Source organism: Pogoniulus pusillus, chromosome 20, assembly GCF_015220805.1.
Source record: "Pogoniulus pusillus isolate bPogPus1 chromosome 20, bPogPus1.pri, whole genome shotgun sequence".
In the NCBI taxonomy this organism is placed as follows: Eukaryota; Metazoa; Chordata; class Aves; order Piciformes; family Lybiidae; genus Pogoniulus; species Pogoniulus pusillus.
In genome coordinates, this window is record NC_087283.1 from 8,198,025 (window position 1) to 8,270,113 (window position 72,089).

General features: G+C 43.6%; 1 long non-coding RNA gene across 2 annotated transcripts; it reads left to right on the forward strand.

Annotated features, from left to right (window-relative positions):
* The first annotated feature begins 19,113 nt into the window (after nt 1-19,113).
* Nucleotides 19,114-52,886, forward strand: LOC135184203 (uncharacterized). 2 transcript variants are annotated; one of them, XR_010305903.1, is made up of 4 exons: nt 19,114-19,165; nt 41,352-41,468; nt 43,720-43,799; nt 52,821-52,886. It is a non-coding gene; the product is annotated as an uncharacterized LOC135184203 (long non-coding RNA). The 2 variants fall into 2 exon arrangements; XR_010305902.1 differs by lacking the exon at nt 52,821-52,886 and adding an exon at nt 45,721-45,968.
* Nucleotides 52,887-72,089: the final 19,203 nt, after the last annotated feature.

The window sequence follows — 72,089 nt, forward strand, 5'->3', positions numbered from 1 at the left end:
TTGGACACAGCAGACATGAACTTTTGACATTGTTCTATTCAGAGATGCTCAGCTATGAGCCATCTAAGTTCTTCACAGAGAGAGTGATTTCCCATTGGAATGGGCTGCCCAGGGAGGTGGTGGAGTCACTGTCCCTGGAGGTGTTCAAGAAAAGACTGGATGAGGCACTTAGTGCCGTGGTCTAGTTGACTGGATAGGGTTGGGTGCTAAGTTGGACTGGATGATCTTGGAGGTCTCTTCCAACCTGGTTGATTGTATGATTCTGTGATTCATTTAATGGCCACGCTGGTGTTGGGTTGACAGTTGGACTTAGAAGTCTTTTGCAACCAAAGTGTCTCTGTGATTCTATGATAAACTATTCCTAGAAATGTCACTTGCAGAAAGTGCTGCTCTCACCACTTCAGCACACGTTCTGGAAATATTTATGAGTGAGAAAAGAAAACCTTTCCAAGGAATGCCCATGTGTAGGAAGGCAGGACCATCATGTACTTGCACTGACAGCGAGTAAGACTCATTTCCAAAGCTATTATCAGAGATGGCAACCAGTCTCCTGCTCCAGACATGATTTCGAGGAAGCCATGATCTGATATATCATTTATGACAGCAATTAACATTGCTGAGGCTGTTACTATTATTAATATTGTGCCTAGGTTTTAAACACAGTTGAGAGACCTGTGTTTTCTCCCCCAAAAGGAAGGGGGGAAAGTGTGTTATAGGCATGGTCTTAATTGGGTAGAACACAGTCCTCGCTCTTGCTCGCTGTTTGGGAATGTGTTCAGGTCTGCTTTTGGTTTTGAGGCTGAATCACTGACCTCTGGATGCACACAGGGTGGTCTACCACACAGCACGGTGCTCCAAGACCTTCTTCTGGCCTATTCTTCCTTATTTCAGCACCTCTCATTTGGGTCTCAATGGATATGATGCAGCAGGGCCTGGGAGTTCATGGAGGGATTTTCCCCTTGTCCTCAGACGTTTCTTTCAGTTAAGTGATCTGCAGCCTCTAAAGCTGCTGGTGGGTTTGCATCCCACCCCATCCCATGAGGGTGGATATTTAAAAGAAATGGAGTGAAGTGTAAATCTGTAATGGCAAAACATGCAAAAAAGAAAGCTCTACAGCACCTGCTTGGACAATTATTAGTTAAGCCAAGGGCATACAAACTGTGTGGATGTTATTGGCTAACCCAGCAGCATCCTGACAGTGGGCTTTACCACAATTCACCAGCAGACAAAAAATAAGGTGATCCCAGATGGCATCCAGATCCCTTGCATCGAGTGGAAGCTTGTGGTAGTTACAAGAGACATTGGAAAGGAAGATTTAATTTCATTTAGCAAAAAAAAAACCAAACTCCAGCATAACGTAGATGTCTTGGGGGAGATATTTACTAGGTTTCAGACATTTGTAAAAAATTAGAATTAGTCTTAGGGGCACTTATTTCTACCTTTCTTCCCTCCCCTAAATAATTGTAAAAGCTTCAAACCTGTATTTTACACCCTCAGAAATGAATCTGCAGCAGGTTGATAGGTCAGGCTGCAAGATTCGAGGTGATTTTTTTTTTTGTACTTTGAACAAGTTACAAATACTTCCTAGAACAGCAAATGCAATAAATATCTCAGTAGAAGAAATTTCTTTGACTTCTTTCCCTGGATTTCATCCAGGGATGAAAGTGGGGCCAGAGCTTTTGCATGGTGAAGGGGAATTAAAGAAGTCAGCTCTGAGAACCTCAGCAGAAAGCTCATTCCAGGCTTCGTGTGAGTTTCTGATGAACGTTTATGACGTCTTGAACCATTTTACTCATCCCATACTAAGTATGGGTGGCATCTGTTAAGTCAGTCAGTGAGGAGCCATTGTAAATGTGAAAAGCAGAAAAACCTCTGCTGAGGGCTCAAAACCATTGCTCCTTATTTATCATTTTAGGGGAAATCGAAAGCCTGTTTTCCTTCTGTCTGGAAATGTCACCTACAAGATCTTTTATATCCTCCAACCTTAGCCTTGGAGTTTCCATCTCATTGGACATTTGTCTCAAAACTCAATGGGGTGGACTGAGAGGCAATCACCAGCAAGCTTGTTACAGGATGGACTGAGAGGCAATCACCAGTGAGCTTGTTACAGGATGGACTGAGAGGCAATCACCAGTGAGCTTGTTACAGGATGGACTGAGAGGCAATCACCAGCGAGCTTGTTTCCTGTGATGGTTTGGATGTTCCCTGCTCCCCCACACTTTAGAAACCACCCAGACTAGACTCAGCCAACTCTGGAAATATGAATGAAGCTGATATTTACAGCTGAGCAGAATATACAAGCAGATATTTACAGTATATACAGTTATAGACAGAAATATACAAGGTAAAAGGTAATACAGAAACACAACAGCCCTCCCAGAAACCTGAGTCCCCAGGAGGGGCTCTCAACCTCCCTTTCACCTTCCCCCTACCCATCTCAACCTTACCCCAGTCCCAAGGAAGAATGGAAGTTTGGCCAGGGGGTTAGGAAGCAAAGTGGATTAGCCAAAGAGAAAAAAAATGGAAGGTGCAGTTAGAGAGTATGGTGCAGCTCAGCCAGTTCCCCAGCAGAAGTGAGACTCCCTTATCTATGGTTTGCTTTTATTCTTATACCTCTCAGCAAGCCTATGAATGAAGTAGACATCACCATTGTTTCCCTTCCACAGCCTGCAATCTAGTTCTTCTCACCCAAACATTCCAGCTAGCTTCAAATTAGCACATTTCCCATGGCAGATAGGCCTTACACAGGCAATGGATTTCTCTCTGATATATATGAATAATGAAAGTGAGAATAACAGTGAGGGGGAGACGACATATTTCCCTTGATGTACTTTGTCACCCAGAGCTGTAAGAGCTCGAAGCAGGCAAATTTGTATAGGCCTGCAAAGTGATGTGCCCTATTTTTCTCCAAGGTGAAGAGATATTTGTAATGGCATGAAGAGAGCTGGGAACTTTCCTTGTAAGCCTGCCCAAAGGAAATAGCACCAGGCACAACTGGCTTTTTGTAGGGAAGACTATATTAAAAGGGAACAAAAAAACCCCAGAACACACATAGCCAGAAAATGCATTTATAAAAAAGAGGGGGCAAGAAATAAGGAAGGAAAAAAAAAAGATGACATATTTCAGCCCCTCTTGAAACGCCCTGTGACACTAAAATGATCTAAGTCATGTCTCCAAAGAGTAGCTCATCATTCCTCAGACAACAGCAGGAATTTGTGGCTGACCTCCTGAGGGAAATGGTCAACTTTCTCCATCTTTCCACTCTATGCCAATGTTTGGCTTTAATTTATGGTGGTCAGTTGAAAATGGAAAGTTCAGTACCAAAGCTGAACTGGGGAGGAAAAAAATGCAGCATGAGAAAGGGTTTGTTTTGTGGGAGAGGTTTTTGAGAGCCCTATGGTTTTACACAGCCTGTTTCCTTATGCCTTCCAGCCTGTTTATCACCCCAGCATCACTCCGTTGCGAGCACACTACCCAGATGGGGAAATGAAAGCCTGTAGTAATTGAGGTCAGTTGTCGTTACTGCTAACTGTTTGCAAAGGGTTTTTTACAAGCTGTCAGACCACCTCCATCTGGTGAGAAGCTCCACATCTCTTCTAACCACTGCAGGGTGTTTTCTTTCAAAATAGCATAGAGGAAACCTATTGCATCGTGAAAGACACAAGCAGTTCTCAAGGAAAGCTGGGTGCCTCGACTCGGTGACGTACCCTGGGGTCTCAACCATAACTCAGTTGTAGAGTAGTCTGCTTGGAAAATACCCCCAAGTAACACATGCCAGGTGTATGCCTCAGAAATTGACCCAAGGAAATAAGTGGCAGAAAGAAGAGAGCACCTAGAAATGATGTGGTTGGAATTAATACTCGAGGTTATGAGAAGCGGAGAAGGGCAAAGCTTGCATGTTTGGTTTGTTGGCCCTGCTTTGGTGTGTGAGGTGGCTCTGGCTGCATGTCTCCTACCTGCACCAAAGGAACAGCTGAGAGCCAAACAGGACTGTCTCCAGAGCTACATCCATGAAGCTTCCAGACAAACACTGAGGATTTACTGCTCCAGGAGGGCACAGCTGCTTGTATCTTTACAGGGCTAATCACAGGAACATCCAGGTCGGCAAAGCCCCTCAGGATCACCAAGTTCAACCTAGAAGCCTACTCTACAGGATTCGCTTTAAACCATATCCCTAAGCACCGCATCCAAATAACGCTCACACACATCCAGGGTGGGTGACTCAGCCACCTCCCTGGGCAGCTCATTCCAGTGCCTGACCACTCTCTCCATGAAAAACTTTTTCCTGAAATCCAATCTGAACCTACCCAGCCTCAGATTGAGGCCATTCCTCCTTGCTCTGTCTCCAAATACCTGTGAGAAGAGACCAGCAGCAGCCTCTCCACAAGTTCCCTTCAGGTAGTTGTAGACAACAATAAGGTCTCCCCTCAGCCTCCTCTTACTCAAGCTAAACAGTCACTCCTCATAAGATTTATTCTCTAGGCCCTTCACCAGCTTTGGTGAATAATGTTTGATGAATAACATTTAGTAGCAGAGCAGATAAGCATGGAAACATAGAATCATTTACTTTGGAAAAGACCCTTATGGTCATCAAGTCCAACTGTCATCGAACTACCAAGTTGGCACTGAATCGTGTCCCTTACATGCCCAGCATCACAGCATCACAAGCAAGCCTTCTATTGTCACCTTTCTTAAAGCTCCCCTAAAGAAATGTAAATAGAAGTATCCAAAAAGCAGCCATCAGCTGATGGAGCAAGTGAGCTAAAGCACAAAGTCAGGACAGGCAGTTAAAGATTTTGTCTCACCAGAGGAGATTTACAGTGGCACAATTTGTAAGGCGGCAAAGGAGCCTAGAGAGACGTGAGATTCAGTCACTTCTCCCCAGAAATAAGCAGTAAGACAAGAGTCAGTGGCCTCAGGTTGCATCAGGGGAGGTTTAGTTTGGACATGAGAAACAATTCATTTCCCAAGAGGGTTGTCAGGCTCTGGAACAGGCTGCCTAGGGCAGTGGTGGAGTCCCCATTCCCAGAGGGATTTAAAAGACACGTAGATGTGGTGCTGAGGGACACAGATTAGTGGGGACCTGGCAGAGCTAACATTTAGACACGATGATCTGAAAGGTCTCTTCCAACCAAAACAATTCCACTATTCAGTGATTCTAGGTATGGATTTTGTTGAGGATAGTTTTGGAGCAAGATTTGAGAGTTGTGCTCTGGCACAGCCTGCGACAAGTCTCCATCTTATGCATATTCATTACCTTTGCAATTCCTTTTCTATTTGTTTTTCTGGTAGGGAGCCTTCATCAACAACCCATGTGATGTTTTTTATCATTTCCAAGAGACTTTTTTTTTTTCTTTTGGAAAAACAGAAGGAGAAAAAGCTTTTCAAACCAAGAACACACCAAAAGCACTCTTGACTTGCTTGCAGAGGATGGCACGTAGAGGCATGGCATGTGTAAATGCCATTTACATTCAGTTTACAATAATATCTAGCCCAAGATAGTGCCTTGAGTCATATTATTTTACTCACTTAGGAGTGGTCACACTGCCATGAAAAGCTTCATTTCAGCAGATCACATCCCTTCCCACCTTCACATCCTAAGGAATAATCCCAAACTGTGCAAACATAAAGAGCAAAGAAGTTGGGTTCTCTGTTTGTCTTCTGGTGGTTTGTTTTTTCCTCTTCCTCCAAAGTCCAGACAGATCATGCTGTCTCATGCTTTTCCACACTCAGGACACTGGAAAAAGGTTACTTAATTCCTCAGCTCCTGCCAGCAGCTCTCGACAACGTGGGACATGAGCTTACTTTCTGGGCTTTCACCCAAGAGTGCCACTACATTCCACCTCACTGGCCTTACTCAGAGGTTTGGGAACACCTGGCCTGCACCTCACACCTGGATGAGGCACAGCTTCAGAGTGTTAACCCCAGCAAAGGAAAATGTAGGATGATGGAAAGATCTCAGGGCATTGAGCATATGCACAATCCTACCCTCAGTCATCAAGCCAGTCCAACAACCATGGTGGAAAAGAAGAGTTTCAGGTCTTCTCCTATGCAATTGACCATCCAGACAGGCTCCAAATGTATTCAGATCACAGACCTTTAACCTCTCCAGTTTGCTTAATGCAATAGACTTCTCCAGTTCATAGAATTAACCAGGTTGGAAAAGACCTCTGAGATCACTGAGTCCAGCCTATCACCTAGCCCTTCTAATTAGCTAACCATGGCACTAAGTGTCTCATCCAGCCTCCTCTTAAACACTTCCAGGGATGGCGACTCCACCACCTCCCTGGGCAGCCTGTTCCAATGGGCAGACACTCTTTCTGTGAAGAACTTCTTCAGTTCTTGGTTAGAAGATGTTCATATTTGTCAGCAAGACCAATGGTAGGACAATCCTCCTCACCTTGCACCACCTTCTCCATCACTCTCAAACTCTGGACCCAGGTCAAAGCAAAGCAGATCCTTTTGGTCCTGCTAACCACAAGGCTCAGTTAGTGACAGAAGTCAACTTCCAGCTTTTTGAGATCTTTCCCTCTGGAACACCATATTCTGCTGTGCTAATTTGAAGCTAGCTGGGATATTTTGGTGAGAAGAATTAGATTACAGGCTGTGAAAAGGAAACAATGGTGATGTCTGCTGCACTCATAGGCTTGCTGAGATGTATAAAAACAAGAACATAAATATAGATAACAGAGTTGCTCTCTGACTCTGACTGCCTGCACTTTTCTCCCTAACCTGCTGTCTAACTAATCCTTCTGCTTTCTAACTCCCCTGGCTGATTGTCTAAACTCACCTTGAATGTAAGGCAAAGTCTGGGATAAGGTAGAGGGGTGGAAGGGAGGTGGAAGGGTGGTTGGGAGCCCCTCCTGGGGACTCTCTTTTCTGGGAGGGCTGTTGTGTTTCTGTATTATTTTTTAACTTGTATATTTCTGTATTTAGCTGTAAATACTGTAAATACCTGCTTGTATATTGTGCTAAGCTGTAAATATAATGCTCCATTCTAATTTCCAGCTCAGCTGAGTCTAATCTGGGTGACTTTTATAAGGGTGAGTGGGGGGAGGTAACACCCAAACCATCACATCAATGCTTGGACTGATAAGAACAGCCAAATTTCCCAACCCTAGGTGTTGTGAGCATGGGCAGAGGTTGTTCATGTAAGCAGAGGGCATCTGTGCATTGTCTGCCACAGCCCTTGCAGTAGCAACTTGGGGTCTGTATATGAAATATGGTATTTTCACACATCTAGTGAATGCCACAATAAAAACAAGGAGCTGCTGCAGTTTATGACTGGGCCCCCATGCTGAGTCTAATTAAACCTACTGTTTCCAATCAGGTTTAATGTGAGGATAAAGTGAATGCTCCCTGAGATTTGGAGGAGGATAATTTGTCAGTAATAATAAGTGTAGACAAACAGGATGTTCCACAGTGCAGGGGCTTGATTAAAACCAAATGTGCTTCCAGGGATCATCTCGAAACTCTTGGCAGCCAGCACAGTCAGCATTGCTTGTAATTTGCAGCGTTGCTTTAGCAAAGACTTGCAGCCTTTGCATTTCTTCCTAAATCCCAAGGAAAAATAAAAAAGCAAAAATAGAAACTAGGCCATTGGGTCACCCAAGAGCCACCTCTATGAGTTGTTTTTTTGGCTGTGGGGTTTTTTTGCAGAGCATGTTTCAGCTTTAGAACCTGTCAATGCAAGGACATCCTAACAGGAAAGGGAAAAAGTCTTGGATTTTCAGCCTGGCCCTATCCTACTTCCTGACAAGAGCCTGTCTAGCTGGACTGAACATTGACAAAAATACATTTCCTGATCAAAATGGGCTTTCCTACAAAAGGTGAAGTCTTTCTTGATGAACTTTACCATAGAAACAAAATTGGCAATCATCAGACCACGGTCTGAAAAGTCACTTCAGCTTTAGGGGAGTTCACTGAAAAGAAACAAGGAAGGTTTCAAAGTATTCCAGACTTCAGGTTTTAAATTAGACTTGAGATCATTCTAATAACTTCTTTCCTTAGGGGATGGAGAGGGTGAATTTCCTAAGAAGGATTTTCTCACTTTTTTGGCCAGATGGGAGACTTAGTAACTCAATTCTTGTTAGTGAAGTTATAGTCCCTGTGAAATCAGTGGTTACCTGGTGCTGGAGAGCTGCTTTTGTTCATTAGAGTCAAACCAGCCTGAGGTCAATGTGCAGAGCGCTTAACATACTAGCAAACCACTAATTAACTTAACACAGAAGCAGAAGCCTTCTTCCAAAACGTGTCTCCAATTCACCTCCACTCAGTGTTTACAGCAGCACAATGGAGCGTGTGTAAAGCAGGGGCTGCGGCAAAGACCCATCGAGGGGCTGCGGGTCCAACCGTGGGACCGTTCCTGCAGCAATCTGCAGTAGGGCTGGGCAAAATGACTGATGCAGGTGCAAAACTGGATGCTATGTCCTGCCAAAAACTGCCCTGCTACCTAGGAGGACAAGTGCCAACGTTGCTGTCTTGCTCAGATTTTCCAGGCTTGCCTTCAGGATGGTTCTGGCTCTAAGGGAAGCTGCCGTCTGGACCTTCTCACTCCGTCTGTTCTGGAGGCACTTGCTTTTTACAAGAGACCATGGGAAACATTGCAATGCTCAAAAATAGAAATTCTTTTGAAGATCTCTATGACTGCTTTTTTTGGTGACATAAGCAGTGCCTTATCATAGAAGAGTAGGAAGGGACCTTTAAAGATCAACTCATCTCGTAACACATCCCCAGAAAACTACATTAACTCCTTGCATGTCAACCCTTAATGAATTCTTCAGAGGATCTGTGAGGCCTTTTCTGTGCACCAAGAACCAAAGGCTACCATGACTGTGCCAGCAGCTCACTGTCACAACTGCCTTTTATATATATGTATAAAAGAAAATCCATCTAAGATTATAAACAGGGAAAGAAAGTCATCATTTCAATCCCAGAGTCTCTTATGGGTGAGTTTCCATCCAAAAGGGAACATATCCAAGCCCTACGAGGAGAGGCTGAGGGAACTGGGATTGTTTAGCCTGGAGAAGAGGAGGCTCAGGGGTGACCTTATTGCTGTCTACAACTACCTGAGGGGTGGTTGTGGCCAGGAGGAGATTGCTCTCTTCTCTCAGGTGGCCAGCACCAGAATGAGAGGACACAGCCTCAAGCTACGCCAGGGGAAATTTAGGCTGGAGGTGAGGAGAAAGTTCTTCACTGAGAGAGTCATTGGACACTGGAATGGGCTGCCCGGGGAGGTGGTGGAGTCGCCGTCCCTGGGGCAGTTCAAGGCAAGGTTGGACGTGGCACTTGGTGCCATGGTCTAGCCTTGAGCTCTGTGGTAAAGGGTTGGACTTGATGATCTGTGAGGTCTCTTCCAACCCTGATGATACTGTGATACTGTGATATGCAGAAAAAAAGCGGAATTTTTAAATCCTAGAGCAGCCTTCTGATGTGATTGTTCTGATCATCTCCCTGGTGAGAAGGTCTTGCAGAAAAAAGCCTGGACAGGCACTAAGGGGCTTATTTCAGTCTCAAAGAAGATAGGAAACTTTAGTCTTCCTTTCAGTCTGGAAAGCAAAAAAAAAAAAAAAATCCCAAAGAAACTCCCAGATTTCTTCCCCAGAACTCATTTCTGAGGTCTTTACCTATGTAGAGTCCGTTCTGAGATGCCTGGATCAAATCAAGCTTTGAGAAGATGTTTTGGGGCACCTTCAAAAAGAAAATGATTAATAGAGACAGTGCCACTCAATTCAAGAGAGATGTTGAGGTGCTGGAAGGTGTCCAGAGAAGGGCAACAAAGCTGGTGAGGGGCCTGGAGCACAGCCCTGTGAGGAGAGGCTGAGGGAGCTGGGGGTGTGCAGCCTGCGGAAGAGGAGGCTCAGGGGGGACCTCATTGCTGTCTACAATTGCCTGAAGGGAGGCTGTAGCCAGGTGGGGTTGGTCTCTTCTCCCAGGCAACCACCAATAGAACAAGGGGACACAGTCTCAAGTTGTGCCAGGGCAAGTATAGTCTGGATGTTAGGAGAAAGTTGTTGGCAGAGTGATTGGCATTGGAATGGGCTGCCCAGGGAGGTGGTGGAGTCACCATCCCTGAAGGTGTTAAAAAAAAAAGCCTGGATGAGGCACTTAGTGCCATGGTCTGGTTGATTGGACAGGGCTGGGTGCTAGGTTGGACTGGATCATCTTGGAGGTCTCTTCCAACCTGGCTGGTTCTGTGATTCTGTTATAGCACCAATAAACAGGAGACCCATCCTGGGTAGAAGCTGGATTATCAGCTCCTGGCCATCTCTCCACACAATGTGGCTGATGCTGCCTCTTGGTGGGACACCTCCAAAATGGCTGCAATAAAAGTGAAGTGTTTTGCTTTATGTGGGCTGGGAGGTGGAATTAAGGCCATGTGGTTGCAACAGGAAGAAGTGGGTGTGGTGCTGGGAGGTTGCAGGTGGTACCGTGGACAGAGTAACAGCCAACATGTGCTGTCTTCTTGGCTGAGCTTCCAACAGTAGAAGGGAAATAAACCTAAAAAGATCCCAGCCCAACACATGGGCACAAGGTGATCTTGGTCCTTGTAAAGCTGGGGGCAAATCATAGCATCATCTGAGGCTGGTTTGAGTCTTCTTGGGTCATTCTGGCCAAGAGCAATCCAGCAGGGATGTTTTCTTGAGCTGTCACCACTTTGGGCTGTCTGAGGAGCTGAGCTGTGTGGATGTATTCAAGAGTTGACTGCTTTTGTCTGGTTCAGGATTAGTAGAGAAGAGATAGCACCAGTTTGGGGGGTGTTTCTACAGTTGGATATAAGTCATCACCCTTTTCCTCTCTCTCTCTCCCCACTGCACATTATTGAGTGCCCATCTCTGGGCTGTTGCTCCCTTCACTTTTCACATGTGTGATTTAGATTATTTAAAGGAAATTGAAATCTAAGGCAACTCTGGGAAAACCAAACCAAAACAACAACAACCAACCAAAAGCAGTTGTTTGAAATTTTAGGGCATGAAATAAACATTTCCCTCAACATTAGATTCCCTTTTCATAACTAAGTGCCTGTCACTGGCATTGTTTTAAATCTGGACAGAACTCTCACAACTTTAGGTTTTTAGAACTATGACTGAGTTAAAAATCAGTGTGATAGTGGTAAAGAGCAGACTGAGTTAAAAATCAGTGTGATAATGGAAAACTGGAAGTGATTCTTTTACCCATCTTTTTTCATTCATTGTTTCACTTTTGTACCCTTGAATAAAGAAACTGCTTGCTTCTATTACATAGGTATTTGTATTACCTAAGTGTCTTATAGATTCCCTCACAATATGAGTGCTCAACCTGGAAACTGGTTTAAGATTACTTTTAATAGGATCCATACAGTTATAAAACAGAGTTGAAATAGGTTAATATAGAAACTTTCCTTTGCTTTAGGGTGGAATTCTTTCATTGTCTACTCTTTCATTCCTAGAAAATCAAAAAGATGTTCAACTTTCTTCCTAGGAGGGAAAATTGTGTTTGCTGTAGAAACCTCCTTTCCTGTGCTGTGTTTTTAGCTCCCTTTTTAGACATGGCAGGCTAAAGCCTATCCAGTGGGTAAGATACTGAGACAAAGAGGTTGCACCTTCAGCACAGCAGGGAAGGTGTCCCAGAGCTTTTCAGCAGTATGCTTGGTGAGGATGGAAGTTGTGATATAAAACTCTTCTCCCAATATTTTTCCAAACCGAAATGCCCGTGGAGTCCACTAGAGGGGACAGCTCAGGGATGTGCAGCCCAGCACGCAGCAGCTTCAACCAGGCTGTATGCGAGCGGCTTGGCAGGTGGAGTGGAATCTTTGCTGCTCCTGGATGCTGCTTAAGCCCCATCTCCAGGTCAGAAACCAACTGCAACTGGCGAAGAGCTAGAGATAGGTTGGGAAATTGATCCTAATGCAAAGCAGATTATCTCTGATTCATATTGATTAGCTATGGGAGCAGGATGTTTGCAGGAACTATAGCAGCTACCCACTCTGTATTCATTTCTTCTCCCTGCTCATTCCTTCAATTGGTTGGAAAACTCTAGTCTCACAAAGCTTCAGCTATGAAGAGTTAAGGACTTTGGAGATTTGGTTGGTTGGTTTTATTTGGGGCACGGGGGGGGGGGGGGGGGGGGGTTGCTTTGGGTTTTGTTTTTTTTTTGGGGGGGTTGGTTTTATTTTTTTTCAGCATTTTCATTACAAACCAGGAGGGGGGGAAAAAAAGGCATAAAATCACCTGGAGCCTTTGGAATTCCTGCTGGATTGTGTTGTGCTCAGCAAGTCAGCAATTAGAGCCTGAAATATTGAGTGGCAGGAAAATTGATGTCTCACCTTGGCACTCCTGAGGTTGTGGGGGGTTTTTTGGAAACACAGAACTCTATGAAATAGTCCTTCTGTGGCAGGCTGAGGGCTGACACCAGCTAATGCGATTACAAGGCAGGGGGTACTCAGGGTCATTGTGGATCCCAAATGAGTGATGGCAATAAACTACTTATTGGCCCATTCATTTCTTTTTTAACACATTTGCCAAGACCAAATGCAGGAGAGAACCAGGGAGAGGGGGGCTTTTATGGGATCACAGAAGGGAGCTGTCAGAGGCCCTCAGGAATAACATTTTGGCCAAGAAAATCCTGCTGTAGTTCAACCTGAGCAGTCAATCATTCAGCTTACTGCAATGAGAGTGTTAGGGAGACACCAGATGGGACATCATGAAAGGCACATTAGCAGCCTGCAAATGTAGGTACAGGGGATCAGAACCACAGCTCTGGGTCCACCTCTGTTGGGCATCTAATTTCCCATAGCTCTTAGAGGACACTTTTGAAGGTCTGGCCTAAAAACCCTTCTGCAGAGAACTCAGTGCTCTCAAATCTCATTGTCACTGGTGAGAAGAGGATGCATTGATCCTGCACTCCTGGTCTGCATGGCCTTGTGGATGAAGCTAATGAGATTCTTGCACCCAAATGACCACTGCTGAAGCAAGGCAGGTTGCAACACAGAGTGGTAACTGGCCAAAGCCAACTGTAATGGAATATTGTTATTTTACCAAGAGATTTCATCTCCTCACTTAACTCAGTGGGAAAAAATCCCCCTGTTTTATGGGGCTCTGGCTTTTAGTTTCATCATGGGGATAGGAAGACAGTGAGATGTTATCCACAGCCTTATCCTCAAAGCTGACAGCTACTGAAAAAAAACCCTCAAATCTTCTTTGTTGTAATCTGGCTCCTTTATCCCAAGCTTAAAGTGTGTAAAATTCCTACTCATGTCTAAGCTCTGAATTTTGTATGTGCTGTATCACAGAAAGTTATGACTTGGCTTTTGCACAAATAATTCACTCTGCTGCTCCTAATGCATTCTGCTGCCAACAAAACTGTCATATTTCAGGACTTTTTAGATGGATCAAAAAGGGCACCCTTTAAAAAAATGTGTAGTTTCAACTGAGAGAAAGGGTTCAGATTGCAGCTGTCCCTTGTTTGAAAATGCTGCTTGGAAGAGAGATTATTTTACTTCTCTCTGGACCAAAGCATACCAGTGCTCCCATTTTTCTGCAGCCCCCACTTTTCTGCAGCCCCCACCACTGACTCTGAATGTCAGGTCCCAGGTGGGACTGGGAGATCTGCTCATGTTAAAGATACAAGAGAGTTGTTCAGAAAGGATGATAGCAAGGGACCATTTCCCAGTCCCCTCAGCCTTTGCATGTGGTCCTAAAATTTCAAGGAACTTCATTAAGAATCAGGCAGAGACTCTGATATAAAAGCTAACATGGCTTTGGCATAAAGACACCAGCCTGGGGTGAAAATAACCCTTGGTTTAGCCCTGCACTTCAAATCTGCAGTTACAATCCCTGCAACTCTCTTCTTTTTCCTAGTGCCTCAGTTTCCCTGTCTATAAAAATGAAATGCTACTAATCTTTGTATTGAGCTTTGAAGTTTACAGGAATTACAAAAGAACTAGGAGAAAAATAGCATAACTTCTTTCCAGTTATCTCCTAGACTATTTGTTGCTGTTGTTGTATTAATAACAGTCTGATACTCAAGGTCTCTGGTACTCTGCAGTCCATATTGCATGACAGCATCCTTAAGCAGATAAAACTCTCCTTAGGAGAAAGACTAAGGAGACAGGATCAGGACCTAAATCTTGTTAATTCTACTTAATCCATGCAGCAGTACTTTCTGATATGACTTAACAACCTTGCTCAGACCCAGAGGATATACAAGTGCTGATTCAGACAGACTTCCCCCTGCTGCTTCCACGTTGGGTCCATCTCCAGGACCTGATCCGTGGTCCTTCAATCCCAGGGAGGCTTGCCAAAGGCTTTACTCTTAGCTCAACTAGCCCACATGGGGACCTGATTTATGTGCTCCAGACACAGTGACAGCTAGCAGGGTTGGATCCAATTTTCTTTTTACTCCCTCTTCTGGAATATATATAATATATATGTTTTTTAGCACAGTCTGTCTATATGGTCAAGTGATGAACTTTACCAAGAAGAAATGACAGGAAAGACACCACATATTAAGACTCTCATCACTCCACCCAGATTATCCTGTATTTGTTTTGTGGGCAAACACAAGCTTTTAAGGATTCTAATCCACAGCATTACAACCCACCAAAGGAAAACAAGAAATGGGTTTCTCCTGGCAAGTCAAGTCAGAGTGGATTAAATCCTCCTATCCAAAAGGCACTAGATAAATATTTTCCTATAGGAGCCGACACCCTCAACCTCTCCACATGCTGAAGAGGCAAGTGTGGGTTTAATGGTTATATAGATAAGCCCTTATCTAAAGGATACGACACTTAGCTTTAGAGTTCACACACTTACTGACCAGTTGTTAATGGCTACTGGGTTTGTGGTACATGTGCCTCAATTACAGTGCAAACAGCCCCGGTTGTCTGCGGCAGGGAGCACCATCATGCTGCAGGGAGCACCAAATTTGGGGTCTTTTTGGTGGAAATAAATATTTTGGAGGGGGATCTGACAGGAGAAAGAAAAAGAAAGGGGGTGGGGGATGTCGAGAGAAGTTGTCTCACACCAGATGCTGCTTTAAGCTAATGGCATATGCCCTGCAGCTGCTTTTCAGCTGCATTTGGTGTTTGTTTAGAATTTTTTGAGGGTCAAAGTGACTACAAAAGTGATTTTTTAAAATTACTGTGATCTTATTCCTTATTAATTTAAATGTATTTCTCGATGGGCAATAATCTTCATGAAAAGAGCAGCAAAGGGGGAACACTTGGACCCTTGCTCCCTGAATCTGCTGGAGGATGGATGCTGCCTGCTGAAGGATGGGGAGCAGCAACGGGAACGCATCCCGTTGATATTTATTGGCACAGCAAAACCCGAGTATCTCTGTGTAGAATAGCCACACTGCAAATACATCCTTTTCCTTCATGGAAGAAGTGGAGCTCTTTGGCTCGGGATGGAAACAAAAATATATTGCATGCAAACAGCTCTGCTAGTGGGCAGCAAATGCACACTGCTGCTGTAGTGTTTCTCATTATATTTCCCCTTTTTTTGTTTATAAGAATAACTGAGCTATTGCATAATGCATAGAAAGAGGGAAAGCAAATCACGGAGATGGAACGAAGGCAGCTCGCCCGTTATCAACGTCCACGGGTGCTCAATTTCTTTTCTAAAGCCATTCCACCACAAAAAGCATCGTCAAAGCAAATAAATAAGCAAAAGAGCGCTGCTCTGACAAATCAATGGCTCGTTTCCTTCACGTTGAACCGACCTTGCAAAATCTCCAGCAGCTATTCCAAAAGGCTTTAGGGTTTTGCTTTGTTTTGGCATTTACTGGATTAGGTTTTGGTTGTTTGGGTTTTTTTTTTTGTTTGTTTGTTTTTTTAGCTTTCTTTATTTTTGAATTTTCCACCCAAATTTTGTGTGCTTATTATTAGGTTAATAAAACTTAGTTTGCAAGGTTTTGGACGCCTCGAGGGTACAGTGAGCTCGGATGTCAAATGCATCAAATAGCTCATGAACGGATTTCAGAGGTCTCTAAAGTGTCCATAGCAGCAATTTGTAGCGTCTCGTAAAGGTAAAGCCCGTTCTGGCTACAGCCTGTTTTGTCTGAGGGATTTCCGAGTCCTTCGACTTCGATTTGCTCTTTTACTCCGGTTTTACGTCGGGTTTATGTGTCCCAGTCTCGCTGTCGTTGGGACTGTGGTCAAATGAAGTCAAACCACCATCCTCAAGCGAGGTCATGCCAATAATACCCAGAAAGGGCAAACAAGGGGGGGAAAACTCCAACGCTATCGTGTATTACAGGGACTTACCAAAAGGGGTTGAGAGGGTAAAACGATCTGGGAGAAAATCCTTACCCAGGGAAATATTTTACTATATAAAGGTCTTGTTTGGAGGAGGAGGGGAACAGGGCTAATTTTCCATCCTTCTTTGGTTTAGTTTAGTTTTAGTTTTGTTATTTTTTTATTTTTATTTTTATTGGGTTTTTTCCTCCGTTTTTCTTTCCTTTTTGAATTTTTTTTCTTTCCTTCTCTCCCTTCTCCCCTCTCTTCCTCTTTATCCCCCCCCCCTCCCCCCCCCCCATCACCCCCATCACTGTCTACCATTCCCCTTTATATTTTTCCCGGGTTTTCTTTTCTTCCCCTCCTCGCCCCCCTCCTTTTTGCTTTCTAATATTTGTGTCCTTGCCTCCGCCCTTCTTTTACCTCTGGTTATTATTATTTCCACTTATTTCCTGCTAACTAAATCCTCTTTCTGTGGCCGAGCTCGGTGCACAGACGGGTGACAGTGAGGGATGGAAAGAGGCTGCGGTGGGTCCCCGAGCTGCAGCTCGCCTGTGCTCAGCTCTCCCCGGACCATTTGGCTCTTCCTCCAACAGTTTTTCGCTGATTTTCTCCTCATTCCTCCCTCAGCCTGGTGCTATTTGGGAAAAAAACAAACCCAAACGAAAACAAAGCGGCTCCCCCGGCCTCACATCGCATCCCGTCCGTGCAGGTCTCAGCTTCCCTCAGGGATTGTAACGTGTGGGTAATTCCTGGGAAATTAATTTATCAGCAGCCCCCCTCCGCCTTTTCACAAGTCCAAAGCTCAATTAGCATCACTTCAGAGCGGTACCTTTGAACTAGGCTTCCATATTAAATGACCCTCATTCCCACTTGGAGATCGCACTGGTTTCTCCCTCTCCCGAGATAAGGTAGAGCGGCTTCTGTGAGCAGATCACTTTCTGCTGGAAAACTTTGCTGGCAGCTCTCTCTGTCAGCTGCGACGAGCTCCTCTGGGCCGCCAAATGGAAGCCGTCAGCCTTAACAGTTATTTGCGGAGTGAAATAATAAGAACTTGAAATAATCTGCAAGATCTCTTGCAGCTCCTGCTGCGAGCGAGACAGCCTCTCACTCACGGGAGAGACGATGGGGATGGAGGTGGAGATGGGGACAGTGATGGAGATGGGGATGAGGCTGAGAATGGGAGTGCGGGTGGGAATAGAAATGGAGATGGAGAGGGGCCGGAAAGCTGCGGCTAGGATGGCAGCACTCGGGGCTGTTGTCACCCTTAAAACAAAAGGGCTATTATGGAGCCGCTGGAGCAGCGGCAGCCCAAGCTCTCGCAAGGCACAGCTCTCTCCGTGAGGTTATAGCAGCGGTGTTAATCTTCTCTTCAGTGTTTACAGAGCCAGCTCATCCGTGGGGTGGGTGGAAGGCAGCCAACTCGCAAGAGAACCCTCTTTATTAAAAAATACGCCCTGGTGTTGCTTTTAGCAGTGACCCCGGAGTGTAGCCTGCATTTTTGGGGGGAGGACAACTCCTCTTGCCCTGGGTTCCCTGTCTCACACCCTCTGGAGCGGGGAGAGGCGGTAGAGGGATGGGGAGTCTCCAGCCACATACAGAAGCATGTGCCAGAGCCCCTCACCTCGAAGAAAATTCCACGCAGGGATTTATTGGGTTCCCTTTGCCCAGATGGGAGCCTCAAGCAGCCGTCCCCCCACACCTGGCACAGCGCGGCTCCCCGCAGAGCGTGTGTGTGTACCCCCAATCCCGGCACTGCTGCTGAGCATCTCTCCGCGGCCAGCAACGCGCTGTGAGGGGCTGGCGGCTTCGCTCACGTAGCTTCTTTTATTTATTCATCTATTTGTTTACTTGACGTAAGGAGGGCGGGGGAAGCCTTTCGGTCCCTATTAGCGGGCAGAGAGCATCACGTCGAAAGGGAAGCAAAGTGGGAGGAACGGTGAAAAACTTGGGGAAAAAACAGGAGAGACAGCTGTGGAAAAAAAACCCAAACCCAAACAACAACAACAAAACAACAGCAAAAAAAAATTCAAACCCAAACCACCCCCTCCAAAAAATCCAAACCAACTCACACCGAAAAAAAACCTTCTCCACAAATAAAGCCCCCCAAAGCCCCAAACCCACAAAAACCACAGCATAACACCCCCCCCCCCCAAAAAAAAAAAACAAACACCCCAAACCAAGAACATTAAGAAAACTCACAAATAACTCCAAACCAAAACTCAAACCTCTCCTTATTATGCTCGTTTTTGTACCAAATGCACTTTTAGAACAAATCCCAGCATGGAACTGTTCGTTTCTCTATCCTGTTTATCTCGGCCCGTGGGAAGGGAGATAAAACCCCTGCGCGGGTGTGCAGGGAGCTGCCTTTTAGCTCGTTTCAGGAACAGACGGGTCGGTGTCGGAATTTTTGCCGGGCAGGGAAATCCCTGTGGGAAGGAACGAGCTCGGCCGCTCCCCACCATCGCTGCCCTGCGCGTTGCCCAAAATAAACCAAACTGGGCGGCAGCACTCGCGGTGCTGCTGGGGGTCCGCGGCCGCGCATCTAGCCCCAGAGGATGAGTTCCCTTGGGGTAAGAAATCACAGCAGTCAGAGGGTACGGAGGGACGGAGCTCTGCCCGAGGTACCCTGCGTTGTGCTGCACGGTCCTGCGCGGTTCTGCGCACCTCCCCTCGCTCCCCTCCCTTGTCAAAAGCGCACCGCCCGTGCGAATTGGTTGCATTTCCTCGGCTGATTGTTTAGTTAGAGATTTTGCCAACTTCCTGACGGTTCGTTTTCTGATTCTGAAAAAAAAACCCAACACACCAAAAAACAAAACCAAACCAAACAAACAAAAACCAAATAAAAAAAAAAAAAAGAAGGCAAAAAAAGGCACTGCATTTCCTTTTTGACTTAAGAGAGAGAGAGAGAGAGACGCAGAGGCTGGGGGCTAGTGGACACTTCGAGCTGTATGTACTGGATTTTTTCTCTTCCCTCTCCCTGTCCCAAAACCCTCCTCCTCTTCCTCTTCCTCCTCTCCGAGCCTGGGTTTTGCACCATCCCCTTTCCCCTCTCCCAGTTTCTTGCTTGCAAAACCTCGCCGGGTGCCTGGGGAAGCGGCACCGCTGCTATGCAGAGCTGCTGCTCCACTGGCCCGGGCTGAAGGCTTTGGATTTGCTTCCTCTGCCTTAAATTGCTTTGATTTTTTTTTTCTCCCCCTGTCTTTTATTTCCCATTTCGCATCCTATCCTGGCAGCTCTTTGTGGCTACGACAAGGGATCCAACTGCAGAAAAAAAAGTAAACACGGAAAGCGGTTCCACTCTCTCTTATTTGCTTCGGGGTTTCTGTCGTTGGGCTTGTCTATTTTGCAATTATTTCGGGTTTTGAGGGCACCAGTTACCCTTTGCACTGACTTTGTTGTGTTTATTCCACCCCCTACCCCCCCTTTTTCCTTAGCTCTACCGTCTTTAATCACTGCCTTTAATTCTGCTGCTTTTAAACTGCACCTTTTTTTTTAGTAGCTGATTTTTAATCCACACCAGCACATGCTTGAAATAGCTGATGTGAGAGTTGGTGGGTGCAAATCTTGGCATAAGCATAGCACAGTTCAGAGAAAATTCCTGTCTTCCCCCCACCTCTGGCCTCCACCTCCCCCCTTCTAAAGTATTTTTGTGTGGTCTGATGTTTATCACTCAAATTAGCCCTGACTTCAGACCTGGCTGCAGCAGGTCAGAAGCTGAAGAAGCGCAAAACTTCCTGAAATCAGCAGGAACTCTGGATCAGGCTCTATAGAAACAAGCCAGAGGAAAATCCTGGGTACAGGGTAAAGGAAAATACACAGGAGTGAGGGAGAATAATGCTTTGTTCTGCCATAGCAGGGACAGGGAAGAGAAGAATTCAGGTTGCTTTCTGATAGTCTTGTCTAAAGTTGTTTGTTTGATTTTTAGGATGGAAATGTTAAATCGTCTTCAAATCAGGGCCTGGTTTGGGAGTTAGGCTGAAAAAGTTACTCATAGATGAGTTTGGGTTGGAAGGCACCTTTGAAGGTCATTTAGTCCTTTGAGGTGGTCAAACTTGCTTTGCTGCACCAGTGACAATTCAATGTAATTCACCTCTGTATTTCTGTGTGTGTCTATAGATATATTTCTATGTATCTATATGTAGGTACATATCTATATATGATCTATAGGTATGTACATGTCTATATTTCTATATATAAATGCATACCTATATATGGATATATTTCTATACATCTATAGATACCTGAGGAGTGCTGCCTATGGGTATGGAGAGGATGCACACACAGAAAAAAAGCAGCTGCAACACGCAAAGAGCAGTTTTGGGCAAGGGCATATTTATTCTGTGCATCCCTCTGAGTCGCTGTATCCCTGTATATGCCCGGGTGCATAAGCTGGGTCGTGTGCCATGAGAAGATGAAAGCATGTGCCAGCCACACATCATGGAACAGGGATTAAGTGTGGCTGGGTGGATTTTAACAGGGTTTTTTTTCAGGCGGGACACGTCTCCAAATGTTCTGCCTAGGAGAAATGAGGGATTCCTACAGAGATAATAAATCTGAGCTACCACATCAGCCTTGCACCCCATGTAAAATCCAGACTCCTCGTTTAGAAGCCACGTGCATCTGCCCGTGAGACAGGGATGGGTTGAGACAACGCTGCTCATCTCAAGTGTTGACATCCAGCGACGCAATCCAAATATTTGTCCAGCCTTTTGCGACAGGATTGTGTTATTCTTCCATCGAAACCATTGCTCTGTGAAGCTGTTTCTTAAAGCCGTTAAAGCTGAAGCAGAGATTGCTATCGGGGAAAGGCGAGCTGGGCTTGTGCGAGGTGAGAACTCTCCATTAGGTGGCATTGCTCGTTTGGCAGATGGAGAGGAGAAGGTGGCTTCGTGCACTGGTCAGCTTCTGCAGCCGGGGCACGTATTTGCCTTGCAATTTGAAGCGTATTTATCTTTTCAGCACTTGTTCTGTACTCACAGCACAATTTGCTTTATCAACACACAGTTTAATAATTTTATCGGGTAGGCTTCTCTATCCAGATAGAAAATCAAGATCCACTTGCCTTAAGCAGCGCACTTTGCATCTGCTTTTGTGTGTGTGTGTGTTAGAAAAATAACGGCTATATAGACTTTAAAACCATAACAATCAAGCGTAATATAGAACAGATTATACCTAACTCCGTCCTGTTTCCCAAAGGTTCCAGCACCTAATCATTTGCTGCATCTTTTGCAGGGTAGCCATGTGCACTAGCAAATTAATTTTACACCTTGACAAGCTGTGGGTATGTTGTGTGCTGGGCAAGGATATGTTAGCTAGAGCATGCATAGCACAAATTTGGTTTGATCTGAAAGACTGGATGAAACTGTAAATAATTCAAATAATAAATGCATATAATTCAAATAATAAATACATTTAATTTTTATTTGTTTTAAATTTGGTATATATCAATGAAGATGAACATTTTTCCCCTGTTATAATTCTGTTCTGCCTATATCAGGTCTGGTTTTGTATCTCATCCCTGAAAAAAAAAAACAACAAACCAAACATTTGAGAAAAGGGTCTTTATTTATTAAAAAAAAAATAATTATTTGGTTTGCAAAGAAAGAGTTCATTTAATTGTAAAATAATTAGCTTGATTTAATTTACACTGTTAAAACCCCATTAAATAAATCAGAGCCCTTATCTACACGAGTTTAGCAAGAGCAGAATCAGTTTCAAAACATTTGCTGTTTGGTTTGGTTTGTTGGGTTTTGGGTTTGGTTTTTTTTTTTTTTCACCTCGAGTTCTTGCTGTCATTTCACATAAAGGGCAGACTTCACATTTAGACTTGGAGAAAGTACCCAAAAGAATTAAATCTGGGTTTTAATTATGTTAAAAGAAGGATCTTCCCCCCCCCCCCCCCCCACCTCGAATGGCTTTAAAATAGCCTGATTCACAAAGAGCTGTATATTTATGGCTGGAAAAATGAGTCAGAAATGTGACCTTACTTATATGCATATATGATGAAATATCCACACATATTAAGGGCTAAATAAATTTTAAAGCTAATTTTTTTTTCCAGTTGAGAAAAGGGAAATTTTATTTCAGACCCTTTTCTTATTGCACAATCCCCACCCACCCCCAACCACACACACTTTTCTTTAGTGTCTTTCTTTCCCTAGATTAATTACATGAATGAATGCTAAAAGCCTGATTTGTTGGTTTTCCTTTAATAACCAGTATTGCTTTCCTGTGCTCTCAGGGGAGGGAATATTTTGGCTGTTTTGACAACTGAAGTTTTCAAAAGCTTTATTTGTTTGTAAGAGTAGTAGGCATATAACAACACTTCCATTTGAATATGTGAATCCATGATAATTAATTAAACAATTTCCTCCCAATACCTTAGATTTCTAGATCCCAGCAATAATAAATTGAGAATTTATGTCCTAGGTATATTTTCTTAATGGTGGTTTTAAATCCCTGTAACATCTGCAAGGATCCAAGAGGGTGAACTAATACCGGGAAGGTGAATTAATACCAACATCTGGATCAATATAGCTGAAGAAGAATGGTTTTAACTCTTGGAAGTCCAATGAGAACATCCTAACTCAGTTCAACACCACTTAAAGATGTTGATGACCCAGTCTGTGGTCCTTTAAAGGTCATTTTTTCCTCTTGCAGAGTCAAGGGGAGACCTTAACATTACATGGCTCATTCCATCAGGTTTTGTTGTATTATCTAAAGCTGTAGAAATGCAAACCAGGTTGGCTTTTTCCCCCCTCCATTTATCAGTCTGCATCTAAAAGCAGAAGGGCTGAAGTCGGGGAGGAGAGAGATAGTTCAGAGCTAAAGCAAAACAAACACAGCTCGACCGAAGTGTGATTTCCAAGCGGAGCACCGAGAGCCCCAACAGTGGGGAATTCTGCAGCGCTGAGCTTATTAGCATCCTTTGCACAAAGGCTCAGACATGTAACATTCCCACTTCAGGCTTTGTATAGCTTTTTCTTTCATCCTTTTCCCTTTTTGTTAAGATGCATTTAGTGGGGAAGGTGGGAGTTGTAGTGCTGGGGTGTTTTTCTGCAGTGTCTTTTGTCTCAGCACCAATGTTCTAGCAAACTGGAGTTTTTGCCCCGTGTTTGGTGCAGTAATAAATGATATCATCACCTTGAGCTGAAACAAATCAAGACTTCATTTGGGGGACAGAGAGTTATGATAATTAGGGAGAAATCAGAGACCAGATCTTAAACTAGGAGAAATTGCTGAATTTCCATGAAAAATCAATGAGGAGTCAGAGAGATTTTATTATTAATTTTTTTTTCTTCTTCTACCCTGTGTAGAAGAAAACTGATATCAAAGTCAACAGCCTCCCAGCCTACTCCAGTCGGTGGAAATTCCAGCATCCATTACCTGCTTGTGACCTTTAGCAGGGCAGCAGAACAAGCAGCACAAAAACGCCGGGGGAACGGCACGGCACCCAAACACAGTTTCTCTTTCATAGGAGAAATTCAAATGGAAGAAGTTGAAATCCGTTTTCCTATGACAGCTTGCAACTGGATTCATCCCCTTTTCAAAACTACCTCCACCAGCAGTCAGCCTGGGGAGAGGAGTTAAAGCACTTTTCATGGGGTTTTCTAGCACGATAAGGCCCCGGGGGTTGAGTGGGGCTGAAACTCCTGCAGAACAAACAAACAAACAAAGAAAAAGGGGATGTGTAATCTCTCAGAGGTCAGGTCCCCCTGCTTTGCCTATTCATCACCCAGTGCCAGCTCCTCTAGTAGTATTTAACCACGGTTTAGGGAGCTTGCACGCCGCAGATTGTTTGGTTAAGACTCCATCACGAGAGAATTGAATGTGTGCAGCGTTTAGGGGAGGAAAAGATCGTGGGACGAGGCTTGAGAGATGCAAATTGTGGTCTTGGGCAGCGATGCAAGTCTAAATAAATGCCTAACAAATCCAGGAAAAGTTCAGCACAGTCCTCCTAGTGAAAATAAAATAGTAATTATAACTATAGTCAAAGAAAAGACTATGATACTATGATACTATGAAAAGGAAGGGTCAAAGCCTGCTATAAGCGACCCTAATGAAAATTACACTGTGCTAATGACTATAAGGGCCAATTTTTTAATGAGAATGGCAACTCTGCCTTCCTGCCTTAAAAGCAGGAGTAGAAATAGATGCCTTTGCACCATCCTATAGAAATACATGTGGTCTGACTTTATTTAGGCTCTTGGTGGATCAGGGCTTTAGGTAGCTGTCTTTCCCACCACTTTCTCACCCTTTTCAAGGCATCTTCTTGCCTTGTTCATGGTTTAAAAAGAGATAGAACCCACAGCCTGGCCACGATGCTACCTTGACGTGCTCACATCACCTTCCCACCAGCCTAGGGAGGTGTTTCAATCCAAATGTCTCCAAAGCAGAAATCCCATCACAGACAAATCTCCAGGCTTGAATATGGAGGTGGGGGGGGGGGAGGGAGGGAGAGGGGGGTGTTGCTGAAGTATTACCTGATGAACGAAGGCAAGGAAAGTATTTTTTTGCCCATGATTTAAACAAAAATAAATTGGTTTTAAAAGAACATATTCTATTTATTCAGTTTTGAGTTTGGCTGAGGTTTGCTGTAAAAATAGTGCAGTAATTTTTTAAGAAACATTTTCTGTTTGGATAGATTAACTGTACACGCAGGCACTTCAGCTTTTGATTCCTTTCAGTAATATAAGTAATATTCATTGCTGGCATCAAAAGCTGCTCTTAATATAAACAGTTTGGGAAATCTTCCATCCAGGGCAGATAAAATCTCTTTGAAATGTGGGGTGGTGATGAGCAACTGTCACAGCACTCGATCCCCTCTCTGCTCTCGGGTCCCAGAGCTGAAGAGGCATTGCCTACAGCAGTATATCTTTCCCAGTGCTCCTCTACAAATAGTGAACAGAAATACATTTGTGGATGATATTATTACTGAGCCAGTCAATTGCAATAGTCAGCCTAGTATGTGGATGGAGCAAAAATAATGCTGATATCATGACAATGTGGGGTCCTCCATCTCCCACTGTACTTTTTACATCTGGGCCAGCACCCAACAGGACACTTGATGCATCCTTCCCAGTCCACCTTCCCTCAGATTCTCTCAGGCTCTCCACAGATTTTTTCCATTCCCATGAAGTGTGGGAAAAGCCTGATTAAATTGGGGAGCTGATAGGAGGGGCATTCTCTCCTTCCCCTCTATACTTGTCTTCTAGCTTGCTGCACCCATAGCCTCTGTGCTTACAGGCTATATGTAGCTCAGCAATAATTCCTTTGACAGCCTGAGCTGCTTACTTTTAGCTGATAGCTACCTTCTATCATTTTGTATCTGTTAAATTGGACTAAGATTCATCTTAGTTACATTTTTTTTCATAGTCCATCGATGATCCTCATTTTCCGAAGCTGTGACCCCAAACCCCCACACTGCCACTAACCTTCAAACCTTGGATTGGCAAAGGAAATAAATAAAAATAATTGGGGGTGGGGGTGGGAAGGAAAATAACAAAACAGTGAAAGAAACAAACATTTCTCTCCATTTTCTGTGTTGTGGAAGTGACCAACCTGGGAGCTGGCTGAGTCCAACTCACCTGTGCTACCCACACAGAAGCATCCCTCTGAGCTTTTCCCAGCACATTAGAAGATACAGGACTGTTACAAGCTTGGTTTCTGCTTGAATTTTTTTCCTTTCACTTTTGTCAATCCCAAAGCATTTCTGAGCTCAGCCCTTTGCAAAAGCTGCATTTTGGGGGGTGAGAGGGGAGGTGTTCCATTTTTTTGTGGCTTTTTTGCTTCAGTGGTTGCACAGATTCCTTGCTAAGAGAACTGCAAATGCACCCAAAACCTGAACGTTCAATTAAGCAGCTCACTGCTCTTTTGACATTTTAATTTCATCTTCTCTCTCTCTCTCTCTCTCTCTTTTTAACTAAGGGAATTAGTGGTAACTGTCTGTCATCAAATTCCAGGATTTTGTGTAATTCAATTATACCTCTCTAGGTTCTTTACCTCTAGTGAAGTGACACAGAAGATTGTATTTCTGTTTCTGAGAAAATACAAATCACCCCAAATTTATCTGCATTTTTGATTGTTTATGTGTGCCCGACAATATCTCTTAGACCTCTTCAAAACCACCAAGTTCTGGTCTGGTTTTTGTTATATGCTATTATTAAAGCATTTCGATGATGTTCCATCTTCAGGGGTCAGTAATTTGTTACAGCAGCAGTGGTGATGAGAACAAAAAAAATATTAGGAAGCATTTTGCATTAGCCTTCCTTGCCATGCTCCCTGTCAGCGTGCATCCCCTTCTCCTCATCTGTCGAGATAGAAATAACCTTGGGACTGGCAGAAATGTGTGTTTCTCATAAGAGAGCAGGGCAGGAAAGGCTTTGCCTTAAATCGAAAGCAGTTGGGCTTCTGCAAGAGTCCTGAGGCAAAATTCGCTGCTGCTGATGGAATATGTCAGCCCTTCCACCTGCCCACAGGCATAACTCACTGAGGTTAATGTCAACCCTAAAGTCCTGATTTTTAAGGCTATTCTAATGGGAGACCTGCTGTAAACCCACATGCTTTCCTGCAGGGTCTGGCTGATGTGGGACCAGATTGGCTTTTACTGGTGGCTAGAGAGGGCTACCTCCAGTGATGGGCCAGGTTATGAGGACATTGTCCCCAGAAAACATCTAACCTTAGGAGTTGTTCTCTGCTGGGAAACTGAAGTGGAGTTTGCCCAGTGTGACTCTCCAGGAACCATCTTGAGCTTTTTTAAGGTGATGTGTCCAGCCTACTTTGAGACTTGGTTTAGTGGTCATATTACTGCTGGGTTAACCACTGGACTTGATCTTAGAGGTATTTTGCAACCCTAAGGATTCTGTGACAGAATCACAACCTCTCCTCCATCACACACATCACAAAGACAGCTGCTGTGTGACATTCTTGCACTGCAGCTCTGCTTGCACATGGGCTGACAATGTCTGGACAGACAGACCCTTGTAGCTACCCTCTCTTGGACTTGAGTTTCATCAATTTTCCTTTTGAGGCACAATTTTTCAACCAGCTGTTGAACTGAGATTCTCTTGTCCTGCTCAACTCTTTTGTTCCTAGGTAGATGGGAGGTCTGTGTGCACCTCAAGAGAGCAGCAGGGAACATCTCCCCTTGTTTGTGCTCCATGCTTCCCTGGGTGATACTTGCCCAGCCATGCTGCTGGTGGCTGCCATCTTGCATTGAAGGCTGAAGCAATCTGGGAGCTGTGAGAATGCTGGAGCTGTTGACTTCACCCAGCTTTGCTCAGAAAAGTTATCAAAGCCAAGGATGGGTGCCAGCAGACACGGGTGGGTGCGCCGGGAGCGCGGGCTTTCATGGATCTCGTGCACTGCGCAGGTGGGTTGGTATGTGGAAAGGTCACACCTACCAACTTCTTAAGCCTCTGGTGTGAAAGATAAAGCCATCTGGTCACCATTTGACAGCTTAAATTGTAATTACACCATTTGGCCTATGAATTGCTGGGAGCCACTGTTTGAAGCTGCCGTCGTCACTCAGCTATTCCAGCTCCAAGATAGGGATCAAGTCATTCCCCGGAAGCTGAGTTACTGGAATTCATCTCGCTTCATCTCCTTGGCCTGCTTTGTACCTTCCAAAATTTATCTCCACGGATCCTTGGTTGCGATTGTGAACTTGGCAGCAGTTGTTTAGCATAAATAACAGCAGTTGCTGATAACCAGTAACACCTGCTGGTCCATTACCCGGAACAGGAGGAGAACACCAGCATCTCCAGCGAAATTCCACCGCGGCAATATGGAAGTGTTTAAAGGAAGACCTGCGCTGCTCAGGGTAGCAGAGATCTGAACCTTTAAATTACAGCCATTCCCAGCCTGACGATAAGTAAATAAACAATTCACAGCTGCATGGGCTAAACACAGAAACACATCTATCTCTTCCAGGCGTGATTGCTGAACAAGTAATTAAGTGGGAAATGTGAGCCCTCAATGTCAGTGTGAGATGATAAAGGTCTCCAGTTGTAAATTAACTGAACTCCAGTGGGCCCTCGATATTAACCCTTCAGGAGCCCTTGGGTGGCAATGGGTGCCTTAGCATGACTCCACTGCAATTTGCATGCAATTATTCCTGACATTTGCCCTTGGGAATATGGAGTTGTTATTTTAGCAAATTAAAAAAACAAGTGAGGGAGCTGCTTTCTCTCTTCCCTCTGAGCTAGCACAGAGCACCCTGTAAGATGTAGTCCCAGTTCATGGCTCTGCCACACTCATCCATCACATTCCCCTGTGGCAGTTTTCCTCCCAGCGATAGCAGAAGTGTCACAAACTCAACATACATTAAAGATTGTGAGCTGCTCAAGCACTGAGATAAGGAAGATTGCTAACCTGGGATGGACAAATATCCATCAATACCTCAGCATGAGCACATCTTGAGAATAAGGATCCTGTGAACAACCATTAGTTGCAATATCACTGCTTGTTGGTTTGGGGCTTTGGTTTAGGTAGGCTATCCTTTTTTGTTTCTTTTCCTGAATGAACTAGTTGAAAGGGAGCTAACTTCAGAACTTGGTTTAGTGGCCATGGTGCTGTTGGTTGATCTCCTATGAGGAGAGGCTAAGGGAGCTGGGGCTGTTTAGCCTGGGGAAAAGGAGGCTCAGGAGTGACCTCACTACTGTCTACAACTACCTGAAGGGTGGTTGTAGACAGGTGGGGGTTGGTCCCTTCTCCTAGGCAAGCAGCAACTGAACAAGGGGACACAGTCTCAAGTTGTGGCAGGGGACATAAAGGCTGAATATTAGGAGGAAGTTCTTCCCAGAGAAAGTGATTTGCCATTGGAATGGGCTGCCCAGGAAGGCAGTGGAGTCGCCATCCCTCGAGGTGTTCAAGAAAAGCCTGGATGAGGCACTTAGTGCCATGGTCTGGTTGATTGGACAGGGCTGGGTGCTAGGTTGGACTGGATGATCTTGGAGGTCTCTTCCAACCTGGTTGATTCTATGATTCTATGATACAACAGTTTCTGAGGCCTAAATACCAACTTAATACAGCTTTTCTCATTTGGTGATTCATGAGCTTAAAGGATCTATTTGATGGCAGGGATGGATCTGACTCAAAACCACGACTGAAGCAATGTGTAGCTGTCCTGCTGTAGGGATGGATTTATGGATCCGGACTTAAGAGTTCCCCAGAACCCAAGAATCCATGAATGATATCGGGCACCGCTCTCATTTGCTGGCTCTTTTCTAACTTCACTTCACAAAGAGAGTCCACTTTTTCTTACCCTACCATCCAGTTTGCAGAGCCTCATCCCTGCCTCTGGTTTTAGACCACGGTAAGAGGCTAGCAAATACAGTTCAACAGAACAAAATAGGCTGGGTTCAAGCAACAGATAACCTTTTATCTACTGGACCCAGCACAAGAAGTGACCCCACTGTCATTTAGTGTGGCACATCCCAAGTTAAACAGATAAATCAAGAGGTTATGTTGTTGCATATATGAGAGTGTTATGAGTATCTTAACTCTTGGACAAAGCTTGCTGACCTTGGCTTTTGTGCTGCAAGTGTTTAATCCTTTTATCTATGATTCCTTTATGTCTCTCTCTCCTTTCCTAACAGTCTCCACAGGTGAGGAGAAAGCAGCAAGAAAATGTTGAAACCAGGCTCTAGTGCAGCTGCAGTAGGCAAAGACAGGGAGAAAATGGAAAAAAGAAATTGAAAGAAGCTCATGAGTATATGATGGGAATTATTTGACCTAGTACCTGCATTGGAAGGAGATATACATTAGATTACCTAAAAAAGCCTCTTCCAGTCCTATGTCCTGCTCTATTCTGACCATGGAAAGCAAATAAACAAACTGCTCACGTGTGCCTTGCTGCCTGTCTTGGTACCAGGGGGAGAAACTGAGCCTGGACCTACACAGAAAGGACATATTCCTAAAATCCTTATCCTTAAATAAGTCTACTCATGCTGCCTTAGCCTCACTTGGCATGCCACCCTCTTATTACTCTGCCATACTCAGGCATCATTTTTCAGCCTCAGCCCAGCAATCACATGCAGCCCACTCCGTAGTAAACTTTTATGGGGACTAAATGAATTACTGGGTTCAGGGAGGTGTCTTTTTGATCCTTTCTTGATGAAGAACGTGATTTGTTTGAGCTTGGGCCCTTTATTATGTATTTCTTCAGATTTACCCACAGGCTCTTTTCCTTTTCCTCATCTGAAGCAAGCTGCTTATATTTCTCAGCTTTACTTGAAGCGATGGCAAGAGCTGTGCTAGGGATCCTGCACTGGGAGTCTGTATTTCAGCTTGGGAAGTCAGACACCAGATCCCTGGAGCATCTTAGCAGCTGGGCAAGTTCCATCCCAGCCAGGCTGTTGCCAGTAAACTGGGTTGCCCTGCTGAGCCAGCTCCTGGGAGTCCATCACTAGTGGGGCAAAAGGCATATGCGGACAGCGGATAACCAAGCTAGGGATCTCCTGCTTCACTACAAGAGCCTTATCTTTCTCCTGTCCCACAGTGTCTCTACAAAAAAAATTGCTCCATTTAACAAAGCTTTATTTTTTTTTTCAGAGCTGAAGCCATGCAGAAGCACAGATCATCCATTTTAGAGCCTACTTCCAGTGAGGGGCCCTGGGAACTGGGCAGGGAGACAGCAAGCTTTCAAAAAACCAAGCTGTGAAGGAGCAAGAACATTCCTAAAATGTCCCTTCTAAAAGGGAGTCTCCCTTTTGGGTTTAAAATGCTATCTTTGTTACCACACTCTGTAACCTCTCTAGCAAAGAGATGAATGTTATTAGAAAAGAGCTGAGCATGGGTGGGAAGACAAAAAAACAAAAGGAAATGGAAGTCCTGGAAATTGATTTTCCATTCAAACCTCTTCTCTTTCCTTCTTATTTTTTAATAAGACCTTTTATGAAGTTTACTGCACTGCTTTTATTTTCTTTCAGGGTGTGTTATCTTTTGTGACTTAGTTTAGACTGAAATAAACCTCAGCTACTAATTAAGGCTAGAAATGGAAATCCAAAGATTTGCTTCTCATCAATGCCAAGTGGTAAATCCTTTAATGCTCTGAGATTTTGTTCTATAGCTCTAAATTTCCCATTGGTATTTAGTAATCTGCTGATTGCATTTACTTTGATTCTTTGGTCTTCAGTGTTTTCATGTTAAGACACTCGCTTACAGTAGCTCTGAATGTTAAGGGCCACAAGTTAAAAGCTACAGGGTGGTGTTCTTTAATTAAATTCCAGCTTTGTTTTTTCTGTTGAGTTTCCCAACTACTGTGTTATATCATACTAATAAGAGCTGTGCTCTGGCTGGACAAATGGCAGCATATTGCAGTGTCCTGTGGGAGCTATGACATCATGTAGAATTTGCTTATCTGAGCCCCTTTCAAAAGAGAAGGGCAAGTGGTGAGCAGCTGAATTGCATTTTTGCTCCAAGCTACCTCTTCTTACTCTGACGTTATGGGAACAGTGTCACTGTGCAGCTTACATCTGCTGGCTGCTCCATGGAGGCCTCGCATTCACCTACCCTCATCAACTCTAAAGGGAAGCTATAGAACCATTGTGGTGGTTTGGATGTTACCTGCCCCTGCACACTTTGGAAATCACCCAGACTAGACTCAGCCAGCTCTGGAAGCTTGAATGAAGCTTTATGTTTACAGCTTAGCTCAATATAGAAGGAGATATTTACAGTAGGTACAGTTATATACAGAAATACACAAGGTAAAAGGTAATACAGAAGCACAACAGCCCTCCCAGAAACCTGAGTCCTCAGGAGGGGATCTCAGCCACCCTTCCACCTTCTCCCACCCCCCTACCTTACCCCAGATGTTGCCTTGTGCCCCAAGGAAGAATGGAGGTTTGGCCAGGGGGTTAGGAAGCAGAGTGGATTAATCAGAGAGACAGAGGGCGAGGTTAGAGAGAAATGCAGCCCACAGCCTGGACAAAGAGTGACTCCCTTATCTGTGTTTGGATTCTTGTTCTTATACATCTCAGCAAGCCTATGAGCATCCCTGCCCTCCAGCCTGTCTGCTGCACCACACAGCTTGGTGTCAGCAAACTTGCTGAGGGTGCACTCAGTGCCACTGTCCTTGTCACCCACAAAGGTTCTGAACAAGAGTTAAGTCTGGAGGCAAGGATTTTAGAATTGGAGAGAGGCTCTGGCATTTTCCATTTGATTTGTCTCCTTATGAGTAAATAGTTTACATACAGAGAATCTTAGATAAACAGTTACTAAATCATTGAGTGCTTCTCTAACTTAACCCAAACTTCTAGCATTTTCTGCAATCATGCCCATCTCTGCCCCAGAAGAGACAACCTAGACAGCAAGTCTTTCATAAATCTACATCATTCAGCCAGCTGAAATATTTTGTTTCCGCAGCTAAGCATCTGTCCATTCTGTCCATTCCCATTTTGCCTGTAAACCTTCCAAGTGGGAAGCTGTTAGCTGGAAATGACGGTGCCATTTTTGTCATTTATCTACTTATTGCACTTCATCTGGAGAACCATTCAGGCAATAAACTTGTGCTTGGATTTTCTCACCTCTAATGAAGAGTACACATGTAACTGATCTCTTCTCAACCCAGCAGCTCGTGTAAGCATCTCCTTTTTTTCTCTCTAGCCAAGGTATGCTGATGTTCTTGCAAGGTTTGGCTGTCAGAATCTGGGTTGCTTAACTCATTACAGCATTTTGGATAGACTAGGTCTGAAGAGATCTAAACCTGTATTTTCTGAAAACAGAATCACTTTGTCCTTCTGCACATCTTGCTGAGATGCTGAGGTGCTGGAACATGTCCAGAGAAGGGTGACAAAGCTGATGAGGGGCCTGGAACACAAATCCTATGAGGAGAGGCTGAGGGAGCTGGGACTGTTTAGCCTAGAGAAGAGGAGGCTCAGGGGTGACCTCATTGCTGTCTACAACTACCTGAAGGGAGGTTGTAGCCAGGTGGGGGTTGGCCTCTTGTCCCGGGCAACCAGCAATAGAACAAGGGGACACAGTCTCAAGTTGTGCTGGGGTAGGTCTAGGCTGGATGTTAGGAGGAAGTTCTTCACAGAGAGAGTGATTGGCATTGGAATGGGCTGCCCAGGGAGGTGGTGGAGTCACCGTCCCTGGAGGTCTTCAAGAAAAGCCTGGATGAGGCACTTAGTGCCATGGTCTAGTTGACTGGCTAGGGCTGGGTGCTAGGTTGGACTGGATGATCTTGGAGGTCTCTTCCAACCTGGTTGATTCTATTCTATTCTATTCTAACCAATGCCATAAGCTCCTGGGCACTTGAAACTGCTGATTTGACAGTACAAGTGAGTGAGGACCAAAAGCTCCCTGAGCATGGATAACATAACTGCATGAGAAAAACCTGTTTACGTCACTGAGATAACCTGGTTCTTTAAAAATAGCAAGGTCAGGGAGGCAATAAAGCTGTCAGCATGGCAATCAGAGCATGCTTGCCTTTCACCAGCAGGAGGGAGCGTGGTAGGGCCACTCACCAGGTTGGCAACCAGGCGTGGGGGGTGGGATTCGCCACAGGGATGGCCACGTTTGGGTAAACAGAGCCATGGCAATATCAGAGTGCTATTGTCTGCTCAACAGCTCTATTTGTGCCAATGATATTTCCAGGTTAGCTCCTCCTAGGCCCATAAAAGTCTCCATTTTATTCTCTTTGCTGGTTTTTTTTTCTCAATGCAATGATAGATGGAGTGCCCATAAATCCTGGAGGCACAATGTATGAATTCCCCAAGCCCCTGAGCCAAGTGTGGAGCAATTGGTCACCACGCAGGCTTCCACCTGGTCCTAGGTTTGGCTCACGTGTGGCTGTTTTCTGCTTGCTGGGATGCTTCACTCTCTGTTGGCTGTGCAAATGAGTATCTGACTGTGGGAATATTTCAAGTTGAAGTCCAAGCCAAGAATGGAAAATGATTGAATCTGGTCAGCTAAGCAGCCTTATGAGGTACCCACACAGGCCAGGTAGGAGACCAGCCCAATGTTTTTGTTGTGTTAAAGTGCATGCTCTCAAAAGAGGAAGATGTTGTGTAAGGTTCACATCCTGTTGATGCATCAGATACATTTCAGTTATAGCTGTTTTCCTTTGGATTGTGTTTCCCTTGGCTCAGTGTCCAGTTTGACTGAACTAGGACAATAAGTTGTAGTGATGCAACAGGTTTAGGGCTGAATTTTGAGCACAGGGATTTGGGGTTAGGCTGTACAGCATTGACACTGATTGTATGTGGGCAGAGCAGTAATCAGGAGTGAAACATTTCTGAGTGTATACAAAGTGAGAGACTTGTGCTATGGATACCATATAGCATGGCTTTGACTGTTAAGTCACCAGACACCAAGTCTTCACCAAACATTTGCTGGAATTGTAGACTTTTAAGATATTTTCCACGTTAAAAGGCTGAGAAAATGTCAGAGATTGAGTTCAGAGATGAGAAAGACCCAGCAGAGGCACTAGACTCATGTAAGCAAGATCTTGTAGTTAATGCAGCTACCACTGCCTTGTGCCTTGCATGGCTTTTCCCTTCCTTTGGTGATGGTTCAGAATAGCATTCAGAAGAGCTTGAGGCAGTTATGATCTGAAATTCCTAACCAATATGTCCATTTTCTCCCACCCTGTCCAAAATCAAATAGGTGAAAGAAAACGAGCCTTCAAGTGTCCATCACTGCTAAAAATGGTTAGAGATGGGATGTGATTCTGAGCAACTGCATGAGACAAAGATGTGGATGACCAGAAAATGTAGCTGCAATTCAAGGAAACCTTTCTTTAAAGTGTCCAACATGCCTTTGTTGCTTTACTTTAGATTTTTCTGTGCCATCACATTCACTATTTTTATGGGGATCATAAACAGAAATTCTGTGAGACAAGGCTATTTCCACAGACTACTTTTGTTCTTCATGGGGGAAACGTGGAATGGTTTAGGTTGGAAGTGACCTGAAAGATCATCTAGTTTCAACCCCCTGTCATAGACAGAGACAACTCCCACTAGAACAGGTAGCTCAAGGCCTCATCCAACCTGGCCTTGAACACCTCCAGGGAGTGAGCATCCCTGGAAGGGGAAGGAGGAGAAAAGAAAATATCTTCTTGTAGGATTTCCAGATGAGGATTACAATTACTACATACTAGAACATCATGGTGTGTTCTGGAGCCTCCATTAAAAGAAGGATGTGGATGTGCTGGAGTGTGTCCAGAGAAGAGCTACTGGGATGCTCAGAGGGCTGCAGCAGCTCTGCTATGAGGACAGACTGAAAGAGTTGGGGTTGTTCAGGCTGCAGAAGACAGGCTCCCAGGTGACCTTAGTGTGGTCTTTCAGTATCTGAAGGGGGCCTACAAAAAAAAAAACTGGGGAAGGACTTCTCAGGCTATCAGGTAGTGACAGGACTAGAGGCAGTGGAGCAGGGCTGGAGGTGGGGAGGTTCAGACTGGAGGTGAGGAGGAAGTTGTTCAGCATGAGAGTGGTGAGAGCCTGGACTGGGCTGCCCAGGGAGGTGGTTGAGGCCTTGTCCCTGGAGGTGTTTAAGGCCAGGCTGGATGAGGCTGTGGCCAGCCTGATGTAGGGAAGGGTCCCTGGGCATGGCAGGGGGCTTGGAACTAGCTGATCCTTGTGGCCCCTTCCAACTCCCACTGATTCTATGATTCTAACACAACAGTGTTACTTTAAACAGTGTTACTTTCTTCCCCTGTACTCAGCACTGGTCAGACCACACCTTGAGTGCTGTGTCCAGTTCTGGGCCCCTCAATTCAAGAAGGATGTTGAGGTGCTGGAACGTGTCCAGAGAAGGGCAACAAAGCTGGTGAGGGGCCTGGAGCACAAATCCTATGAGGAGAGGTTGAGGGAGCTGGGCCTGTTTAGCCTGGAGAAGAGGAGGCTCAGGGGTGATCTTATTACTGTCTACAACTACCTGAAGGGGCACTGTAGCCAGGTGGGGGGGTGGCCTCTTCTCCCAGGCAACCAGCAATAGAACAAGGGGACACAGTCTCAAGTTGTGCCAGGGGAGGTCTAGGCTGGATATTAGGAAGGAGTTCTTCCCAGAGAGAGTGATTGGCATTGGAATGGGCTGCCCAGGGAGGTGGTGGAGGCACCGTCCCTGGGGGTCTTCAAGAAAAGACTGGATGAGGCACTCAGTGCCATGGTCTAGTTGATTGGATAGGGCTGGGTGCTAGGTTGGACTGGATGATCTTGGAGGTCTCTTCCAATCTGGTTGATTCTATGATTCTAAACCCATTCTTTCATCCAGTGCAACAGCAATATCTTCTAGACAACAGACTCTGACAAAGTTGAAACGTTTGCTTTACCAAAGAGACACCAAATTTCTTCCTCAAGGTGCTAATTTTGTGCTGAGCTGGTCTAAAACATGACTGCATCTGGCTAGGTCTCACGTCTGCTACTAAAAAAAAACCATCCTAAATTCCAGACAATCTCTGGGGCTTTGAAATAAAACTCATTAATCCTGCATTTGAATTTAATATTTGAAATTTTATCCTAATCTTTTTTATTTTTATTTTATTTTATTTTTGTCTTCCACATGAATTAACTTTAGAAAACTTGGAAAGGAACAGGAGGGTGGTGGTGGCTTTTGGCTTTTTTTTTTTCCTTGGGCTTCTTTTTTTTCTGTTAGAGAGAGAACATTCTTAACAAAGGGTATAAAATTAAACTGGATTTGACCTCTGCCTTTAGCAGATTTTCCACCTGGTCTGTGCAGGAAACCAGCTTCTATAGAGCAGCTCTTTCATAAGGAATAACATACATGAGTCTGTAAGTGACAGTTTTTCTTGGGTGGACAACAATGTTAGTTACTCTTTATGATTAATTGATAAATGTTTTGATATGGTGCCTGGGCTCCGAGTCAAAAATCACTCCAGTTAGATGATCCAACACTTGGGAAGCAGAGCCAATTGCAGCTCAGGCACAGTGAAAACAATTCTAAAATATTTGAGCCTAAAAATGTGCATAGTTGTTAAGGAATCTTGCACGTGGGTGGATGGTGGTATCCTGAATTACAACTACTTGGTGGGCCAATTTCTTGAGGAATGCAGGGAAGTGCAGGGATTGGAGACTTCTGCATCTGTATTTCAAAAGACTTGGGAAAACAGAAGAACCACATGGACTCTTGTGGCTGGGCACGTGCTGAGGAAAACCAGACTGTGGGCCAAAATGTTCTTTTAGTCCCTTGGGCTACACAAATCCCTTTGGTTTTTTGGGATGGCTTTAGGTTTCAAGTTTCCTTCGCTTGGTTCCTAATCTAGTCCTCTGAGTGTGCTCTTTTCTTTTTCAGGCTCCAGGACTTACTCTCTACACCAGGCTTCCTATCCTGTTGTCAGATTTGCACCCTGATTCTAAGCCCTGATGTCTTTCTAAACAAGTCAGAAGAGGCAGAACTTCATGTCTGCTGCTATAAATTAGGTCTTGTAATGACAGGACAAGGGGTAAAGGGTTTGAACTGGCAGAGAGGAGATTTAAAGTAGATGTTAGGAAGAAGTTCTTTGCAGTGAGGGTGGTGAACCACTGAACAGGTTGCCCAGGGAGGCTGTGGCTGCTCCCTGCCTGGAGGTCTTCAAAGCCAGGTTGGTGAGGCCTGGAGTGACCTGTTCTAGGGGGAAGTGTCCCTGCCTATGGCAGGGGGTTGGAACTGGATGATCTTTGAGGTACCTTCCAACCTAAACCATTCTATGATTCTATAAATCAGGTTACCACCCCCAGCAGGACAGCCTGGACTCAAAGCTTGGGGGTGCATCTCAGTATCAGTGCGAACCTACACTAGACACAGCTGCTTCTTGTAATGGAGATCCTCTAGAAGAACATCCTATCTTGCAATTAAAGGCTGCTTTCCCAGATTATTAAGGGGGAAAAAAAAAGCCACTCTGTATTTTTCTTTCCACAGGTAAGTGAATCCAGAGGCATTCTTTTGAGTAGGGTCTTGGGGTCATCAGCTTAAAGCTGACTTTTTATGTGACATAGAGCCAGCTATTCTCTACACAGTGGAAACAGAATGTCATTTCTGGTTTCTCAACCTTCCTTACCTAAAATGTTACATAGAGGTTTGAGGGAAGCGTGCTTGGATTTCAGTGTCACCACAGATCTGGAAACTGAAAGGCAAACTCTGAACTTCAGAAATCTCAGTGCTGCTCACCATAGACCTCTGTATTTTTCATGTAAGGATATGATCCTAACCACAAAGATCTCATTGCCTTCAACAGACTTTTGTTCAAAAGCCAAGAGCAGCTGTTACATTAGGAAGATGGATGTCTAACAGATACAGGCACTCCTGGAGGCTACTGTACATCACTAAGGCCAGCAGTGCTTGGAGGGCTTAGATCTGTCCATCTATTAAAGATGTTCAAATAGAGTTAGATCTGGGTATTACTCTACAATCTTATGACCCTCTGCCCTTGATATACTGTTGTGTGTACAGAAGGAGGTGAAGAGTTGCAGAAGATCTTTTCAAATAGCAGAGCATCTTTCCTTTTCCTGTTTTACAGTGAAGATCCATAAAGATGTTTCTTCCAGTCTGCTATGTGCTTAAAAATGCAACTTTTCCAGTGGTTCCTCCATGTCAGGCACCATTTGAACCACTGCCCTTCAAAAACCATTTCTTCCAGTGATTAAAAATGCCACTTTTCCAGTAATTCTCTCCTATCAGGTACCATTTGAAGAGCATGATACCTCCTTCCCACCCTCCCTTCATTCCTGGCACTGGTTTTGATCCTGGCTGCTGGATCTAAACATACTCCTGCTTCCACTTTGTTTAAGACTGGAGGATTTCATCCTTGCTGATACGAGAGGAAAAATTTCTAGCAGCATACTGTAAAGCTTTGCTGCTCCTGACTTCGTAATCATGCAGATTTGATTTCATCTTAAGCTAGCAACTGAACTCTTCTAATAAACAGAGTAAAATCTAATTAGGCTACTGGAGGGGAACAGAAGAATTTATACTCCTCCAGACACACAGACATTAGGAATTCTTCCTCAAACATACACACAGGCTTCCTGGCAGCCGTCTCGTTCAAAGAGTGGCTAATGATCATACTAATTTGCACTTAGCTGATACAGTTAGGAGTTCCTCACAGATGGAAAATATACTTCTTTCATGAGATCATCCAGGGTAGCACAGCCTCGTGGATTGTGCATGGAGAAAAAGAAATCCCAATTTCTAATCCCACGGCTCACACTGCTCACTGTGTGGTCTCCCTCTCTCAGTTTCTCCATGCACAATCTCTACTTACCCAGCTCATTCATGGGATTTTGATGATTACTCAGTCATTTGGCAGTTACATGTTTCAAAGGCAGGAGGCACAATTAAAGCGCTAAAGCGCTGTGATTAGCGAGTCAATGGCACCTCCAGAATGTATTTGTAAGAGATTGGCATACATCAAAGATGAATTTGCCTGGTTTCTGGTCTTTGTTGAGCTGATAATTATTTCAAGTTACAGTTGGACTTCATGACCTTAGAGGTCTTTTCCAGCATTACTGATTCTACAGTTCTGAGTATTGCCGATGAGAGACCTCAGAAAACAATAAAGCTGTGCCCCATTCAGCCCTGGGGGAAGATGACCCCCATACAAAGAGGCACATCTTCCCACACAGAAGCCATATAGGAAGACCAAACCAAACACGTCAGGGATATCTCCAGGTACTCAATGTCTGTTGGACTACAAACCCATGGATATCGCAGGAGCAACAGGCAAACCCAAGACATAGAATCATAGAATCACAGAACCAATGCACCTCTCCCCAGGAATTGGTGCTCAAGGGCCTTGAACCTGCATATTTTCCAGTAGCCTTTCTTCAGCTGGAGTGCTGTTGTCTCCTTCTCCAGGACCGTTCAGCTCTTCCTACGTAGCTTGACAGGATTGCTCCTATAAAACCAGTAGTTATTTCTTGGGTTTTGAATGAAGTGCAGGGAAAGAAAATAGGAATCAATATTAAAATAAGAGATGAATAAAAGCTGCAGTTTGTTTATAAGTAAACAGGACCTGGCCCAACCCATGGCAATCTCAGGAGAAACTTTTCTATTGACTGCAGTAGGGCAGGATGCCAACCACCTCTGGGCTCTGGAGACATAACTGCTTCGCAAAGCATTCGGCTCCTGCTGAAAGTAAGCTTGTTCAGGAAGGGGTGTATTACCAGGAGTGGGAGAAAAAGATCTGCCTTCTCCTATTTCAGATTGTAAAGAATCCTCATTGTCAAAAAAACCCCAAACTGCCCCAAAAAACAACGGGCCTGTAGCAGGCTGAAGCCAGTGTATCTTTTTACAATACAATGAGGTTTTGTGAAATGCAATTGCTGGCCTGAAACCTGGAGGCATTGCCCAGTTTTGACTTATCCTTTGTTCAGGCAAAAGTCCAGCTGATGTGAGAGAGCACTGGGTCATATTAGGATTTGGCCCACAAGGGCGGAGGAGAGCCAAGCTGAGAATGTCACATAAACATATTAGCTAGAGACTTGGCTTCCTCCAAGATCCCAGGGATGGAGGAGGGCTGTGATCTAGTCTTCTGTGAGGCATATAAGGAGGTTACTTTTGTCCTGCGTAAAGCATGAAAAGAACTGTGCTAGTTTGAGCCTAGCTGGGATATTTTGGTGAGAAGAATTAGATTACAGGCTGTGAAAAGGAAACAGTGGTGATGTCTGCTTCACTCACAGGCTTGCTGAGATGTATAAGAAAAAGAACACAAACGTAGATAACAGAGTTGCTCTCTGCCTTTGGGGCTGCACCTCTCTCTCTAACCTAACTTGCTGCCTGACTAAGCCTTCTGCTTCCTAATCCCCCTGGCCAATTCTCAAAACTCACCTTGAATGTAAGGCAACATCTGGGGTAAGGTAGAGGGGTGGGAAGAAGGTGGAAGAGTGGTTGGGAACCCCTCCTGGAGATTTTGGTTTCTGAGAGGGGTGTTGTGTTTCTGTATTAAACTTCTCTATTTCTGTCTATAGCTGTATCTATTGTAAATACCTGCTTGTATACTGTGCTAAGCTGTAACTATAAAGTTTCATCCAACTTTCAGCTCTGCTGAGTTTAATCTGGGTGATTTTCTTCAGTGTGTGAGGGCGGGTAACACCCAAACCATCACAAGAACAGGATCCAAATATCTGCACAAGCATCTATATCACCTCTTGCACCCCCTGGAGATGTCTGGAATCTAGTCCTTGTTGTGTGACAGGTAGAATCCATGCTAAAAGCTGCTTGACCTGCTTTGTCTGGGTGAAAAGAAATGGGACACAATCAACCCGTGCGTTGCCGATGCTGAAGTGGAAAGCACGTTCCTTCTAGTGATGAGGTATGAAGAGGGCATATTGTTCATTTAAAGCACACTCTATAGTTTTTGCAGCACAAAGTATTTTTGAGAGTTTACAGCTGTAGTAGAAATTCCCTGGAGCTTAAGCATCGTTTTTCTGCCAATCAGAAAGCTGAAGGCGCTCCGCTTTGGGCTCCAGCAAGTGACATTTTAGCGTTACACGTCTTAAACGTGGAGCGGTTTCGAGAGAGCATCCTGATGGGTTTTTGAACTCCAAAGAAATGGTTTTCTGGTGCCAAGCTACACAGTCTGGGAAACACTGCCTGCTGCACGCCACACTCGCTCCCTGTATCTCTGCCAGAAACCAGAATATAGATTTTAAAAAGGGGGGAAAAAAAAAAAGAAGAAAGAAGCATAAGAAATATGGCCCAGGACTAAGGTTTGAGGATGCATTTCAAGTAGGAACATTTAATTTATTAACATTTAATGGACTAACTGCTCTCACAGCCATAAGAAGTTGGTAGAGGAGGAGGCTGATGTCCATATATATCATGTAGTGACACCATGGAGACAGGGAGAGGAAAGTGCGTGCCTCAGATTGACCAAAAGTCATCTACGGTATGGAGGAAATGGTAAAACTTGGGCCAATCCACTGTAAGTCTATTAACTTAATAGGTTTAAAAGTGACTTTGCAGTGGTTTCTGAAAGGGAAAACATGGGCATCTGAGAAGGTGCAGATGGTAAAGCACTGATGTGGGACCCATGCTTCAGGGAACAAGAATGCATCAGCCTGTCATGGCTGTCTCCACAAAATGGTCAAAAGGAGGGCATTGAAGGAAGTTTAGAATTACTTGTAGCCCAAAAAAGAATAGTTATAAGATGGAAAAAAAAAAAAGGCATTCATCTTCTTGTACTTACTTTAGTTAACTGGATTAGAGAGTAGCAAGGAAAACAACAGGTAACCTTTTAAGGCTTTTAATTGAATAATAAGAATAGATCATCTTTTAATTAAGGCCTTGGATGAAACAGTTTGCAAGAGCTAATTATAGATAGTAAGACCAGGAGCTGGACTGCTGTAGGAAGGTTTATCTCCAGGGGTATCATTGGAATGTGATTGCTGACAACAATCAGGGCTGGAAACAGCTCCCCAACGAGGAACAGCTCAGATGTGGTTCTCATACCTCTCCTTAAGTGCCCTGCTCTGGCTGGGGCAGAGCCAGGACACCAGATGAGAGGACCTGGTTTAGTAGTGGGCTCTGTAGTGTTTGGTAATGGTTGGACTTGATGATCTTAAAGATCCATTCCAACCAAAACGATTCTATGATTCTGTGACATCTGAGCTCAGCTCCTTCTGATGTCCTTGCATGCGGGAGGCTTAATATTTTAAAACGTCCTGTCGTGGATCTGATGCTTTTTGCCAAGTACCTTCTGTTTATTGTTAATAAAAGTCAACAGAAGTGTGGAAAAGTACAAAATGTCAACCTATGACCTCTGAAATCCGTGGCAGTTGAGAGAAGAGAAAGAAAAACCCACCCTTTGGTACACGCTTTGTCCCTCATGCTGTGTTGGGCTCCAGAAGCAGAAACCTTTTCTCAAGACTGGGGCTTAGAAAGTCAGGAATTTTGTCTCTCCTCATTTTCATTACAGTTAGTTAAATCCTTAGGCTCCTGTTAACACTGAGCTGCAAGCTGACTTCTTTTTTTTTTTTTTTTTGGTTAAAATGCTGAAACCTAATTTTCATTGAACAATTTTCTGTTTGAGGCCAACATCAAATTAGTGCGCTTTCCACTGGCAGACCCAAGTAATTTGGTAGACAGGAGGCTCACACATACTTAAGTTATTCAATACATTTTGTTATACTCAGTACAAAAAATCTAGTCAGAAAAGCCTGATTTATGATATTCCTCAGGTTTCCTGTTACTTAAAACCACTAACATCCTATGGCCAAGCCCTTCAGGGGCAGCCAACACATCTGGCCCAGAGTGGTCCTGTCGCCTATCGCCAAAATGCCATAGTTATAATCAAGTCGTAACAGAAAAGAAAGAATTGGTTATGAGGAAGAAATACAAAACCAAAATGAAGTAGAAAAAGGCAAAGTTATCAGTGGACAGTTTGAAATATGGCTGGGTGCAAAACTTCTGTCCCAGACAGATAGGAGCCTGTAGGATGCTGAGCAAGCAGATCAGATGTGTGCGATTATCTCTTCTGGTCTAATTATAAACTACTACAAGCTCTATTTTTTCCCCCCATTTTACACAGTTTCTAATGTCTATTTTGTTTTTCATTCATGCAGGCAAACCACTCCTGGCTGAAGCCAAGGCTACACAGTCCATCTGAAATCCCACCTGCAGTTCTGCAACTGCTTGTAAATAAGTGAGTCTACTCCTTGCAAAGTGCTTTCTAGCTGTTCTCCTTGGGGACTTAAGGCTTGTCCGATCATCGGGTCTGTGTTGTATCTGTATATCCATCTGTCAAACTTGATCAATGAGCCAAAGTCTCCCAAAATATTAACTTCCTACATGTTTCATAAAAGAACGAGGCAGAAAGTTGATTTACTATCCTCCTTAAATGGAAAGCTGGAGTGGACGTCCATGCTGTAGAAATCATGTCCAAATCCACAGGGCAAGAAATAAAACTCACAGCACAAATCCTTCATTTTTTTCTTTCATTAAACTATATGCTTTAAAAATAGCTCTATAAATAAGAGAGTTATAAAGACCAGCAAGTTTCAGGCTGGTGCAGGCTGGTAAGCCAGGCAGTACTTTGGGGATGCCACCACACACAGGGTGGCATGAGCGCAGGTGAGTTACACTCCTAAAGGGCACACGCAAAGCTGGCCTTGGTGAGTTACACTGCTAAAGGGCACAGGCAGAACTGGCCTTGGTGAGTTACACTCCTAAAGGTTTCTGCTCTGGAAGAGGCATTTTCACAGAGATTCATTTCTTCTAAGGGAGTCATAAAAGAGATGTGCAGCTGATAACGAACAGATTCTCATCCTTGTCGAGCCCTGGAATGTTGCTGTAGAAATGTGAAGAGCTACAGAGGTTTCAACCTCTCTGAAAAGCAGATCATTGAATACTTCTAGCCAGGTTCCTCCGCCAAAGGGATATGAAGTTCTCCAAAACTGGGCCAAATGCTGATGTTCATGAACTGTTCCTCAAGTGGATTGAGATGATGTAACCAATAAGCACGAAACCCTCCTCCACTTTTTAAATTACATCTGGTCGAGATGAATTTCTATGTGCATAATACAACGACAATGTGAAAGATTATATTTGTTCTAAACCTTATTATGCAGTTGTGTTGTGACATGTGAAAGTCCCAAAGGTAACACGGCGTAATCTAAAGCAACTGCGTGTTCATACATGAGGGATCCAACAACTTTGCCTTTTTTCTCACTTGATTATCCCTAGTTGGAAGACTGAGCCAATTTCTCCATCACCAGAAACAGTGGAGCAATGATTTTACGTCCACCAATTAATTCCCTGCATAATTTCTCCAGAAATACTCTGGAAGTGAAATCTGGGCTTTTTTGACCTCCAGTTCCTCAAGCTGTCTGCATGCAGAAAATTGTTTAAGGAGGAAGTTCTTGACAGAGAGAGTTATTTGCCATTGGAATGGGCTGCCCAGGGAGGTGGTGGAGTCACCGTCCCTGGAGGTCTTCAAGAAAAGCCTGGATGGGGCATTTAGTGCCATGGTCTAGTTGACTGGCTAGGGCTGGGTGCTAGGTTGGACTGGATGATCTTGGAGGTCTCTTCCAATCTGTTTGATTCTATGATTCTATGTTTAACCACAATCAAATGGTCAAACATGTCTTTGAGCTTCAGATATGTGTCCAAACATTGTTATCAGAAGACCTGTCTCAAACTGCAACAGGGCAGGTTTAAGCTGGACATTAGGAAGAAATTCTTCATGGAAAGAGCAATTGCCCATTGGAATGGGCTGCCCTGGGAGGTGGTGGAGTCACCATCCCTGAAGGTTATTTAAAAGGTGACCTGATGAAACATTAAGTGCCATGATTTAGTTAATTAGAAGGGTTAGGTGATAGGTTGGACTCGATAATCATAGAAGCAACCAGGTTGGAAGAGACCTCCAAGATCATCTGGTCCAACCTATTGCCTATTCCTGTCGTGGAGATCCTGGAGGTCTTTTCCAACCTGGTTAATTCTGTAACTCTGTGATTCTGTGACCTTGGGGGAAGCACTCACCTGGCTTGTATGTTCACTCAGGAAGATCTTTGCATGACCATAAAGCTTTTGATGATAACAATGGCTCTTGTTGCTTCTTTTGGCAGTGATTTTGCAAGTCTTCCTCAGAAGAATTAGATCACAGCCAGTCCCACCTTAACTACATATTTGCTAGCTGAATAAACAGGATGAAATTGGACCAAGAGTTGTGTCTGCTGGCAGAATCAAGGACTTTCAGTGCTGAACAACTGGTTCCAAGCGTGCAGGGTATTCGAGAAGCCTTTTACATCCCAGGTTATGCTCCCTGCTAAAATTACCTCCCAACAAGCACATTTTTGGTGCTTTCCTCACCATTGCTACCACTAATGTGCAAACCAGAAAGACAAAATCATTCATGTTGATAGCAACCTCAGCAACACTAATTGCATAACAAGAAAGAGGTTTGTTTTTTTTTTTTCAAGTATGCAGCCAGCTATTTATTTGTGTTCAATTCTGAGTCATAAATCCTTCTCTTGACATTTTTAACAAGCAAGATTTTATTTGTGGAATGCCTCATCAGATGTTTTCTGAGCTGTTTAAGCAGTTCTGAGGGTTGCAAAGCCTCTGATGAATATTTCACTGCACTGAACATAACTTTTCCCTGCCAGACCTGCACTGTGCCTTTATCACATGAAAGCACTAAAAACTTTGCTTTCTCCTTTTACTATTTCTTTAAAGCTAATTTTGATCCTCTGCTTCCTCTTTATCTTTAATTTTGGTGATAGATGACTTCACAAACCAGGTTCAGTGCTTTTATTCATACCACTAGTCCCTCTCTGTGTCCCAACCTCTGAACCATCTGGATTAGATCTTGAAAATGGAATATAGGGTAAGAAGGAGGAGAAATCTGCAGTAAAAACATGATACAGAGGGAAACATATTTTCTTACCATGCAGTTGGTGGGGTATTTTTGTGGTGACCCAACAAGGTATTTAGGTCTTGGATCCACAAGCAGCAGAACCAATGAATCTGGCTGTGCTAGTTTGAAGCTAGCTGGGATGTTTTGGTGAGAACAACTAGATTATAGGCTGTGAAAGAGAAACAATGGTGATGTCTACTTCACTCATAGGCTTGCTGAGATGTATAAGAACAGGAATATAAACACAGATAAGGCAGTTCAAGCACTACCTGGGCTTTGAGCTGCATTTTTTTTTCTCTAACCTCACCCTCCATCTCTCTGAGTAATCTACTTTGCTTCTTAACCCCCCCTGGCCGACCCTCCATTCATCCTTGGAGCACAAGGCAATGTCTGGGGTAAGGTAGAGGGGTGGGAGAAGGTGTAAGGGTGGTTGGGAGCCCCTCCTGAGGACTCAGGTTTCTGGGAGGGGCCATTGTGTTTCTGTATTACCTTTTACCTTGTGTATTTCTGTCTATAACTGTATATACTGTAAATATCTGTTTGTATATTCTGCTAAGCTGTAATATAAGCTTCATTCAAATTTCCAGAGCTGGCTGAGTCTAGTCTGGGTGATTTCCAAAGTGTGTGTGTGTGGGGGGGGGGGCAGGGAACACCCAAACCACTGGCCATGAGCACTTGCAAATACTTTCACGAAGCAAGACACCAATGTCAATTATGATGATTTGATTTATTTATTTAGAGGATTCTCTTGCATCCTCTTCAGATGCCATGTAAGAGTGAACTAGAAAGGTACATGCAAGGGATTTTAGAATCAATCATTTTGGCTTCTTCAGTGTACCAATCAGAGGCATCAGGTAATGGAGGAAGTACCAGCAGCATCTTCAGCTTTACATTCTCCATTTTTCCTTGCATTTCTTGTTTTAACATAGATTTTTCTAGTATGGTGAGTTTGTGGTTGTTGTCATCATAGAATCATAGGATCAACCAGGTTGGAAGAGACCTCCAAGATCATCCAGTCCAGCCTAGCACCCAGCCCTATCCAGTCAACTAGACCATGGCACCAAGTGCCTCATCCAGTCATGTATGTACTAGTTACCTACACTGTATATGTCTGTACTAATTATAGACATTATTAATTATATTAATTATTATTATTTTAATGACAATAATTGCTATATGACAATATAATACTTATTATTGTGATATAATGGTATCATTAATTATATGTGTTGTTAATAATAATTGGTAATGATGACAATGATGATGACGATGATGATGATGATGATGATGATGATGATGATGATGATGATGATGATGATGATGATGGAGCAAAGCTGGAAGTGGGGAGGTTCAGACTGGAAGTGAGGAGGAAGTTGTTCAGCATGAGAGTGGTGAGAGCCTGGAATGGGTTGCCCAGGGAGGTGGTTGAGGCTCCATCCCTGGAGGAGTTTAAGGCCAGGCTGGATGAGGCTGTGGCCAGCCTGATGTAGGGAAGGGTGTCCCTGCCCATGGCAGGGGAGTTGGAACTGGCTGATCCTTGTGGTCCCTTCCAACTCTGGCTGATTCTATGATGATGATGATGATGAAGAAAAAGCAGGGAAAAGCCTTCACTGGATGTATTTGAAATATTCTCCACTGGAAAAATAATATCCTGTAAGAGATGGATAGCAGTGTAAACATACTGCTGCCCAGCACAACAAAACCAGCCTGGACTCATGGGTTTGACTTCAGGATGGCATAGTAGGGAGACAGGATGACTTTCGTAGGGGATTAATACACCAGATTTGAAGCTCTGAGGATGCTGGCTCCAGTTGGGGTTCTAGTTGGGAGGGAAAATAAATGTGGTGGTCTCATTAGTCCTCATTACAAAAATCACCCACAAGATTTGGTACCATTGGCAGCTCTTGGCTAGATAAATCCGGGACTTGAATAACAAGGTTGCTGCAAGTGAGACTGAAGGTGTGTTGGCAGGGAAAGGAAGTTTGCACAAAGCCTGGCTGTACCCAGGCCAGTGTTAACAGTCTCTTTACTTTCGTTTGGTCTGAATTCACTCACATATTTGCAATGAAAATGGTTTTAAAGTCTTGGGGGGGGAAAAAAAAAGAAAAAGAAATAGAAAAGGAGAGGGGAGGGGGGAGGAAATAAAATAAAGACAGAGAGACAGCTTTTGAATTGCAAAACATATAGCAGACCTCATTCCTGACAAGTTTTATTGCTGTTTGACTAAATCCCTCAAGTCTATCTCTAAATTAGCTGAATTAGGAAAGATGTAAAACTAATCAGAGCACTGCTGTTTAGATAGCCCTTTCTTTGTCTGAGCTATAGGAACTTTATCTTCTGATAGAATCATTATCCATGTTATCAGTTATAAAGAAACCTCTCTAAAGGAGTAGGAAATTGGGAGGTTTGCATTTCTTGAGAGAATATATATGATCACATTTTTTTTCCTCCCAATTAAGCAATTTCAACATTCTCATCTCAGCAAACTGCAGTTATTAAAACTCCCCTGGACTTCATAAGCGTTTTGCAATACCGTTTGCTCCATCCCACATCTGAGCAAATTAGGGTGGATGTATGTATATAGGTATCCCCCCTCCCACACCCCCTACTCCTTCCCAGGAGAGTTTCAAATGAGCCAAATATTCAGCTGATGTAAATCAGTGTTGTTCCAGATACTTTTAGACATGATATACTGCATTAAATCAACAGCCAGCCTTCTACGGCTGACTCCGTCACTGTGCCTGGTCGAGGCTGTAATTAAAGTCTGTGTTGCTCAGGAGTAAGCCTCAGAGGATTAATTAGGTCTGATATTTATTTCTTTTGATACGAAACCCAGATGTATGCAGTTAAGCCAAAAACCATAGGGAGAGCCATCCTGCTTTATTTTCCAGTGGACAGAAGAAAAGCAACGTTGCCCACCCAGAATTAAAGCACAGAAGCAAATAATTATCATCATGGAGCAATTTGGCAGTGCTGTGGTTTAGTAATCTGCTAAGCCACTTTACCTGCTTGATTATGAAATAATTCAGATGACTTCATTTTTTTCCCCCCCCAATTATCAAGTATTGTAAATATGTATGTATGTGTGTTGATTTATTTGTCTGAAAGCTGGGAAGAAAAATATGGAAGGAAAACTCTAGCCTGGGAAGAAAAATATGGAAGGAAAACCCTTGCCCTTTAAGGTTATAGAAATAAAGCAGTTAGCATTTCACTTTAAGACTATATTCTTCAATGTGTTCTAAAGAAATACCTCTCAAGTCAATAAATGGTTACTTTAAAATTCATTAGTGATTGGGAAAATACATAATCAAAATACTCCAAATCATGAGCAAGTGCAGCAGCAGCTTTGGCTACCACTGTGGAAAGGACATCTCCAGCAGGATGGGACTCTAAGCAATCCAGTTTACAGGATCACACAGGATCACACAGGATCACAGGATGTTAGGGGTTAGAAGGCACCCAAGGAGATCATCAAATCCATCCCCCTTGCCAGAGCAGAACAATACTATCTAACACAGATCACAGAGGAACACATCCAGACAGGCTTTGAAAGTCTCCAGAGAAGGAGCCTGCACAACCTCTCTGGGGAGCCTGTTCCAGTGCTCTGTGACCCTTACAGTAAAGAAGTTCCCCCTTGTGTTGAGGCAGAACCTCTTTTGCTGCAATTTACACCCATTGCTCCTTGTCCTGTCCCAGGGAGCAAGCAAGCAGAGCCTGTCCCCCCGCTCCTGGCCAGCCCTCAGATATTTAGAAACATTTATCAAATCCCCTCTCAGTCTTCTTTTCTCCAGCTAAAAAGTCCCAAGTCTCTCAGCCTCTCCTCATAAGCCATGTCCTCTTGTCCGCTAATCATCCTCATAGCCCTCTGCTGGATGCTCTCCCATCCCTCTTAAACTGGGGAGCCCAAAACTGAACACAGTATTCAAGATGGGGTCTCACCAGGGCAGAGTAGAAGGGGAGGAGAGCCTCTCTTGATCTGCTGGACACACTCTTCTTAATGCACCCCAGGGTCCCATTGACCTTCTTGGTCACAAGGGCACATTGCTGTGCCATGGGTAACTTGTTATCCACCAGGATCCCCAGGTCTCTCTCCACAGGATTGCTTTCCAGCAGATCACCTCCCAGCCTGTACTGGTGCAGTTTGTTATTCCTCCCCAGATGCAGGACTCTGCACTTGTCCTTGTTGAACTTCATCTGGTTCCTCTGTGCCCTGCTCTCCAGCCTGTCCAGGTCTCTCTGATGGCCACACAGCCTGCAGCTGTATCAGCCAAGCCTCCCAACCATTTGAGATGTCCCTGCTCACTGCAGGGGGAGTGAACGAGGTGATCTTTAAAGGTCTCTTCCAACCCAAACCAGTCTATGATTCATTCTGTGATTCTATGAAAACACACTTCAGGTGTTATGCTCAGACAGATGTGGGATTCAGGGAGCTGTTAATGTTCAACTTTGTGCTGTGGGCATTAAAAAAAGTATCTCACTCAGAAAATTCACCAAATCAGGCCAATGGCAGACGAATTCAGAGAATCACAGAATCAAGCAGGTTGGAAGCAACCTCCAAGATCATCCAGGCCAACCCAGCACCCAGCCCCATCCTGTCATCTAGGCCATGGCACTAAATTTGTACAAAGCAACTTCATGCAATATCAGTTTGTGCAGCATTCCTTATTCATCTATTTCTTTCAAAGGGAAAAACGATCCACTCCCATAGATATAACCATTTTTTTTTGTCTTTATAGGAAGAAAAACAGCAAAAAAATGGTGATTTCCAACCTTCAGAGAATCATAGAATCAACCAGGCTGGAAAAAACCTCCAAGATCATCCAGTCCAACCTAGCACCCAGCCCTAGCCAGTCAACTAGATCATGGCACTAAGTGCCTCATCCAGGCTTTTCTTGAACACCTCCAGGGACAGTGCCTCCACCACCTCCCTGGGCAGCCCATTCCAATGGCAAATCACTCTCTTTGGCAAGAACTTCCTCCTAACTTCCAGCCTGTACTTCCCCCAGCACAACTTGAGACTGTGTCCCCTTGTTCTGTTGCTGGTTGCCTGGCAGAACTGACCAACCTTCACCTGGCTACAACCTCCCTTCAGGTAGTTGTAGATAACAATGAGATCCCTCCTGAGCCTCCTCTTCTGCAGGCTGCACACCCCCAGCTCCCTCAGCCTCTCCTCATAGGGTTTGTGTTCAAAACAAACCTAACCTTAGAGGTAGGGGTTATTCATTCCCAGCCCAAGGCTTCTGTTCTTTTCTAGTGATAAAATGTAAGTAGGAAATAGACAAGAGGAAGGGTCAGCCCCTCAAAAGATAATAGAATCATAGAATCAACCAGGTTGGAAGAGACCTCCAAGATCATCCAGTCCAACCTAGCACCCAGCCCTAGCCAGTCAACCAGACCATGGCACCAAGTGCCTCATCCAGTCTTTTCTTGAACACCTCCAGGGATGGTGATTCCACCACCTCCCCGGGCAGCAATAATATAGCAAAATCAGACCCTAAGGAAGTTTCTCCCCATATTCCATGTTAAAAATTCTGAACATTTTCAAAGTAACATGGAAACTCCTTTTTCCTTCCTTCACCACCCCCCCCCCCCCCCCAATAATTTCTGTTGGTCCTCTTTTGTTGTGACCCTGGGTATTGATTCAAAGTAGTGAGACTCCCACCAATTTTGCTGAGCTTTGGATGGAATCCCTTGGAGAAGTTTGAGGCAGTGAGCTAATGATAAAAGGCTGGAAAGCCCATTCCTTTTCCCTGATGCAGCCAGCCAGCATATTATACTGGAGATAGGCAACATTTTTCCCCTCTGAATAATTTCTATAGAACTGTTCTGAAGGCTAATTTTACTCCTTTCCACACCAATTGCAACAGTGTATTTTACAGTATCTCCATGTATTTTGGTTTGCAAGGGCTGGGGAAAGAGGATTAGAAAACTCTCTCTGTATAATTACACTTATTTTTTGGTTGTTAATGTTTCTGATATTTGTTTTACAGGTAGGCTGTCAAAAGCAAGCTTTAGCATAGTTTCCTGGAGCATTTCCTCACTGCTTTGCAGCTCGTTAAGCTTGGGGTTGTGTTTTTCTTGGGGGGTTTTCAGCCCATCTATGGGGCATCTCATAGGTCTCCACAGCTCCAAATGTCAGCTGGAAAAACAAGCCCTCCCTTCAGCTCCTCCAGTTGATGCACGACACATCACGACTCAGGAAAAGAAAAGGGGGGGGGGGGGGGAGGTGTGAAAAAAGACAAACCCCCTGTATTTGGAGTTAGGAGCAACTGCTACTGGTAGGTGTCTTAGTCCTCTTCCCCTTTCCAGGTTCTGGAGAACATCAGCCAAAGTGACCTCAGCGAAGGGGTACGATGTCCCTCTCTGCTCTGCCCAGGTCTCTGCTACGCTGAATACTGTCAGAAAAGCCTCCAGCAAACATTTGTAACTTCAGGCAGAATGAACACTGCTGTCTTTATTTTATTATTTTTTTTCCCCTAACTTGACATCTATCAAATTTAGTTTAAGTGTTCCCCTGGGCCAGTTGAGTTGCTGAGCTATAAACTAAAAATAATTAAAATAAAATATTAACCCCCCCCCCGCCCTTCCTCAAGCCTGCTTGCCAGGAGCATATCACTGAGAGTTAACAGCTCTCAATCACGGGTTTCAGAGGGCTGGGATAGCTGAAATAAGACAGGCAGGCTTAATACAACATCAGGCTGGAATTCTGTGGTGTTTAGATGTTGCAGGCTTGATTCTCACACTTCAGGGCAGAAGTGAGTTCTGTGGCAGGCATTCAGAGCCTAGATGCATTTTTCTTTGCTTCAGTGTTACACAGTTAATATAAATTTTATAGGACTAGCTTAAGGCAGGGGGGAAGGTAGAAGGAATCCTTCTGATTAATATCTCAGATAATTAAAACCTTGCCCTGACAGCTCCCATAAGGCAGAAGACAAGTTCCCTTCTCATACTCTAAAAGATGACTTTGCCAATTTATTGACTTCCAGCTGATGCATCAACTATCACCAAAAGTGGAAATTCTAGTTACAATGACTTAAATTTTGGCTTCAACCCGACCAGACAGACAGCATGTTCCCAGACTGGTCACATTCATAAATGTCATAAAAAACATACTTGTTCTATGACATGCACGAAATAAAACTCTCAAACAAGACATCTCTAACCAGAAAGGCATGAAGCAAAAAAATCTTCAACCACGTGATGGCAAAGAATGAGGGCTGCTAAGAATGCTGTTTTGACATTGGTGGACTGCTGGAGGAAAGCTTCTCCAGGCATGGCTTGAATGTTGTTTTTGTTATTCTTACAGGTCACAGAAACCATCTGAGGTAAGACAAAAAAAAACCCAACAACTTTAAAGAGTAATACAATTTGTACAGCACCAATCAAATGGTGGATGGCAATTTTTAGGTGGACTGTTCCAGTGTTAACTTGAATAGAGCAAATGAAGTCAAGGTTCATGTTTAGGAGGTTTGAGTGGAATCAGCCATCAAGAGGAATCATAGAATCATAGAATCAACCAGGTTGGAAGAGACCTCCAAGATCATCCAGTCCAACCTAGCACCCAGCCCTAGCCAGTCAACATAATATGCAATGAAAGAATGAATCTGACTGAATCATAGAATCAGTCAGGGTTGGATGTGACCACAAGGATCATCTAGTTCCAACCCCCCTGCCATGGGCAGGGACACCTTACCCTAGATCAGGCTGGCCACAGCCTCATCCAGACTGGTGGTTTTCTTTTTCTTTAGAATAGGAATTAAGAGTAATGATTTGCTTCTCATTATCTATCTCCTCTACTTTAATCATGGAGTTATTTTTACACCTAGTAAAAGAACATGGAAGTCCATCCTCTATTTTTCACTATAGGCATATAATTATTGAACAACATTGCACATTTTCCCCCCTTGTTTCTGAAAGTTGGCACCATCCACACTTCTACTTTGCTTTCTGAAAATGAGTCACTTTGCATTTCTGCAGGCACTACAAAATACAATGAGATTTTCAAGCTGAAGATGATAAAGCCATGAAGTTGAAAGGCTTGTCTTCATTTAACCTCCAAAACCAGACAATTGATCCTTTCAAGCTCTACAAAAGGGGAATAATTTGAATGTTTTTTATAGTGCCATTGCAGCTAGCTCTAAATCTAAATGAGATTCTCAAGCTGAAGATGATAAAGCCATGAAGCTGAAAGGCTTGTCTTCGTTTAACCTCCAAAACCAGACAATTGATCCTTTCAAGCTCTACAAAAGGGGAATAATTTGAATGTTTTTTTATAGTGCCATTGCAGCTAGCTCTAAATCAAAACCAGACACAATTATCATTACCCTGTTCTTGTCAAAATTGCTGAACAACACCCTCCTCAGCTTTAAACTGAGCCAGCGTCTCACCTCCAAAGTGATTCCACTCCTCTGGTACAAATTGCCTCTCTGGAATATGGGGCCAAGCTCCCTCACAGAGGGGATGCCCTGGAGTCAAGGGATCTATGCCTATGGATGGTTTGGTCCAGGCTTTGGAAACGAAATATGCTGCAGCATAAAGACCAGGGGTGGTTGGGAATTTTCCAAGGCACTTTATTTGGCGGAGTGTCACAGAATGGCAATTTGTTGAAACTGAAACCATTCGCAAGGGAATGTCTGTCTGAACAAAGCCCCCAACTCAGAGGGAAAGGCAAAAGCAGAAAAGCAAAGAAGAAAACCAAACCAAAAGAAAAGTAGAAAAAAAAAAGAAAGTGAAAAAAAAACCTCAAGACGTGGGGAACAAAGAGTGGTTAGAGAGACTGCCCTGTTCCAAGTGTCCTGGAGGGAGAGGCTCAGAGGTCTGGCTTGGTGTGCTTCTCCCTTTCTCACTGCAAATGTCAATCTGTGCAGATTGAGAACAAAATTACAAAGTGGAACAGCGAAAGGTGAATGTGCTCAGTTCTGATCCCTTGAAATCAACTGTTTCAGAGCTTTTGAAGCTCTGGGGTTTCACCCATTTCTGCAGCTATGATTTGTACTTGGTTCCAATAGAATCAAATTGATCACAAATACTTGCTTCACCCACTAGCACACGATTAAGCAACTGGTACCTACAGGAAGCTTTCTCTCAAGTCGACTCTTTACTGGAAAATTGCTCCCTTTATAATCCACAAAGTCAGTTACTTGCTGTTTGGATTGACTTCTCCAAACTCCAAACATGACCAACCCAGAGTATTTTAGGACTTCCAAGCAAAATGGTAAAGGAGCAAAAATTCCTCAATAGAACTTAGGAAAGCTGCCTCAAGAATGGATTTCCTGAGTTAATTACCTTAGAATGGACTTTAGAATAGTGCCAGAGGGTGTTTTGGAGTGAGCAGATGCTGCTGTTCACCCTTTTTTACAGGCATAACTGAAAGTTTATGGTTCAGTCACGACACGCTTGCTCTGCGGCAAGGAATTATGACCTGGCTGTCCTCTGCCACTAATTTCAGTGAGATGTTTTCTGTCCTCTGGGACCTTCCTTCCAGTTCTTGAAGGAGAGGATAAATAAAAGCAGGCTGAAGTGAACATGCACATGGTAAAATCAGACTTGATATGAGCACAACTCTCTCGATACCCAGTACAGTCACTCATTTTAGTATCAGATCTGGTTTTGGTCTTGTGTAGGTTGAACGTATTTGCTATGGTCGTGATATATGTCAGGCAGTAAAGAGGCGTGAGTTAAAGCTGCCACTGCAAGGTGGGAGGATGGAGACCTGCAGTCAAGGTGGGATGTACACCACCAGTGCTGCACAAATCATTAGGACTGCTGAATGCCTAGAAAAAGACATAATATCCCAAGGGCTGCAAATATTGACTTATGAGTTAGCTGTAGGTAGACTTGGCTGCAGTCAAGTCTGGGATGAGTTTAACCTCTGGGTCAGTTACATGGGCTTTAAGCAGCTCTTGATCCCAGAGGGAGCACCTGACCCTCAATGGACGCTGTCACCAACGTTGTGTTTGTCTCCCTCTTTGTACCCCACACTCAGGGGAGGGAAGAGAGGTGAGTTGCACGTAGAAAGGAAGGCAGATTTTAAGGCCTCCTTCCTGAAGAAACATAATATTTCCTCTTACCCCCATATTCCTTCTCCCCTTGTTATCTTCACTCCAGTTCTTTCCTTACCACCAGCCTGGAGAGAGGGAGAAAAACAGACAGAATGAAAAGAAAAGAGAGAAATATGCTGCCTGGATTGGAAAAGTCATCTTTTCCCAGGAGCAGCGTAATAATGTTAATGGAAGGGAGAACGGGAAAGAGGAAATGTTTCGCTAACGTGGAGAATTTCTGGCCTGGGTTCTTTCTGAGGCCTGTTTGTCAGGGGGAAAAGGAAATTGGTGGCTGGATGAAATATGAGCTGATGCAGCTGCAATGCCTTTAAATACAAGCTTTTTTAGGCACACTGGTGCTTCAGTTTGGGGATATAAGCAGATGCGGAATGCCTTTCCCGACTTCATATGGGGCCTTTGCGTGCTGTGGTTTTAAGACCAGTGTTCAGGTGATAAAAAAAAAAAAAAAAAGAAGGGAAATAAAAAAAGAGGAGGGAGAGCAAAATGTCATTTTCAGAGAGGTAAAAAATACTTCAGGCTCTTTGGCGTGTAAGTCATAAAGGGCTTTTTGTGCATGGGTAGCCGGTGCAGTGTCAAGAGAAATCACTTGCACGAGGTGGAGTAACACTATCTGAAATTAAATTCTGGCCTCCATTTACAAGTAACACTGCAAGGTTGAGAAAAAAAAAAAAAGAAAATAAAAAAGCTTTTTCTTTTCAAGAAATCGAGGAGAACTTAGAGATTTCCCCCATCTGCCATGCCCTTGGTGTTCTTGCTGTCCGTATCATGGCAGTCTCAAACATAAGGGAATTGGCAGAGCTCATCGCTTAGATTTTAAGCAGAAATGGCCATTTTTAACTCCAAAAAAATGCTGTCTCAAGCCCTTGACTTTGTATTCTTTCTTTCTCATTTTCTACCATTCTCTCTTTTATTCTCTCTCTTTTCTTTCTCACTTTTTCCTTCCCTTCTCTCTCTCTTTTATGCTCTCTCTTTTCTTTCTTTCCTTCTTTCTCTCTTCTTTCTCACTTCTTTCTTCCAGTCTCTCCTCTTATCCTCTCTCTTTTTAATTTCTCACTTTCTTTCTTCCCTTCTCTCTCTCTTTTATTCTCTCTCTCTTTTCTCTCTCATTTTCTTCCCCTGTCTCTCTTTCTCTCTTTCTTCCCACCTCTCTCTTTTATCCTCTTTTTTCTTTTTCACTTTCTTTCTTCCCTTCTCTCTCTCTTTTATTCTCTCTTTTCTTTCTCACTTTCTTTCTTCCTTTCTCTCTCTCTTATTCTCTCTTTTCTTTCTCACTTTCTTCCCTTCTCTCTCTCTCTCTCTCTCTTCTTTCTCACTTTCTTCCTGTCTCGCTTTCTCTCTTTCTTCTAATACTTTCTATTGACTTTTTGCAATGATTTGCCCAGCACAAGTTTCAGGATTTCATTTTAATCCAATAACCACTTCAGTAAGAAAATGGATCTGTTTCAAAGCATCATGACTCTTCTAGTGAGCACATGACAAATTTGTACAGGAGGAGAGGTAGGGGTGTGGTGAAAACTGGGTGGAGGTTTAGGGCTGCTGTGATCTGAAATGGATTGAACCGACAGGGTTTGAACTCTTGTGCTGTGTCTTTCCAGGCTCTTTGAGCCTGATTCTTATTTACACTAAGTTTCCTTAGCATAAAGGGGCCTTCAAGTGGGCATGCAGTGAAGGAATATTTCAAGGCAAAGAGCATGCAGAGCGAGCTCTCGCTACCCTCCTTGCACCTTCCTTGGAACAAGACCCTCACTGTTTTCTTACAAGGGTGAAATGCCAGATGTAGCTCTAGTCTGAGGTGGAGGAGAAAGGCTCAGGCACTCAGTCCTTGTGCAGCTCTTTTGCACTGTTCTGGTATGCCTCAGAGACTTAAATAATTGCTTAGGAGGTTCTTTCTGGAGCTTTTTGTTTGGGTATTTTTTAATCCTGCTACTGTAGTTCTGATTTCTTTCTCTATTGCTAGAAAGACAAAAGGTCACCTCAAGCTGATGGTCCAAGGTGGAAGCTGCACTGACACTCTCTGGAGATGTCATCGAAACATAAATAGCAAATAGATGATTAAAAACAGTTTGTCCCCTTGAATGAATGCTTTAGGTTTTAATGATTATTCCCAGCTTCTGAGACCTCCTTGGCTCATTCCTGGAAGAGCTCTTTCATGTAGTTTGAAATGCCACCCTGTGTTCCTCACTACTATAGGAAATTGAAGTGCATTCAAACACCCTGCAAAATCCACATTTTTGGTCCAAAGGCAGGCACATCATTTTCTGTGGCATTATTTATGAACTAAGAGTCTCATCCAGACTACCAAAGTCCCTGAAGAAAAAACCTTTCTTACTAGTTATACCTGCTCCTTTGCCAAGCAATGATCTCTCAGACCATAGAATAATCTCCCCAAAGATGTGTTGGAAACCTGGCTTGGCCTGTTCCGTGCAGCTGAATTGATTAATGTAACTGGCTGTCATTTCTCTGAATTAATGGTTTTGAACACAAATAATCTTCTTTAACCCCAAAAAAATCTGTCACAAGCTGCTCTTGACTTTTCTTTCTTTCTTTCTTTCTTTCTTTCTTTCTTTCTTTCTTTCTTTCTTTCTTTCTTTCTTTCTTTCTTTCTTTCTTTCTTTCTTTCTTTCTTTCTTTCTTTCTTTCTTTCTTTCTTTCTTTCTTTCTTTCTTTCTTTCTTTCTTTCTTTCTTTCTTTCTTTCTTTCTTTCTTTCTTTCTTTCTTTCCCTCTTTCCCTCTTTCCCTCTTTCCCTCTTTCCCTCTTTCCCTCTTTCCCTCTTTCCCTCTTTCCCTCTTTCCCTCTTTCCCTCTTTCTTTCCCTCTTTCCTTCTTTCTTTCTTTCTTTCTTTCTTTCTTTCTTTCTTTCTTTCTTTCTTTCTTTCTTTCTTTCTTTCTTTCTTTCTTTCTTTCTTTCTTTCTTTCTTTCTTCCTTCCTTCCTTCCTTCCTTCCTTCCTTCCTTCCTTCCTTCCTTCCTTCCTTCCTTCCTTCCTTCCTTCCTTCCTTCCTTCCTTCCTTCCTTCCTTCCTTCTCCTTCCTTTTCCTTCTTCTTCCTTTCTTCCTTCCTTTTATTTCTTTTTCCTTTTCCTTCTCCTTCCTTCCTTTTCTTTCTCCTTCCTTTCCTTCCTTCCTTCCTTCCTTCCTTCCTTCCTTCCTTCCTTCCTTCCTTCCTTCCTTCCTTCCTTCCTTCCTTCCTTCCTTCCTTCCTTCCTTCCTTCCTTCCTTCCTTCCTTCCTTCCTTCCTTCCTTCCTTCCTTCCTTTCTTTCTTTCTTTCTTTCTTTCTTTCTTTCTTTCTTTCTTTCTTTCTTTCTTTCTTTCTTTCTTTCTTTCTTTCTTTCTTTCTTTCTTTCTTTCTTTCTTTCTTTCTTTCTTTCTTTCTTTCTCTCTCTCTTTCTCTCTTTCTCTCTTTCTCTCTCTCTCTCTCTCTCTCTCTCTTTCTCTCTTTCTCTCTTTCTCTCTCTCTCTTTCTCTCTCTCTTTCTCTCTCTCTTTCTCTCTCTTTCTCTCTCTTTCTCTCTTTCTTTCTCTCTTTCTTTCTCTCTTTCTTTCTCTCTTTCTCTCTTTCTCTCTCTCTTTCTCTCCCTTTATCGCTCTATTTTTCTCTCTGCCTCTCTTTCTGTCTCTCCCTTTCTCTTCTTTGACTATTTTCATATATTCTCCTTAGGCTTTTTTTCTGTGACCTGCTTGACAAAAACGTTTCAATATTTCATTTTAATCTGATAACCATTTCAGAAAGAAAATGAATCTGTTTCAAAGCATTATGATTTTCTAAAGGATCTATTTTGACCTCAGAATATTGAAACTCAGAGTAATTGCAAACACAGGTTTTCAACAATCAAGTTTATTTTCTCTGCAGAAAACCTCACCCTTATGCCTGCAGGGAATAGCTGCATTTGCCAAATCCAACTTTTGGTGCACAGAAGAAGTTGGATATATAAATAGAAAGTGTAAGCTTTTGGATATACAAAATGGGTTTGTAATTTAAGGCCTCCCAGCCGGTGGCAACAATTGTCCATGTCTTGTGGGGTGTCAATTTTCCCTCTTCTCTTTATTTGGCTCAGCAAGCAGCCTTCTGCAATCTCAGTTTAAAGCCTTGGCTTATGTCTCCTCCATCTCCTATCTCACATCAAGTCGCTGTTGTCCCGGGGAGCTGCAGGATGTTCTGCACTAATCTGATGCTGCAGACTCCAGACCTGTGGTGGGATATTAGAGGGGGAAAAAAGAGAAGAAGAAGAAAAAAAGAAATAAGAAGGAAAAGAAAAAGCTTTCCTAAAGGATAGACCAAATTACACATTATTTCACTTGACAAACAAAAACTTTTGTGGTTGGCAGAATGAATCATGTACATCATAATTTTGACAGCGAGCACTGAGGTTGAACTGGCTCTTTAAACAGTTTCCCAGTTTGAACAGCACTGCTGTTCCAGTTCAACGCGAGCATATGGCAAACACAGAAACTATACTGACTGATGCCAGGGCATGACCAAAATCTATAATAATGTTGTTTACTTTCACCGAGCTCCACAAGAAAGAATGTAGCCTCGTGCACTTAAACGACCTCAGAAGAGTCACACTTTTGCTTTGTCAATAATTGACTCCAAACACACGCTGTCCCTTAGAAACATAAGGACCCAAGACTCTTCTATACAGAGTCTCACTTGTCTCCTGGAGAAAATGAGGTTGGTGAGAGTAGGAGGCAGGAGACAAGCGCAGCTTTTGGAGCACGCTTGGCTTGCGATCTTTTTGTTGTTGTCATTTCTGATCAAAATCATAATGTTTCAAAGTCTTCTGCAGACAGAGCTCTGCCAGCTTCCTTCTCCTGCTAAATTGGCCGTTCTCGAGCACTGCCAGGAAAGAACATGCTTAGCATCTCAGGCCTGCGTGGTCTGGCAGGCGAGTGTTGGGAGGCTAAGGTGGTTGGCCACTCCTCTCCAGAAGTTATAACATCCAGTGAGCATTGGGAGGCTAAGGTGGTTGGCCACTCCTCTCCAGAGGGTTATAACATCCAGTGAGCGTTGGGAGGCTAAGGTGGTTGGCCACTCCTCTCCAGAAGTTATAACATCCAGTGAGCATTGGGAGGCTAAGGTGGTTGGCCACTCCTCTCCAGAAGTTATAACATCCAGTGAGTGTTGGGAGGCTAAGGTGGTTGGCCACTCCTCTCCAGAGGGTTATAACATCCAGTGAGTGTTGGGACGCTAAGGTGGTTGGCCACTCCTCTCCAGAATGTTATAACATTCAGAGCTCGAGGGGTTTTTCTCCATGCTTTTTGTCAGGCACTAAAGCTGCCCTAATGACGTGGAAGCACAGGACAGTGCAGGCTTTGAAATGCTCATGGAATAAACAAGCTGAGCGAGCTGCATGCGGAAACTCCATCTCTTGCAGAATAAAAACATCCTTCTGCACAACCAAAAGCAGAATGTCAACAGAGGAGAGTCTTCAATTCACTTTGGTTTGAGACACCATAAGGAAAGAAGAGGCACAGCTTGAAGGCACAGGATCCATTAAATAAAGATGTGTGCTGAGTAGTTGAGGAATTTGAGCGGCATTGCAGGCATTCATTTAATAGCTCAGATAAATTGTCAGTGACAGCAATTGCAAAGTCTAATGCTGCAGAAGTTCAACAGATACTGTGTAAAAGGATCCACATAAAGTAGTTTCCCAGTTGCCTGGAAAGCACAAGGACATGGATTTCAAGTATCAGAATCTTAAAGGTATGAGAAGCCAAGCTGTACTAACTCCCATTCCAGGCAAGGAGAACCAGGAGTTTTCACCTGAAGGTAAATCACTTCACCTGAAGGAACATTGCTTCAAACCAAGATTACCTCTGCTGAAGACAGTGTTAGTCCAAGGCTGAAGCAGGATAACCTGTTGGTGGAGTTAAAAATACTTATTTATGGAAGGAGAGAACATCACTAATTTACATTTCCTCCTTTTTATGCTCCCTCATTCACAGTGTCACCTCCCATTTCTTAGTCATCAGAGCTGTGCAGTTTATGCACACACAGCAAAGAAATTGATAACAATTTGAGAAACCAAAATCTCAGAGTCCAAATAGAAAGGAGATATTTTTCTAGCAGTTAAAACTCAATTACAGTAAAGGCACATGTTTACTCCCCTCAACAGCTCATAAAATGGGTAATGAACTCACCAGGTTCTCAAATATTGGATGGCTAAAAGAAGAGGAGGTGGACAGATATTGATTTGCAGAGACTCAAGTCTTTGGGGTTTACTAACTGGGCTTCAGCCTGAGCCTTGATTGTCTTAGAGTGGAGACAGAGATAATAAACCCAAACAGATCCATCCAGATATGTATAGAGCTGAGGTTAGCACCAGCAAGAAAATAGGGCACCTACAAATGTTTGGTTTGATTTGTATGCTCATCTTGACATAGAAAGTGGTAGATATTACAGAATCACAGCCATTCCAAGGTGATCTAAGGGTTCAGCCTCCAGCAGTTCCACACATAAAAAAACAATGAGGGATTAGCTGATAAAATGGAGCAAAGCTGGAGGTGGTGAGGTTCAGACTGGAGGTGAGGAGGAAGTTGTTCAGCATGAGAGTGGTGAGAGCCTGGAATGGGTTGCGGAGGGAGGTGGTTGAGGCCCCATGGCTGGAGGTGTTTAAGGCCAGGCTGGATGAGGCTGTGGCCAGCCTGATGTAGGGAAGGGTGTCCCTGCCCATGGCAGGGGAGTTGGAACTGGCTGATCCTTGTGGTCCCTTCCAACCCTGACTGATTCTATGATTCTAAAAACTATTGATCAATTTACTTGAACCATGGAAGTTTCTAAGTCTTTGCAGCCATTACATTGATGGTGACCCTTTGCATGAGCTGAGAGAAGTACCCACACCTATCACATGCCAAAGACGTTCTCAAGAGCAAAACACCAAGGGCAACACTGAATGCTGTTAATTTCCAAGAGCTTCAGACCACATTGGCATGGACCAGAAGTAAAAGTCCAGTGAACAGATTTTATTGGAGCCACTGAAGCGTGGGTGGATCCAGATCACACCATTCTACTCACCCTGGAGCAAGCCCAAAGATGGAGATTTCAACCCTCAGCCTCGCAATGTATTGCTCAACAGTTAGTTTTGATTTCTGCCTGTGATATGTTCCTGGCTGGGACAGGGCCACAACTAATAACAAAAATGCAGGCATCAGCATGGATCATGGCCCTGCTTTTCCTTTGTTTTTTAACTTCCTTTCCTTCATTTTCTGAATACATGTAATTTAAAGCATTAGGTCCCATTATAGTCTAGAGGTGCACACTTTTGACTACTGTCAGGTTCTCTACTTTTGGAGTTCCAACCTTTTTAAAATGATGTGTTTCCACCTCAGTAGGCAGCTCAGGCAGAACTTAACTCTTGCACCAATTATTTTTTGTCTTGGAAATCCAAAAGTTTGCTGCTAAGAAATGTTTCAAGCAATTCCAAAAGTTCATGTTTGAAAGCTAAGCCACACTTTGTTCACTTGGGCTTCAGATTAGCTCTTTTGAGTTGACAACTTACTCTTTCAACTTGTAACCTTAGATCCTTCTTTCAGCCCTCTGGGTGAGTCCATAATGAATTAAGAAAACCTCAGTTCTATCAGCAAAAATATTGCTAAAGAGTAGGGAATAAAGGGGGATCTGATTAATCTCTTAACAGCAAATATAAGTGAAGAAGTAAAACCACTAAAATGAATAGACTTGACAGAAGAAAAGCATTGAAGAAATGTTGCTTCTCTCTTACCCTGTGGTTATGCAGATAAACCTACAGTCACATTGAATCCTTTCAAAAAGGGTTGGTTAAAGGATTCCCAGTCTCCAGTTTCACATGACTTTGCAGCTTCTTGGTTCCAGCTCTGAGGAGAAGTAGAGGTGCTGAAACACAGAAAGATAGGATATCCTCTGTGTGACACTTTTCCTACTGGAAAGAGGAAATAATGGAAATCTTGTAAGAAGTCCTGTTCTCATGAGACTTTGAGCATCTTTATTCAGACTAAATGACCCTGGTTAGTTCAGATAAGGTTACTTTGGCTATTTACCCCTTGTAAAGTAAATTATCAAAAGTCCTCAGGCTTGTCCATCACTGCCAAAGGTTGAAAAATCCACACTCTTCCCCATGACAGGGTTAAGAAAACATAGTTAAAATCTACCTCAGCATCCAAGGGATGCCCAAGCTAGTGCCAAAAACATTCTAGTAAGGAGATAATAAATGTCCCTACAGATTTTCTACCTTTTGCTTCAGAAGCTGTAGAAGTTCTGGGAAAAAATCTTTGTGCATGTGTCTATTTAGTGAGACATCCTGAAGATTTTAACAAATGGATACAAGTTTATTATTATTCTCCATTATCTCTATCTTAATTGAACCCAGTAGCATTCTTAGGGCAGTGCTCCATCTTGGTTGGATGGTGAGGCCATGAACTCCCAGCCTTGCTGGACAATAATCCAGCTGCTGGAAGATGGAGTCTCTGCTCTGAGCAAGATTATTCACCATCCTTCATACCTCTTCAGACAATCCATCCTGTCTCTTCAGTTGCAGTTTGTACAAGTCTGAGATCCTACATCAAACCTCTTCTTCTCATGCCTCAGCTGCAGTTTGCTCAAAGTCTGAACTACTACACCAAACCTCTTCTTCTCATGACTTGTCTTAGGGTCTGCCAGAAGAGAAAGACAGCAGGAGGGAGCTGAATTCCCCCCAGCACTGCCTATAGCAGAGGCCCATGGAAATACCAGCAGAAGATTTGTTGCATCATTTGGTGATTTTTCACTGCTCTGCTGTACCTCTCCACTCAGACACTCTTTGTTTATTGTATGCCCTTCTAGTCCTGGCACTGTCAAAGCCAGGTCCATTAAGAAGGCATTATGATGATTTATTAGCTGTGCATGGCTAACATAGTGTTATGACAGTTGGGATGAGATTAGGTTGCAGGTCAACCTGCTCCTTAGACTGGAACATTTTCAGTCTCTTTGGAGATCCAAAGCTTGAGTTTTAGACTGAGGAAGTCCCAGAGGAGAAAGAAAGTGAGGTATGCAGTGCTTCTCCAGCCTCTACTCATGACACCTCTGATAAATGGCAAGAGAAACCTACTTGTTAGAAAGCAGTGGTGGGAAAAACATAAAAAGGTATTTGATGAAGGTAGAAGAACAGTATTCCTTCTCTCAAAACAAGAAGCTCCCAGACTGAGAGAAAACACATTCAAATTTTCCGACCCGTGCCTAATTTCAGACATAATTTATAAAATCACAACACCTTGGTGATCAAAAGTAGGTACTTCTTGCATACTTCTCATTTTTTTCCACTTCACTGAGAACAGTTGGGTAGATGTTCAATGAGACTCCTTGTTACATGCCAGAAATCCCAGTTCTATGTGTCAGAATGTCTTCTAAATTAGAATAAAAATACTCTCTGGTTTGCCAGCTTCCAAGCACTGCCTTTTATTTTACCAAGTAATTATCTCTTTGTTTGTCCAGGGAATATCTAATAACTCCCTGTTCACAGAAGGGTGCTGACCTCCAGATGAACCAAAAATAGCCCATGCAATAATCCCAACAATGTGGTCAATATCTGATTAGGAGGCCCCTTTGGATCCGATGCCTTCCATCACTTCACACCAGGATAAAGTATAGCGGGACAAAGCATTGACTCATTCCCAATGGGAGAACCAAGTGTCTTCTTGGTGGGAGGAAGGAAGGCTGATGGTGCTGCCCCATCAGTCATGCAGATCCACTGTCATTCAATGCACACATCCAGTAAATTATTTCAATCACATTGTGGTTGGGAGAAGCATGCTCCATATAACTCCCTGCAGCCTCCTGCCCATGGACTCCACTGTTCATAGTGTGGCCTTAATTGCCTTTTTTTCCCCTCTCTCTCTTTTTCTTTTTGCTCAACTGAATTAATATAGAGACACAATATCAGGTAATGATAAAATCCTTCACTAAAGCACTGATACATAAATGTTGCCTGACTGGGGCAGACAAATAGCCTAGTTAGTCTGGAATCCTTTATGCTTCTGGAAGACCTCTAATATGTCCAAATCATGTAACAATATAGCAGAGATATAAATTATTTCATAGCAAAAGCTCATGTATTAAACCCTTCCAAAGTGCAACAGAGTGTAGCAGGCGAGATGATTAAAATCACTGGGTTCCCTTCCAAGCTCTGAAACTGAATTTCTGCCTAGCAGGCACTAGTCATTCAGCCTCAGCAAGCCTCAGTTCCTTCCTCCTCTTCTATCTGTCATCTCGATGGCACTGCACTGCATCCTGCCTGTGAAGAATAAGAATTAGCCTGTGTGTCTGTCATCACTTAATGCAGCTTTGATCTCAAGACTGATTTTAGACTTTTAATCTCAATAATTATTTCAAAATATTGATCTCAATAATGATTTTGTTCTTAATACAACTACTTGAAATGAGGTTGTAGTGAGGTGGGTGGTGGTCCCTTCTCCATAGCCATCAAGTAGAAATGGCCTCAAATGGTACCAGGAGGTGGTTAGATTGGGTATTAGGAGAGATTTCTTTACTGAAATAGTGGTCAGGCATTGGAACAGTCTGTGCAGTCGGAGTCACCATCCCTGGAAGTGTTCAAAATACACATAGACATGGCACTTTGGATGTGGCTCAGAAACAAGGTAAGGTTGGATGAGATTCTGAGCATCTTTATCAGACATCCCTCTTTATTGCAAGTATGAGATGGCCTTCAAAGGTGACTTCCAACACATTCTATGGCTTAATGACCATGGTGCCATTAGGTTGATAGTTGAACTCAATGCTCTTAAAGATCTTTTCCAACTGAAAATTTCTGTGATTCTATGAGTTCTGAACAATTAATTAAAAATAGCTTGAATGATATTTTGATTCCCATCTGACCTAAATCTTATTGCCTAATCTCCTAAATCTACCTGCCTTAGTTATATCCCAAAGCAGTGCATGCCAAAGATTAGCTAGATGCTACATGACGCTTTTAAAGCGTTTCTCTTAAAAGAAGTGATATTTTGTGTCTTTGTTTTGTTTTTAAGGGGTAAGCAGTCTCATTAGTACCAGGTGATTCATTTAAAGCACAATTACACAGGGAATTTGGCTAATTGATTGGATAACCCTAGATGCATTTGTAAAAACACAACCCTCAAACCTGAAGTGCTTGGACTTAGTGGTAGTCATGTACCGAGAAGTTTACTTTAAAAGCAAACGTTTAGGTTAATGGGATCCATATGATATGAAATCCTAATAACTTTACCATGGGTGGGCTTATCAAACTGCTTATCATAACAGAAGTCGGACCATTTCAAAGGATCTTTCTTCTGAGACCTTCTGAAGACTTTTCTTTCACCCCAGATCTATCGAAAATTCCACTGGCTCTCCATTGAGGAAGTATTTGGGGTCCCTCTCAAGCCTTGATACAAAGGGATTACTCTCAAAATGTGTGAGTGTTTAACCCTTTGGGGGCAAGACAAAGTGTTTAATAAAGTTGTGTGATTCACTGGAGGGGAAGAGCTTTGAGCTGGACTCTTTATGGTGCTGCTGCTTTTGGGTCCAGGAGGTCATACTGAGGTATAAAAATGTTTGGGCTCCTAGAGTAAAGATGTTACACTTGTCTAGAAATTCAAAAGAGAACTCAAAGGTAAGGTAACTTGGGCTTACTCAAATCCAGGAAAATCATTGCCCATCTTCCAGCTGACCTCTGTGGGCTTTCAGATAGATCCATAGAGAGATTCTAACTATTGTTTCTAATTCCAGAGATAAATAAGAACGAGCATCCTCTAAAGAGGCACTGGGATATTTAACAATCCAAGCAGCAAAGCCACCTGCACAGTTTGAAGACAAAATTTCCTGCACAGAGAACCTTGAGAAAGGTTGTCTCAAGGAGGACTTCAGAGAAAGTGCCACATGCTGGCAAGAAAGGTTCTAGTGCTGTCACCATCTATCAGTCACATGTGACACAAATGTCACAGGAGGTTTTGACACAGCCTAACCCAAAGGTCTGTGATCTTTTGAAAAAGTAAAAATAACTAAAAAAAGGAAAGCAAAGAAAAAGAAGCCGAACGCTACTTTGAGTGTAAAACGTGAAATTGAAATGAAAAACACAATTCTCAGGTGAGCAGCCTATTAAATCTCCTAGGAATCACTGTCATCCTTGTGTGCAGTGTTTGGTTGTGCCCTCAAAGCTGGAGTAGTGGGGTTTTGAAGTCCTTAGCAATTTGTCCTATACAACCAATGTCTCAAATGGCTCAGTGGTGCTGCTGTAAATGCTACCTGTTGGCAATATTATTGCAGGGAGGTGTAGTTGCGATGGCTGTATCCCATTACAGCATGAGGGATAACGGTCTGGCACGTTAGGAGCTGTACAAGGTGATGAGAGGCTGGTGCAGGAGTCTGGAGTGTTGATATACAGAGTTCCCGAACATTAACTAATGCAGAAGGGAAGTCGGCACTGGAAAATCTTGTTCTTGACTGTGGTGGGGCAGCTGAATGCTGCATAATTCTACCAATTAGTATGCTACAGACACTGCTCTTCTCAGAGGAGAAGGCCACGTTGGGAACAGCTCGAAGGTGGGCATGTCACAGGAAAAGATTTGGGTTTGTTGGCAGGGAAGTGTGGAAGATGCCTATAGGTTGCCTGTCATCACTTTGCCTGGCTGAGACCAGGCACGTTAAATCATTGGATGTGAACCCACATGTGGATATACCCAGATAGAAAACCAAAATACCAAATGTTCTACAGCCATGTCCTTCAGACCAACACTAGGTTCCTTCTCTCTTTCTGGGGGATGAGGAGAACCCATTGAACCTTGCCATCCAGAAGACCAAAGCCTTAAATAAAAGGTATAGGTAGCAATGGTAAAAGCCCTAGAAACTGTATTATCCACAAATCTCACCTCTAGGAGGCCTCAGAGGAAACCAAAAATGGTTAGAAGCTGCGATCTCTCATTGCTGGGCTGTGAGATTATTGTGTTAGAGGCTTAACGGGCTTGAAAAAGCTGGGCTGGAGCGGCAGTGAAAGAGAGAACAGTGTTTATTGAGCAATAAAAGAAACATTATGTTTCATTGCTCAGCCAAGCTGCCCTACAGAAGCAAATCCCCATGCCTTATAATATGGGGTGTAATAAATAGTGATACTATAAAGGGGTCTGTTTGAAACAAGCAGCAGGACCCTATCACAGTGTAATCAAGCCTCCTGTTAAATTAGCGTCTCGCTTGCACTCGCTGCTTTATTGTCTGACGGGAGCGACCGCCTGGAGCTTGGAACGCTGGCTCCGGTGGGGTTCACCTCCTGCACGGCTGCACTCTGGTTACCCTCTCTCAGGGACATCTCTCTGAGGCCAAGGGTTAGGTTTCCTTCCAAGGATTAAGCAGTAGGCTCATGTCAACAAGGTGGTCGTGGAGATAGAGGCGGAGCAGGAAGGACTGATGAGGCCAATGGAGAGAGATCCAACTATTTCAAGGCAGCAGATTAATCCTGATAATACAGCATTGGGCCTTATTTTTTTTTCCTTGTCTTTGGTTGGGTCAAGTTCCCCTGGCAACCACAAAGCCTGCCATTAATAAAATTAAAAAAACTCAATCATAATTCCCAACCTCTGTGCCCTTTTCAGGGGCAAAAAGATAAATTGAATATAAAATGAAAGCCTTGCTTTTTGGCCTTTGTAAACCTCTTCTCGCTTTTTCACTTTCCTCCCCATAACTCTGCATTGCTGACCTTCTTCCAGCCACATGAAACATATGGACCTCATTGTCCTGTAGATTGAGGAGGGCATGAGGATACCTTTCTCATTGACCTTTCCCTACTCAGGCTGGGCTACATTACTGATGCAAACGTTACCGATGGTAACGTTAGCGACGGTAACTCAGGCTGGGCTGCATTACTGATGGCAACATTACTGACAGTAATGTTAGCGATGGTAACTCAGGCTGGGCTACATTACTGATGGTAACATTACTGACAGTAACTCAGACTGGGCTGCATTACTGATGGCAACATTACTGACAGTAATGTTAGCGATGGTAACTCAGGCTGGGCTGCATTACTGATGGCAACGTTACTGACAGTAACGTTAGCGACGGTAACTCAGGCTGGGCTGCATTACTGATGGCAACATTACTGACAGTAATGTTAGCAACAGTAACTCACGCTGGGCTGCATTACTGATGGCAACATTACTGACAGTAACGTTAGCAACAGTAACTCAGGCTGGGCTGCATTACTGATGGCAACATTACTGACAGTAACGTTAGCGATGGTAACTCAGGCTGGGCTGCATTACTGATGGCAACATTACTGACAGTAACGTTAGCGACGGTAACTCAGGCTGGGCTGCATTACTGATGGCAACGTTACTGACAGTAACATTAGCGATGGTAACTCAGGCTGGGCTACATTACTGATGGCAACATTACTGACAGTAACGTTAGCGATGGTAACTCACGCTGGGCTATATGACAGCTCTACCTGGGCTGAGCTGCAGAGGACGTTTTGCCTTGAACCTCTGTCTGATATTACAATTATTGTCACAACTTGAGCTGCCTTCCAGAGTTTCTTTGGAACAAAAAGTGAAAAAGGTCCTTTGGTTTTTTTTTCTTTCCTAACCGAATTTTTTGGCTAAAATTTGTGTTTCTGCTAAGATGATTTAGCTACTGGATTCTGTAAGGAAAGAAGCGGTTGCAAACCAAAAGAGAGGGGGGAAAAAAATAGGAATATATCTGAAGATGCTTTAATTTTCAGAAACCAGAAGTAACTGAATAGCAGTTGTTAAAAAAATGGGAAAATGTTAGGTTTGGGGTTTCTGTCAGTAAACAAGAATGTTTCTGTGGAAATTCATGGGGTTTTGAGTTGCTTACAAAAATCACTGGAGAACTACCACACTCCAACCACCACTTTTTCATTTTCTGCTGGTCATATAACACCAGGTTTCCATTTGCTGGAAATAAATGAGGAAGCCATGGGGTATCCCTGCTCTTTTTTATTCACGCAAATAATCCCATTAAAGTCCACAGGAGTTCTCGTATCCAGTGGGCAGGTTCTGACCCCAATTGTTTTAACAGTCCTTTTTATTCACACCTCATATTCTAGCTGAAAAATCTTATAGAGCTTGACAGAAGGCTTAAAATCCGGAGTCTGCCAACTGATGGAGTTCATATTGTGCCTGTGTGCTGCTTGGTTGACTTAGCCCAGCTAAAAAGCAGGAGAAAATAATACAATGGGGAAAAAAATAGGTTGAAGGTAAGCAGATGGCAGAGTCAAGTTGCTGCTGTCATCCACTTCTGAAGAAACCATATTCAACACAATTTCCCCCTCTGTGCCTCAGTTTCCCCACCTGCAAAGTAGGATTGTTTTCAAACATCCCTTCCTCAAAGAGCTGTAGACATGCAGTTGGTGGGAAACTCCAGGTCATTGAATGAAAGAAGGATAACAACATTTCTCTTCACATTTCTTCACAGCTTCTAAACGTTTTGGTTTTTTTTCTTCACTGTATCATATCCAACTGCCAAATGCATAAAAATTTCCAGGCTTTCTGGGCTGAATTCAGAAGCAAATATTCATAAAC